Genomic DNA, 72,089 nt, shown 5'->3' with positions numbered 1-72,089 from the left:
AGGGATGGGTTCCATAGGGCTAATTGAGATGATGCATATAAACGGATTTTGTTTAGTGCTTAACATGTAGTAAACATTTACAAATACTGGTGGTTGCTGTAACGGTAGTTGTTGCCGTCTCTTAGGCCCTTTTTAATAGTAACATTCCATTTTTTTTCCATTTCCATTTTTGGCTAGGGGTAAGATTTTATAGAAAATAAGACTTTCAGCAATAACAAAATAATAATAATAATAATAACTGAAAATGAGTAAAAGATGATAGACATATGTTTGCATCATGAAAAAACATAGACTTGCATTGGATATTTTATGGAAAATGGAGCCAAATTTTCTATTGCTGATGAGGGAAGCCCTCAATCAACAAACCAACCAAATAAACAAAAATGCTGTTTAAAATGATGCTGTTGATACTTTGGGAGGCTGAGGTGGGTGGGTCACATGAGGCCAGAAGTTTGAGACCAGTCTGGGCAACAAAGTGAGATCCTGTCTGCATGAAAAATAAAAAAATTATCTGGGCGTGATGGCGTGCACTTGTAATCTCAGGTACTCAGGAGGGTGAGGAAGGAGGATCACCTGAGCCCAAGAGTTTGAGGCTGGAGTGAGCTCTGATTACACCACTGCACCCCAGTCTGGGTGGCAGAGCAAAAGACTGTCTCGAAAAAAGAAAAATGATGCTATTGAATAAAAACTTTAAACTTTTAGAAAAAAGGAATAAATAGTCATGCCTCTCTAATAATAATATTTACATATGATTTCCCATTAAATGGGGGCAGGTAATAGAATCATGAAGACTCCATTTCAGTCTTAAACATATGCATTTTATTTTAATTTTCATATATGCATTCATATTCATATATATTTCTAGTATTAAAAAATCATCTGAGAACTGAACCAGTTATTGCATGTATTATTTATCATTTTGTCTTTAAGAAGAAATTTTAAAAATTATAGTCTATTGTTATGTCAAGAAAAGCATTGAAAGGCTTAAATGTTTCACCTTCAATTTTTCTATTTCTACCAAGTGACTCCACTTGATTCCAATTATTTTGCATCCTTTTCTCTCCCTTTAATTATCTTTTACAAGGTGTTCAGTCAGTATCTTAATGATGAATAATCTTAGAATAACTGTAGTTTATCTTCTCATGCCTTGTGGACTTTTATCCATTAGATCAAAAGCTTCATGGACTTCCCAAGCAATAAAGAATTAGCCTTAGAAACTTTACATAAACCATATACGTTAGGCAGCATTTCCATTTTTCCACCTTATTTTTTAATAACTTTTCTCACTGTGGAAAAGACTCTTGATCAGACAGATGTCTTTTCTTTTTCCCTTGGGCTCTTCCAATTTGTGTTATACATTTTTAAAAAATCCTTAAAAGGCAACATGAATATAATATGCTTGGTAAGACGTGTTCTTCTTTTTTTTTTTTTTTTACAAAAATTAAACATTGACATATAAAAACAACTCACGTTTAAGGGGCTTCCATCTTTCATACTGAAAGTGTTACTGACACATACCATGTGAAACAAGTTAAAGAGTAATTTTATCTCAAAGCATCTGCAGCTATTTTTTTGTCCTTCACCTATACAAAATGACATATAGGAATAAAACATTCTTTATCACATCCTAGAGTACTCATGAATTTTTATATCAAGTGACTGATATCTATTTTTCAAAAAATATTGTTTTTGTGACATGAAAGAAAAATGTAGTATACTCTAGGCTGATGGTTATTTGTAAGATGGCAGCATACTTTATCATCCCACAAATATTTCAACAGGGAGAATGTTGAGAGGGATGATGTCTTTTTTGACTGCTTGTTTCTGAAATGTTAAATAAACTACATTAACATGCTTCACTTACATTGTTTCTAAATATGCAAAACCATCAGAGGAATTTTCATCATTAGGATAATCCATGCCCATTTTTTTCTTCAAAAATATAAAGATAACAAAGTGGAATTTTGGGAAAGAGCTTAAATTATGTAAATAATTGCCTTCCTTCCTCTGCTTCACAATAATTGTAAGTTCTTAAATATTCTAAAATATTTTAGTTTTCTTTTCTCATATTTTAATTTTTGGTCTGGGCCGGATTGAGGTAAACATGCTCTGTTTCATTTACAATTACATCCAAAAGAGTGGGATCACTTTGTCCAAATTATCTTTTTATTTCTAGTTTCTATAGTTGATTTCCTTTGATGACATGCACAATGTTAACTTCAGTTAACAGCTACCACTCCACAACCAAACTCAACTGAGAACGTAAACTTGTGGAAACAAAAAACTTAAATGCCTCTGACAAAAGGGAAAAGGATTTTTAAAAAGGTAGGCAAGGCATAAGTTATCATGAGCGCTGTGGGTAACTCTATAGTGTAAGTAGCTATTGACCTGTCTACCAAGTTACTGAAACCTCTCTGTAAGCTCCAGGAAGGAAAATAAAGTGTTAGTAGAAGTTTCCTGTAATCCTTCCTCATCGTGACATAAGATCCCTTGGGAAATCTGCTGCCGTTGTAGGATTTCTCCGCTTCTATGTGGAATAGTGGTTATCTTTCCAATGCCATATTCTAGGCCCCTTAGCAAGTGGTTCAATTCATTCTTACTCAGATACCATCTTCATCAGCAGGTCTTCTCAAATTGCTGTGTTTTTTAAATTCTAGTTTCACTTCAATATGGCACATAAACAGAGTATGTAAATATTAAAATTTAGCACACTGGAGCTCTTTCTTCAAAATGGCAAACAACGTATAGATAGCATTAATTGACTGAAAAGATAAAATAAAGTATTTTAGAGATATTATGACAGAATTTCACTTTTTAGCAGCTTTATGGAAGTATAACTTACATACCATAAAATTACCTCTTACAATTCAATGATCTTCGTAAGTTTACAGAGTTGTGAAACCATCACTACAATCCAATTTTAGACCATTTCCATTAATCCAAAAGTTCTCTCCTGCCCATTTGCAGTTAATCCTCACTTACCTAGCCCTAGGCAATCATTGATCTGTTTTCTGTGTCTAAACATTTGCCTTTTCTAGACATACTATAGAAATTATAAAATACATGAATCAGAATATGTAATCCTTGGTATCTTCCTTCTTTCACTTAACATGTTTTTGGGGTTCATCTATACGATGGCATATATTTGTATTTTGTTCCTTTTGATTGTTGCTTGGTATTCTTGCATTTCCATTTTTAACCAGATATTTGGCATATTATGGAAACACAGACCCACCTAAAGGACAGCGTTTTTGACTTTAGTATTAAGAACTATATATTAAGTGTTTTAAAGAGAAACAAAATAAGTACTGTCCTTTCACTTCTGAAAACCATAGTGGAGTGTGATGACTAGTTCTTCCAGTTTCTACAACACTGTAATTTGTTGTGGGAAGGTTGTAATAGATAGACCAAATTTTTCTTTCTATCAGTAATTCCTCAGACAGAAACTAAGTTACTACCATGATCTTTTCATGCAGACACTGGCTTGGATATATTATTTCTGCTTCTATTCTCGGATTACATTAGGTATGAAGAAGGAGGGAAAAAATTGAACAACAATACAAGATAGAAAGCAAAAGCTTAATATTATGCACCAGCGATATTGAGACAAACTACAGCTATATGCAACATCATGGATGAATCATAGAAACGTGCTTAATCATAGGAATATTGAATGAAAAATCAAGCCACAGACTACACACAATATGATTGTATATTATATATTGTATGTGATAAAACTATCTAGAAACATAAGGGATTGTTGAAAACAAAATTCAGAATGTGATTTTATCTAGGGATTTTAGGGGTATGTGATTGGAGGAGCACAACAATAGATTCATAGGTGTTGGCAATGTAGTTTTTGTGTTGAATGGTGGTTCTGGGTGTTTTAAATGAATGGTGGCTAAGATGTTTGTGTGGATCAAATATTATGTAATTACGTACTTGTATGATATAAAACCATGAAACTCAATATAACCTCATAAGTTTTATAAAGTCATTAATTTATACCTTCTGGAATAATGTAGAAAACCGATTTATATTTATGGTGATGATAGTCATTCTTTCATAGTGCTGAATATTTCCATTGTTAATATTCAAAAGAAAATCTACAATCCACTCTCCAGGCATATGCCAGAAATAGTAACCTGTTGAAAGTGATAACTTCAGTGAGACCAAACAATTTTTTTTACCAACTTGACTGAATATATTTGGGGTTTACCACTTTAGCCTTTGGGACTGATGTTAAGTTATTTTTCCCATTCACCTTCTGGGATTTTTCACTACTCGTAAAGCACCTCCATTAGAGAGGAGGGAAAGGGAAGGAGAGGAGGTGAAATTCAAAACGCTCAATGTTATTTCAGTGTTGGTTAGCAAGCTGTACTGGTGAGAGTTATGGGACAGACACTGAAATTAATAGCCATACCAAATATTTTGGATTATCTGTGAAACTCACTATCTATTGAAAGGTGTTCTTAGAGTTACAAATAAAAATAGGCCTTTTGGATGGGTTCTGCATCAAGTGACAGAAAACCCATTTTGATTTAAGAAAGAAGTGGGGAATTTATTGGCCCGTATATGTCAAAGGTCCGAGGATATAGTTGCCAACTATAGAGCTTAAATTATTAGAAATCAGTCCACATTTAGCCGGGCGTGGTGGCAGGCGCCTGTAGTCCCAGCTGCTAGGGAGGCTGAGGCAGGAGAATGGCGTGAACCCGGTAGGCGGAGCTTGCAGTGAGCCGAGATTGCGCCACTGCCCTCCAGCCTGGGAGACAGAGCAAGACTCCGTCTCAAAAAAAAAAAAAAGAAATCAGTCCACATTTCTCTCTGCCTTCTTTTTTATTTTTATTTTATTTTTATTTTTTGAGAGAGACTCTCACTGGTTGCCCAGGCTGGAGTGCAGTGGCACCATCACAGCTCACTGCAGTTGCACAGGCTGAAGAGCAGTGGTGCAATATCGGCTCACTGTAGCCTCAACCTCCTGCACTTAAGCGATCCTCCCACCTCAGCCTCCCAAGTAGAGGGGACTACAGGTGCATGCCACTATGCCTGGCTAATTTTTATATTTTTTGTAGAGATGGGGTTTCGCCATATCAGCCAGACTGGTCTCAAACTCCTGGGTTCAAGCGATCTGCCAGCCTTGGCCTCCCAAAGTGCTGGAATTACAGGCGTGACCCACTGTGCCTGGCCTTCTCTGCCTTCTGCTGGTTGACTTCTGTGTCAGGCTCCAAATGGCATTAGAGTCATTGCCTGATGGTCCGGACCTCTTCCCAGGCATAGCCTTGGTGGGAAGAAGAGGGAATGCTCTTCTCTTGCAGCTCCAGCAAAAGGTTTGCAGGTGTGAAAGGCCCACTGGACAGCACAGACTTAAACCTGAACAAATCTGTGGGTTACTTGTTCTCTATAGTCTTTCCCCCAGGCACAGATGAATATTTTGAGTATGTCATATCTTTGACCCCCACTTTCACCTATACTCACTCTTGTGATCAGAACTCTTTCCTTTCCAGTATTCTGAACTTGCTCTTGTAAGGCCACTGTCACATTTCTAATGAAAAATACCAATGGCCTTTTTCTTGGTTTTCATCCTCTTTGGTTTTTTCGTACAGCATTGGTAGCTGACTTATTATTGATTTATTATAAACATTTTATAGTGTTTACCACCAGTTTACACAAAGAGTGCGTAAGTATATTTTTTATGGTAAAGCTTCAAATAAAGCAGAATCAAAATGAGAAAGTTCCACTTCACACTGCTGTTCTACGCCTCCTCTTTTCTCCATGTGGTGGTCAACCTTAAAGTCCACCAAATACTTTTGGTCTGTGAATATCTATCATCTATCAATATAGAGATATAGACATGTGTGTGAGTATATATTTTACATATATTTTATAATGTTTTAAATTTTCTTCTTACATATTTGGAAACTTAACCACGTATATATTATTCTGTGATTTAATAATAGGGCTTGGGAATCTTTCCATCGTAGCAAGCATAGATCTACCTTTCCCAATGGTTGTGTAATACACTGTGGTATTACATCATAATTTAATCATTTCCTGATTGATAGGCATTTAGGTTAACTTTTAAAACGTTATTTCAAATAATGCTATATCACTTTCTCTATTTTTTTAAAAATACTCCTTTTGCTTGGATCCTGTGACGCTACACACCTTATATTGTTTTCACATTATCTTTGATCACTTGTTTTATTTTCACTGGGTCCTCTTACACAAACTACCTAAATGTGTTCTCAGTTTCTCTTGCTGTTTTTTTTTCTTCATTTTCTTTCTTTACATTAAATGGTCATGGTCATTTCCAAGTCTTTAATTAGTAGTTGTACATGTATGGTTGTCCGATTAGGTTTTTCCTCTGGATTTAAATCCTGCAGTTCAGAAATGAATCTTCAAATGCCTTCTGGTCATTTCCTTATGCATTTGTCTCACAGGCAGCATGCCCCAAGCTAAGCTCTTTACTTCCTCTTTCAAACTAACTCCTCCATGTCAACATTGATCATTGATGAGAAGGAAGACTTGGCTATTTGATAAGAAGAAATAATTGGGATTTCAATGAAATATTTGAGAGAATTTTGATTGAATTAATTTGAAATTATTACTGAATGTTAGGGAATTTTTTGTTAAATTATATGTTTTGATTTATTAGTTGTATAAGTAGGGTTTGCGTTAATAAAACCATAATATCAATAAGTTGATCAATATAAAAAGTACAAACAATAGGAGTTATTCCTGTCCAAGCAGAACTCTCCTTAAATATATAAAATAATGCTATCAATACCTATAACAACTCATGCCTCTTGCCTGCCCCTCAAGCTCCTTTTTCATTTAGCAAATATTTATTAGTACATTCCATGTATCAAGTAATGTACAAGATTCTGTGGACTTTTATGATTTGCATGCCTCTCGTTCATCTCCATCTCCATCTTATTCTTTGGGTTGAAATACAAGGCACAGCATCTTGTTTAGGCCAGCAGGTTGTACTTTCAAGCTGCAAATCAACAGATGAAATGTTGAATGGGCATTTATTTTCTCCTTTCATTTAACACATGCTTTGAACTGTCACATTTTCCTGTCTTAGTCTGTTTTATCAATTTAGATTTGTGCCTTAAATAAAACAATTGAGTTTTTTTGGCTGCAAAATAGCCAGGTCTGAAGCGAAAAGGGATCCCTAGTTTATAGTGACTTTCCTCTTCTTTCAGTAAACTAGCTGCTGGAGAGAAATGAGTATCTATGAGAGGCAGAATAGTACAGCTAGGTTTGGTGCCAGATGAACGGATCATTCTGCTCCTTTCTGGCTGCATGAGCTTGGGCATAATTAACCTATGTAGCTTCATACGCTTGTTTTGAGGATGATGTGAGATTGTACAAATACACACACACACACACACAAATTAGCACATCTTAAGTACTCGATAAGTGTTAACTCATTATTACATGCTCTATTTTGTGTTTCCTGTATGTTCCAGGTTAGAGGTCTTTTTCTGCCATTTTTAAAGTAAAATATATTATTTCACGTATTTAGATGTATACCTTAATCTAAACTTTCTAGAAAAATCATCATTCGCTGTGTAATGTGAACTTTTAATGAATTGTCAGCTATCAATCCCAATTCTATGTGCTTGAGCAAACAAAGTTACCATGGAAATCTCTGTATAACAAAATGATTATAAAACCCATAGAATTGATGTATTTTAATAAACAATGTCTACACTGTGAATTTCAAGGCAATCAAAATATTTGAGATTTTAAAATACTTGAATTTTTGCTATAAAAGAATTAGATCTATATTGTTGTCATAATTTTGATAAAACTACTGAGCTGTGTTATACATGTGGACAGATATAAAAACACCATTCTACCATATGACATTTAAAGAAGTTCAAAGCAAAGAAATATATTTGAAAAATCTGGATCCCATGCCTCTTTAATGGCCATATTTCACTGCAATAAGATTATATTTTACATTTCTTCAACACATTTGGTAATTTCATACAAATATAAATTTTATATGATCCTTTGTAACAATTCTTTCTGCATCGAGTGTTAAGTATTTACAAGAGTACAAGCTCATTTCATCAATATTAGACTCCAAAAGTACTATTTTCATTTAAAAGACGGTAAAATAATTTGTGCCAAGGTGCGCAGGACTAGCTGTTTTACATTCACTAATTACTTGCTTATTAAAAGCAAATTTAGCAATTCAAAAAACCCTCTAATTTGAAGGAAAAGATCTACTGTGTGCCAGATGGGTTGAGGGCTTTACATGCATCATCATATTCAATCTCATAATAATGTTTCTAGGTAGATAATATCTCCCTTTACACACATAAAACCAGAACTTAGAATTATTGTTTACTCAAGTTCAGTCTTTCAAAGCAGGGAGAAGCTGATGAAATCCAAGTCTTTCTGAGTGATATTTCTCCATTGCCTCACACCACTTCCTAATTATCTGCTTGTGGTAGAAATATTTCTTAGTAGAGAAACTTCCAAATGCCTTTATTTGTTAGATGGACTGGTGTTCGCTCAGAGATGGATTCTTGGATCTTTTTAGAATTGTTCAAACTAATTCATTTTTATTTTATTTTACTTATTTATCAACAAAAATTTAAATATTTATTTATGTTTTAGAGGCAGGGTTTCACTCTGTCACCTAGGCTGGAGTGCATACCGCAGCCTTAAACTCCTGGGCTAAAGTGGTCCTCTAGCTTCAGCCTCGTGAGTAGCTAGGACTATAGGCACATGCTACCACATCTAGCTAATTTTTATTTTTATTTTTTATTATTATACTTTAAGTTTTAGGGTACATGTGCACAATGTGCAGGTTAGTTACATATGTATACATGTGCCATGCTGGGGCACTGCACCCACTAACTCGTCATCTAGCATTAGGTATATCTCCCAATGCTATCCCTCCCCCCTCCCCTGACCCCACAACAGTCCCCAGAGTGTGATGTTCCCCTTCCTGTGTCCATGTGTTCTCATTGTTCAATTCCCACCTATGAGTGAGAATATGAAGTGTTTGGTTCTTTGTTCTTGCAATAGTTTACTGAGAATGATGATTTCCAATTTCATCCATGTCCCTACAAAGGACATGAACTCATCATTTTTTATGGTTGCATAGTATTCCATGGTATATATGTGCCACATTTTCTTAATCCAGTCTATCATTGTTGGACATTTGGGCTGGTTCCAAGTCTTTCCTATTGTGAGTAGTGCCACAATAAAAATACGTGTGCATGTGTCTTTATAGCAGCATGATTTATAGTCCTTTGGGTATATACCCAGTAATGGGATGGCTGGGTCAAATGGTATTTCTAGTTCTAGATCCCTGAGGAATCGCCACACTGACTTCCACAAGGGTTGAACTAGTTTACAGTCCCACCAACAGTGTAAAAGTGTTCCTATTTCTCTACATCCTCTTCAGCAACTGTTGTTTCCTGACTTTTTAATGATTGCCATTCTAACTGGTGTGAGATGATATATCATTGTGGTTTTGATTTGCATTTCTTTGATGGCCAGTGATAATGAGCATTTTTTCATGTGTTTTTTGGCTGCATAAATGTCTTCTTTTGAGAAGTGTCTGTTCATGTCCTTCGCCCACTTTTTGATGGGGTTGTTTGTTTTTTTCTTGTAAATTTGTTGGAGTTCATTGTAGATTCTGGATATTAGCCCTTTGTCAGATGTTTTTAAATTTTTTGTAGAGACGGTGTCTTGCTGTGCTGTGCAGGTTGGTCTTGAATTTCAGTCCTCAAGTGACCCTCCTGCCTCAGCATCCCAAAGTGCTGGGATGCTCAAACTATTTTAGGGACTTGGTTTAGTATCTTTGTAATATGTGTAGATATCTAGTAATTGCATAAATATGTATATTAACTTATTAATTATGTCTCTATTTTCTTGAATTTAAAAATTGAGATACTCCTGTTCCCAGGGGTACAGGCCATGGACATAGAGCAAGCAAGCTTCATTCTTCTCAAGCAACACAGACTATAGGAGACAGAAACCCAGGATGGATTCTTGTTACTTCTTCCTGTCTCATTTTCCATATTAGATAATCCATCACCAATTTCTCTTAACTCTACCTTTGAAAAATCATTGGAATACATCCATTTCTTTCATCTTTCTAGCTAGCACTAATGTTGAAGCTACCATTATCCTTCACCCTGATAACTGCAACTGAATTAGTACAAAGAAGTCTCTCCATATCCTTTCTTGCTCACCTCTATTTATTCTCTGTGATGCAGCCAAAATAATCTTTGGAAACACAATTCTAATTAGGCCAGTCTTCTGTTTTAAACTCTTTCCTTTCCATTGCATTTAAGTTGAAAACTGTCTTAGTCCATCCAGGCTACTATAACAAAATGCCCTAGCCTGAGTAATTTAGAACCAATAGAAATTTATTGCTGACAGTTCTGGAGGTTGGAAAGTCCCAGATCAAAGCATCAGCAGATTTGGTGTCTTTTCCTCATAGATGGCACCTTCTGTGTCCTCATGAGGCAGAAGGGGCAAGGAGCCTCCCTCAGGCTACTTTTATTAAGGCACAAATCCCATCCATTAAGGCAGAGCCCTCATAACCTAACCACCTCCTAAAAGCCCCCTCTTAATACTACTGCATTGGAGATTAGGTTTCAACTAAGAATTTTGGGGAGACACAAACGTTAAAACTATAGCAAAAACTATAGCAATGGTTTTTGGTGGGAGATAGACTGAGTGTGGCACATATACTTATTTATTTAGTGTTTTAAATATGTAGAAATGAGTAGTGACTTCAATGCATCTTCTCATGGTTTAATATTATGAAAAGTTACTATTACCTGCTATGAAGATGAAACTTGTTTTTGTAGATAATTTTCTGAGCGATCATATTAGTACTAAAATTCACTTATAAGACCAACATGATAGATAGGAAGTACAGTATAAAGAGTATAGACTTTCCTGGAGTCAGACTGCCAATGTTTGAAACCTGTTCGTTTTGCTACTTCCTCACTGGAAAACTTACTTGAGTTTTCCGGGCTTCAACTTCTCCATCTGGAAAGTAGGGACACCAACAGTTCCTATTGTGAGGATTAAAAGGGAAAATACATATAAAATCTGCTTTGGAGAGCTTGGCACACAAAAGGTATTCAGTAACTTAGAGCTGTTTTCATTAGGTTCTTTAGTAGTTAGGCAAAATCTCGTAAAGAAGACCTACATGAAATATTTTACCAAACTGCTATTATTTAGATCAATAAATGAAAACTGAGCACGATTACTGTTCTTAAATGTTAAAATACGATACAAGTTAGAAAGTAGAAAGGGAAAATTATCACAGGTAATTAGGGAATCAGAAAAATTTAAAGAGATTACTTTAATTACTAAATTACTGTGAAGAAATTTCTCCTTAAAGAGTAAACACAGATCATTTTGGAGAAAAATATGATATAGCAAAACTTAAACTAGAAGAGACAAAAAAAATCCCCTAACAGTCCTTAGAAAAATTGAAAAGCTGTCAAGACTTTCTACTGTCCCCTCATCAAAAAAGCAACAAGCCTAGATGTTTTTTTCATGGGATTCTATTTCTAAGGGGCTGATAACTCCATTATTACTTATACAGTTATAGAGGATAGAGGGAAAAGAAAGTTTCCAAATTATTTTCATGAAGTGAGTATAACATCGATAACAAATATTTTTTTTTTATAAGTAGATGGTTTATTTGGGTCAAGTTTAAGGATTATAACCTGGGAGCAAAGACTCAAGTTGCCTGGAATCTACACTTTGATTAGCAGCAGTTGCAAGAGGAGTTGTAAAGACAAAAACAAAGAGACAGAGAGTGGGCTGATACAGAGTTGTTTGCCAGAAATTTTTATTTATTTAAAGAAATAACATGGGTTATTGATTAGATATATATCATTATGGTTTAGGGTATGAGATATAGTGTCCAGTGTGGTATTATTAGTTCAATATATATCCACTTGTGGCAATAGTGAACAATTTCAAGAGTTGGATACATAATTTTGAAATATAAATTGTTTTAACTGAAGTATAGTTAAAATTTTTAAAAATGGTACATACATTACTACTAGTTTATTAAAATTATTCATACTTAGATATTTATATCTAATACCCCAAAAATTTACTACCAAATTGTTACAGTGGTTATTAGTCTGACATGCTTTTGATACCAAATGTTAAGAATGCTAGCACACTTGAACCTATGCATACGTATACCCAACCATCCACCATATCCAAGAACTGTGGTCCATTTTCATCTAAATCTTTGCAAAAATCCTAACCAAAATATTTATAAAAAGAATGAAGCAGCATATGAACAGACTAATATGATATATATAAGTACATTTATACATTTTTATATGTATGAAAACAATGATGTTTTAGTATCAGGGACTCTATTATCTATTAACATATTCATTATATTCATATGTCAGGAAAATCACATAGTCATTGCTATGGTCTGTGTATTAGTCAGGGTTCTCTAGAGGGACAGAACTGATGGAATATAAATATATGTATATATGTATATATGTATATATATGTGTGTGTGTGTGTGTGTGTATATATATATATATATATATATATATATATGAGTTTATGAAGTATTAACTCACAGGATCACAAGGTCCCGCAATAGGTTGTCTGCAGGCTGAGGAGCAAGGAGAGACAGTCTGGGTTCCAAAACTGAAGAACTTGGAGTCCGATGTTCAAGGGCAAGAAGCATCCAGCATGGGAGAAAGATGTAGGCTGGGAGGCTAGGCCAGTCTCTCTTTTCACATTTTTCTACCTGTTTATATTCTAGCCATGCTGGCATCTGATTAGATTGGGCCCACCCTGATTAACAGTGGGTCTGCCTTTCCCAGCCCACTGATTCAAATGTTAATCTCCTTTGGCAATACCCTCACAGACACACCCAGGATCAATAATTTGTATCCTTCAATCCAATCAAGTTGACACTCAGTATTAACCATCACAGTCTGGCTCCGTGTCCCCACCCAAATCTCATCTTGAATTGTAATCCAAATTGTAATCCCCATGTGTGGGGAGAGGGACCTCAAGGGAGGTGACTGAATCATGGGAGCAGTTCCCTCATGCTGTTGTCATGATAGTGAGTGAGTTCTCACAAGATCTGATGGTTTTGTGAGGGCTCTCCCCCTTTGCTGTGCACTTCTTTCATTCTTCTCCTTCCAGACACCATGTAAAGAAGGATGTATTTGCTTTCTCTTCTGCCATGATTATAAGTTTTCTGAGGCCTCCTCAGCCCTACGGAACTGTGAGTCAATTAAACCTCTTTCCTTTATAAATTACCCAGTCTCAGGTATTTCTTCATAGCAGCGTGAGAATGGACTAATATAGAAAACTGGTTGTGGTAGAGTGGAGTGCTGCTATAAGGATACCTGGAAATGTAGAAGTGACTTTGGAACTGGGTAACAGGCAGAGGTTGGAACAGTGTAGAGAACCCAGAAGTAGACAGGAATATGTGGGAAAATTTGGAACTTCCTAGAGACTTGTTGAATGGCTTTGACCAAAATGCTGAAAGTGATCTGGACAATGAAGTCTAGGCTGTGTTGGCCTCAGACGGAGATGAGGAACTTGTTGGGAATGGGAGCAAAGCTGACTCTTATTATACTTTAGCCAAGAGACTGGCAACATTTTACCCCTGCCCTAGACATCTGTGGAACTTTGAACTTCAGAGAGATGGTTTAGGGTATCTGGCCCTGATGCCTTCGCTCTTCCAGCCTTCAGGCTTTGGAGAGTCTGAGCCAACTCTGGGCAGAAGGGATCCCCCCAGCACAGCACAGCTGCTCTACCAAAACATGCCCAGACTGCTGCTTTAAGTGGGTGCCCAATCCCATTCCTCCTCACTGGACTGGTCCTCCCAACCAGGACCTCCAGCCGCCCCTGCCCAGGCTCTCCAGCCAACACAGACCTGAATTGCCCTGGGGCAGTGCATCCAGAGGGAGGGGTAGGCCACCATCTTTGCTGTTTAGGCAGAGTGTCTGAGGTGACCAGGAGCTGAAGTGGACCCCCAGCATAGCACAGATGCTCTAGCAAAACATGGCCAGACTACTTTTTAAAGTAGGTCCTGATCCCATTCCCCCTCATTGGGTGGGACCTCCCGTCCAGGGTCTCCAGCCACTTCCTACAGGTGTCTTTGGACCAGCAATAGGTCTATACCTCCCTGGGACAAAGCTTCCAGAGGGAGGGGCAGGCTGCCATCTTTACATTTTTGCAGGCTTCACTGGTGACACCTCTAGGTTCTGGAAAATCCAAGGTGGCTAGAGACTGGAGGGAGCCCCAAGCATACCACAGCAGCCCTACAGAAAAGTGGCCAGACTGTTACATGAGTGGCTATTCCCATAACTCTTTACCAGACAGGGCCTTTAGTCCTGGGCCTCCAGCCACCTCCTGCCAGAGCTATTGAGCCAACACCAACTCAGCAACTATCTGGACAGAGCCTCCAGGGGAAATTGAAAGCCTCTTGGCCACTCCCCCTGCAGTGGAACTTCCCTTGCCACCTCAGACTAATGAAGTAGCAAAGACCCTAAGTGCCTTATCCATACCTCCAACAAGCTGTAGTCAACCCAAGGAGAGGAGGCCAGTCCATTTCCCATAAGTCCCACACATTCGCCATAGCTCATCACTAGACAAGGAACCCCTGGCTTGGGCTCACAGCACAAACCCTCCATCTTGCTGACTACACTGAGTGATTGCTGACCTGCATCTCTCTGGGGTGGAGCCCCCAGGAGACAACCAAATGGCCCATGGCCACAGCCACTACTAAGATCTCTTCCTCTGCTGCCTCTAAGCTGGGGAAGGAACATAAACACTGAGATTGTCCCAGAGCTACAGTGGGCAGCCCAGGAGTGCCAAGTTGTGAGCTACAGGCAGCACTCAAGGGGGAGAGGAGTCCACACTTTCAGAGAACTGAGAGGGAGCATGGCTGCAGCTGTGAGGAAACATAGGGGAGCCACATAACTGAGCAAGAGTCTACTAACTGAACAATATGCCTCAGTGTCACCCACTGGATCACACCCCAAGGCTTCAACACCAAAAATATCTCACTAACATACCTCTGAAGCCACAGGCAAGAAGTCAGCTTCAAATAGAGACCCTACACAAAGCCTTGGCCCAGTGAAAACGTCCAAAAAAGAAGTCTATTGACCATACTTAATCTACACTGGAGTTAAAGGAACACCCACACACAGAGATGACAAAGAACCAATGCAAGAACTCCAGTAACTCAAATGGTCAGAGTGTCATATGTCCTCCAAACAACTACACCAGTTCTCCAAAAAGAGTTATTAACCAGGCTGAACTGGCTGGAATGACAGAAATAGAATTTAGAATATGGATAGGAACAAAGATCATCAAGATTCAGGAGGATAGCAAAACCCAATCCGAGGAAAACAAGAATCATGATAAAGTAATATAGGAGCTGAAGGACAATATAGCCAGTATAAAAAAGAAACTAATGGTTCTGACAGAGCTGAATAACACAATATAAGAATTTCACAATGTAATTACAAGTATTAACAGCAGAATAAACCAATTTGAGGAAAGAATCTCAGAACTTGAAAACTGGTTCTCTGAAATAAGACAGACAAAAATAAAGAAAAAAGAATAAAAAAGAATGAACAAAACTTCTGAGAAGTATGGGATTAGGTAAAGAGGGCAAATCTATGAATCACTGGCATTCCTGAAAGGGAGAGGGAGAAAGCAAACAACTTGGAAAATACATTTCAGGATATAATCCATGAAAACTTCCCCAACCTTTCTAGAGAGGCCAACAGTCAAATTCAGGAAATACAGAGAACTCCTTCAATATCCTACACAAGAAGATCATCCCCAAGACACATAATCATTAGATTTTCTGAGGTTGAAATGAAAGAAAGAATGTTAAATGCAGCTAGAGAGACAGGGCATGTCACCTACAAACGGATCCCCATAAGGCTAATAGTAGACCTCTCAGCTGAAACCCTACAAGCCAGAAGAAATTAGGAGCCTATATTCAACATTCTTAAAGAAAAAAATCTTCAACCAAGAATTTAATATCCAGCCAAACTAAGCTGCCTAAGTGAAGGAGAAATAAGATCCTTTTGAGATAAGCAAATGTTGAAGGACTTCATTACTACCAGACCTTCCTTAGAAGAGAGCCTGAAAGAGGCACTAAATATAAAAAGGAAAGACTGCTACCAGCTAATACAAAAACACGCTTAGACACACAGACCAGTGTCACTGTAAAGCAACCATACAAACAAGCCAACGTAATAGCCAGCTAACAGCACAATGACAGGATCAAATCCACACATATCAATACTAACCTTGAATGTAAACAGGCATAATGAGCCACTTAAAAGGCACAGAATGGCAAACTGGATAAAAAAGCAAGACCCAATGGTATGCTGTCTTCAAGAGACACATCTCACACATAATGACACTCAATGAAGGGATAGTAACCCTATTGAGGGAATGACATTCTATGAAGGGGTAGAGAAAAATCTACTAAGCAAATGGAAAATGCAGGGGCTTCAATTCTAATTTCAGAGAAAACAGATTTCAAATCAACAAGATAAAAAAGGACAAGGAAGGGTATTACATATGGCAAAGGGTTCAATTTATCAAGAAGACCTAACTATCCTAAATATATATGCACCCAACACAGGATAATGACTTCTTCTTGATGAATTGAGTACGCAGACTTATAAAGCAAGTTCTAAGCAACATAGACTACCACACAGTAATAGTGGGAGACTTCCACACTCCACTGACAGTATTAGACAGATAAGGCAGAAAATTAACAAAGATGTTCAGGACCTAACATTAGGGTTGAACCAAATGGATGTGATAGATGTTTACAGAAGTCTCCACCCCATAACAACAGAATATATATTTTTTTCATCACCATATGGCACATACTCTAAAATCGACCACATAATTGGACATTAAAAAGTCTTCAACAAATGTAAAAGAGGTGAAATTATACCAGACACACTCTTGTACCACAGTGTAATGAAAATAGAAGTCAACACAATGAATATTGCTCAATACCATAACATTACATGAAAATTAAACAACATGCTCCTGAATGACTTTTGGGTAAATAATAAAATAAAGGCAGAAATCAAGAAGTTCTTTGAAGATAATGAGAACAAAGATACAAAATACCAGGATCTCTGGGACACAGTTAAGGCAGTGTTAAGAGGCAAATTCATAGCACTAAATGCCCACATGAAAAAGTTAGAAAGATCTCAAATTAATAACCTAACTTCACAACTGAAAGAATTAGAGAAGCAAGAAAAAATCAACCCCAAAGCTAGCAGAGGATGAGAAACAACAAAAATTAGAGCTGAACTGAAGGAAATTGAGACAGGAAAAACCATTCAAAAGATAAATGAATACAGGAGTTGGGTTTTTGAAAAAAATAATAAAATAAGTAGGCCACTAGTTAGGCTAAAAAAGGAGAACAGAGAGAAGATCTAAATAAATACAATTAGAAATGATGAAGGGAATGTTACTACTGACCCCACAGAAATAAAAACAACCATCAGAAACTACTAAGAACACCTCTAACCACACCAGCAAGAAAACCTAGAAGAGATGGATAACTTCCTGGACACATACACCCTCCTAAGACTGAGCCAGGAAGAAATTGATTCCCTGAACAGATCAATAATGAGCTCCGAAATTGAATGAGTAATAAATAGCCTACCAACTGAAAAAAGCTCAGGATCTAATGGATTCACAGCTGAATTCTACCAGATGTAAAATGAAGCACTGGTACCATTCCTATAGAAACTATTCCAAAAAACTGAGGAGAAGGGACTTCTCCCCAACTCATTCTATGAGGCCAGCATCATCTTGATACCAAAACCGACTAGAGACATGACAAAAAAAGAAAACTTTGGGCAAATATCCTTGATGAACATTGATGCAAAAATCCTCAACAAAATACTTGCAAACCAAATCCAGCTACACATCAAGAAGCTAATCCACCGTGATCAAGTAGGCTTCATCTCATGATGCAAGGTTGGCTCAACATATAAAAATCAATAAATCTAATTCATCACATAAGCAGAACTAAAGGCAAAAACCACATGATTATCTCAATAGATGCAGAAAAGGCTTTTGATAAAATTGAACATCTCTTCATGTTAAAAACTCTCAACAAACTAGATATTGAAGGAACATATCTCGAAATAATAAGAGCCATCTATGACAAACTCACAGCCAACATTATGCTGAATGGGCAAAAGCTGGAAGCATTCCCATTAAAAACGAGCACAAGACAAAGATCCCTTCTCTCATCACTTCTATTCAAGATAGTATTGGAAGTCCTAGCCAGAGCAATCAGGCAAGAGAAGGAAAGAAAGGGCATCCAAATAGGAAGAGAGGAAGTCAAACTCTGTCTGTTTACAGACGACATGATTCTGAATCTAGAAAACCCCATAGTCTCGATCCAAAAGCTCCTTCAGCTAATAAACAACTTCAGTAAAGTTTCAGGATACAAAGTCAATGTACAAAAATCACTAGCATTCCTATACACCAACCACAACCAAACTGAGAGCCAAATCAGAAAGGCATTCCCATTCGTAATTGCCACACACACACACAAATAGCTAGGAATACAACTCTCTGGGGAGGTGAAAGATCTCTACAATGAGAATTACAAAACACTGCTCAAAGTAATCAGAGAAGATACAAACAAATGGAAAAATATCTCATGCTCATGGATAGAATAATCAATATCATTAAAATGGCTGTACTGCCTAAAGCAAATTACAGATTTAATGCTATTCCTATTAAACTACCAATGACAATCTTCACAGAACCAGAAACAATTATTTTAAAATTTATATGAAACCAAAAAGAGCCCAAATAGCCAAGGCAATTCTAAGCAAAAAGAACAGAGCTGGAGGAATCGCGTTATCCAACTTTAAACTATACTACAAGGCTACAGTGACCAAAACATCACAGTACTGGCACAAAACAGGCACATAGACCAATGGAATAGAATATAGAGCCAGAAATAAAGCCACACATCTATAACCATCTGATCTTTGAGAAAGCTCACAAAAACAAGCAATGAGGAAAAGAGTTCCTATTCAATAAATGGTGCTGGGATAACTGGCTATCCATATGCAGAAGATTGAAGCTGGACCCCATCCTTATACCATATACAAAAATTAACTCCAAATGGATTAAAGACTTAAATGTAAAACCCAAAACTATAACAACCCTGAAAGACAAACTAGGCAATATCATTCTGGACATAGGAATGGGCAAGGATTTTATGACAAAGACACCAGAAGCAACTGCAACAAAAGCAAAAATTGACAAATGGGATCTAATTAAACTTAAAAGCTTCTGCACAGCAAAAGAAACTATCAACAGAATAAACAGGTAGCCTAAAGAATGGGAGAAAATATTTGCAAACTATGCATCTGACAAAGATCTAATATCTAGCATCTATAAGGAACTTAAACAAATTTGCAAGAGAAAAACAAACAGCCCCATTAAAAAGTGGGCAAAAGACATGAACAGACACTTCTCAAAAGATGACATATGGGCCGGGCACGGTGGCTCGTGACTGTAATCCCAGCACTTTGGGAGGCCGAGGCGGGCAGATCACAAGGTTAGGAGATCCAGACCATCCTGGTCAACATAGTTAAACCCTATCTGTACTAAAAATAAAAATATTAGCCAGGTGTAGTGGCGTGTGCCTGTAGTCCCAACTACTTGGGAGGCTTAGGCAGGAGAATCACTTGAACCCAGGAGGCGGAGGTTGCAGTGAGCCGAGATCGTGCCACTGCACTCCAGCCTGGTAACAGAGCGAGACTCTGTCTCAAAAAAAAAAAAAAAAAAGAAAGAAAGAAAGAAAAGAAAAGAAAGAAGACATACATCTGACCAACAAGCATATTTAAAAAAGCTCAATATCATTGATCATTGAAGTAATGCAAATCAAAACCACAATGAGATAACATCTCACAACAGTCAGAATGGCTATTATTAAAAAGTTAAAAAAAAAAAAGAAACAGATACTGGCAAGGTTGCAAAAAAAAGGGAACCCTTACACACTGTTGGTGGGAGTGTAAATTAGTTCAACCATTGTGGAAAGCAGTATGGAGATTCTTCAAAGAGCTAAAAGCAGAACTACCATTTAACCCAGCAATCCCATTACTGGGTACATACCCAGAGGAATATAGAGCATTCTACCATAAAGACACATGCACGTGAATGTTCACTGCAGCACTGTTCACAGTAGCAAAGACATGGACTTAATCTAAATGCCCATCAATGACAGACTGAATAAAGAAAATGTGGTACATATGCATCATGGAATATTATACAGGCATAAAAAATAACAAGATCATGTCTTTTGCAGGAACATGGATGGAGCTGGAGGTTATCATTCTTAGAAAACTAACACAGGAACAGAAAACCAAATACCACATATTCTCACTTATAGGTGTGAGCTAAATGATAAGAAATTATGAACGCAAAGAGGGAAACAACAGACATGGGGGTCTACTTGGGGGTAGAGGGTAGGAGGAGGGAGAGGAACAGAAAAGATAACTACTGGGTACTGAGCTTAATACCTGGGTAATGTAATAATATGTACAAGAAACCCATGTGACACGTGTTTATCTATGTAACAAACCTTTACATGTACCCCAAAACCTAAAATAAAAATTAAAAAAGTAAATAAAAATGAAATAAAATCTTATAACTAAATAGAAATGTTAATAATATCACAAAAACATATGATGAAGCACTAGACACAGTCTCACTGAAGTCAAAGACAAAAGATATATTATCTCTACTATTATTTATTATGGTTCTGGAAGTCTTAGCCAAGGCAAGTAAACAAGAGGAAGAAATTGAATTAGTAAACTGCGTAGGACAATTTATTATTGTTTTCAGATCATAAACCTGTATACCTGGATAACTGAAGAGAATCAATTAAAAGCTATGGAAAGGATAAGAATAATAAAACAATAAAACAAAGGAAACAATATTTAGAAAAAAACTCAAAAAGCAATGCTCAGGACCTAATAAAAAGAAGAATTTTTTTTGGAGCATTTGCTAGTGCCAAACATTGTTTAAGTGCTTTGAATGGAACTTTACATTATTTTAATTCATTTAATTCTTATTACCACTCCCTGAGGCAGGTGCTATCGTTATTTCTATTTTGTCTGTGAGAAAATGGAGGTACAAAGTGTTTATGCAGCTTACTCAAGGTCTCATAAACATGAGTCTATGCTCTTAATCAGTATAATATACTTCTTCCTGGACAATCTAAATCTCACTGAGGAACATTTTTATAACTTGGGGAAAAAAACGTCTGCCATAAAACCATAGTTGCTCTTGGGTCAGAAGATTCAATATTTTGAAGACACTAATTCTCCCTAATTAATAAATCCAATGCAATCCCAAACATAATATATGTACATTTTTTAAAGCTAGGTACACTTGTTCTTATATTGCCAGAAACATGAAAGAAAAGAATAAGTAATAAAGTAATGAGAGAGGAATGATGTCATAAATTAACATATATATACTAATTTAAATAATTATGTGTTGACACCTGAGTAAACAGACACATTATTCAACCAATGTGAAGAGCCTAGAAACTCAAATATAAATAAAAATTTAATTTATGGGATAGCTGATATTTTAGATCAATGGAAAAATATATTCCATAAATTGTGTTAGGACAAATAAACTGTATCCTTACTTCACTGCTTGAACCCAAATAATTTCTAAATGGACTGAAGATTTAAAAGTAAAAAAATTAAGACTATAAAAGTACTAGAAGAGAAGTGAGAAAAGTTTTATCAAGTGTAATTTTATCGTGTGTGTGTATGCAGAGGAGGGAGCTTTCTTAGCAAATGTAAAACCTAAAAACCATGAAAGAATAGATTGATAAATGTGTTTACATATACATGTAAAAATAAACAAAATAGAAAGACACATTTCAAGTAGAAAAACATTTGGAAATATATGATAGAAAGACAGCTCATTTCCTTAATCTATCAAGAAATTTTCAAACCAATAAGAAAAAAGCCAACAACTTAAATTGCAACATGGATAAAGGAAAAATACTTCTATCGTATAATCATTTTGTATTTTAAAATTATATACATGTAAAACTTTTGAACAAAAAAGTAGAACATCATTATCCTGTGATAAACCACCTCTCTATATATCTTCTCAGATCTTTTTTATGACTTTATTTTTCACAAAAGATGAATTATATTTTATGATAATCCATTTTGTCATCTAACGTCATAAATATCTTTGGATGTCATAAAATTTTCTTCTATGACATAATTGATGACAAAACAATTTTTTATGTTGTATATATTTATTCCTAGTTTTTTATTACTGTGAATATTCTGTAAGTAAAATCTTTGTGTATATCCTTATTTTTTATCAAATAAATTCCCTGAAATAGAATTGCTAAAGTTAAAGGGTATATGCATTTTAAACTCTTTTACTAATACCTTTGGACATTCCTAGGTTGTTCTAATTTACATATTCTCAAACAGTATCTGGGAGTGGCTGTTTCGTTGAATTCTTGTCCATATTGGGTGTTATATATTAGGAAATTTTGACCAATTAGACCACTTGAAAGACAATCCTATTATTATTATAATATTACATAAATGATTACAATGGAGATTGAATTTTAATATATATGCATATTGGTTATTTTTTCTTTTGAGAATTTAGACATCTATTTAGAAGAAATTAATACTGTGCCTACTTGGCTAAAATAACTATCTGGCCTGATCATTTTGCTTTCCATAATCATTAAGTAGGTAGTCTTGCAATCAGTTTAACAACAGAGCCACAAATAGTATCTTGACTAAACTCTTAAATAGCTGCTTTTGTCAGGGAACCTATATATGCAGATTCACCAAGCAGCCATACAAGAAGGAAAGCCTGATGAATTATCACAAAATTTAGATGGTTCTCCAGTGTTCATGCAGACAGTAGAGTTTTTACAATTACTTCCTCTACTTTTTTTCTTATAATTTCTTTACATAATAAACCCGATAATTTAGAACTCTCCTTTCAACCGGATTGGTTTCATTTCCAACAGTCAAGGGAAGACACAAACAGCTCGGTGTTACATTGTCAATTAAACCAAGGTGGAGGAGGGGGAGGGTGGGCACAGTGATAAATGAGCAGTCATTTCAATGTTTTCTTTCCAGCAGAAATCAGAGCCAGATTACACTTTATCTCACCCTGACTTTTAGCAAGATAGATAGCCACGCAAAATTTTCAGGTTCAAATAGTCTCCATCAAAAGGGCTAAAACCCTCATCTTCTGGCCACATTGAACTTTCATCTTTTTAACTCAAGGGATCTGATTCCTTTTACTGAATAAGAAAGAATTTTATTCAATTTATTCTCCCAGTCTTAGGTCTTTAACCAAAATAAAAGCAAACAATTAAACAAATTAACCTCACTGCTTCATGCACGGCTTTTTAGATATTGTCCAAAAAGTGCTGTTTCAGATCCTGAAAGCAAAGTGATTAGGTTTACTTGTTATCAACGGGGAGTTCTTGTTCAGAACTACGTATTTTAGGTATCTAAGCCTGCATATTCTGATAAGACAGCATTGGCCTTAAAGCTGAGGCAGCAATAAATTACATTAAAAGTAATAGACTTCTGGAAAAATAATTCCTTTTGATTGCATAGCAGTTAGAAATTTACCTATTTACGTTGATGCGTAGATATTTAATACAAATGTCTTTGTTTTTAAAGGATTTTAATGTAGCACCTAATACACTAACAACAGAAATAAATAAAGTTCGGAAATACAGAACGAATGAATGGGCAGTGGTTTGTTCTTTTCACGTTAGAGCTGTAGGAGCAAGGCTTGCAGGGTTTTGGAGCGGATCTACTGCAGAGTGGCTGAGACACCAAGGGTTATCTGCTGTTAAGAACCAGTATATTTTAGTTACATTTCATATTAAGTGGAATTAAATTTCACGTTCAAATCACTTGTCAGCGCTTAAAAAAAAGACTTCTAAACGACCTCTCAGATATATGACCCGGATGCTGCCAGACCAAACGACTTTTATCCAGGTGGACCCTTCGGGGGTACTGGGTCACCTGCAGGGTAACCGGGCAGGATCTCAGATTTGGTGACCGTCCCAGAAGCTGGGGAGAAGGTGCCGCCAGAGAGTGAGCGGAAATCTCCCTTGGAGGCCTGGAGGCAGCAATACGAACCCCTCAAGCCGGGAGAGGGCACCCTGGCTGGCTGGGGCCGGCAGCGCTGCAGCCTCGCGGCCGCAGGTGAAGATGCGCTCCCGCTGGGCATGCGCGCCCCCTGGGGCCAGGAGCAGGTGGGAGGTTCCTACCTTCCGCCCCAGCACCGCCTGAGGTCAGAGGGACTGTCCTTTCTTGCACTGCCCAATTTGTCAAGGTCCCGTATCGAATAAATAGCTGTCTCCCCAGACCTTTATACTGACTAATCCAAATAAATCGCAGTCACTTTTACTGTGCGTTTCAGCGGGCAGCCTGGCTTTAATGGCTCTGCCTCCTAGACCTCCCGGGGAGACTCGCCGCGGCCTCTGCGAGATCGTCAGCTCCCCTGGCTGGCCTCAGAGCCTCAGCCTCCCCTCTGGGTTTCGTGGGGTCACTGGGAGCGGTCGCAGCCCATCCCCTGCACGCTGGCACTATCTGCTGACTGGAGTTTCCCTCTGGGGTTCCCAGGGTTAAAAGCGAGGGTAAAGCCTCCCATCTTCAATGTGCGCCTGTCTAATGTGGGCTCTCCTCTGAGATCTTGTTTACTCCCTACCTTTCCACCCTCTTCCCCTGCTCCTCTAAACCTCAGAAATTCGAATTATCTTCCCCATTCCACTTAAACCCCTTCGGCCAATCAATCCGGATGTTACCGATTTCCTCTGGGATATTTAAAGCTTTGATCCGCAGGCTTACAGCTCCATCTTACGCACTCCCATCTTTCCCCTCTGGGATCCCTCTAGATGCCTGCTCAAAATACCTGCTGGCGCCAGAGGAAATTCACATGTAACAGATACCCAGCGGGTGTGAAACCAGCACTCTGCTTCCAGGGTCGTTTTCCTCCTCACCTTCCCCATCAAATTGTCGATTAGTGAGTGCTAACACTAGGCATTACTGTGAATCATGAGTGCGGGGCTGGAAGATATGGAACCGCTTTAATAGAGCCGATGATTGCTAACTTACACGTGGCATCGCGCACTCCACCCTCCCCTACTCGGGGCAACCCTGGGTGCCCGACGTCTGTAAAATTAATATGAGCCCCAGGATTGGTCCGCAGGTAGCTTTTGTAAAGGGGTCCAGAATGACTTCAAGCAAATTTCAAGATATCTAAAGTAAAAGATAATTATTCACTTGCTTCTAAAACTGTTACTGAAGTAGAAAAAAAATCAGAGGAAAGCAGTAAATCTCACTCATTTTATTTTGGTGAAAACAAACTACTAGGAAGATTTAACAGGTAACATCAATTTTGCAATGAATTTATTCCAGATATGTTTTATATTTCATATATAAGGTGAATTATCCATGAAAACAACCACTTTATATGAATGCAGATGTCCAGGATGTTGAAAAAAATGAAATTGGCTTCAGAGAGAAACAGTAAATATAAAGGGAGACACACTTTCCATCCCTAAACATTTGCAAGAGTGTCAGGTAGGTTTTATTTGAGCAAATAACCTTATTGTAATATTTCTTTTCAAAAAAGCAAAAACTGGTAGTCCATTCATAAAACTTTTTTTTATTGTTGTTGTATTTTCTCATTCAATTTGTTGTTTAATATCTGATCTTTTTCAAATTTTACAATTTACAAATCATTTGCCATACATGTGATTGTCATCAAAACTGTTGAACTTTATAAAATACTGAAAAAAAGTATGTGTTGTGTTTATATTTCTAAACATTTGAATTTCTTGGGGAGATAGTGGATAATCCCCAGTGGTTTTATTTGAAAATCTCACCTGACAATTTTCTTTCAGAGGAGGTGTGGCTCTGGAGTTGTTTCTGCCTGGCTCTGTCTTTGTGCTGCTGACCAGAGCTCTAGGCTCTCAGTAGAAGCTCACAGAATTCCTTTTGATTGATGGCGAGGGGTGATGGCCTACGCAAAGGTCTCTACTTCCAACTTCCCTGTCTTCTATGGCAGCTCCAGATTAGCTCAGTGGGTGTGGGGTGGAATTTTCAGTCAAGATGCATGATGCCTCATGGTTTGCTTTCTACTATAGCATCACTCTTATGGTTAAGAACTTCTGGAATGCTGTTGAGCAGTTTCCCCATTATCGATTTTGGAGATCTTGGCCTATGTTATTTAGAGATGGATTTTAAACAGTGATAAAGATAAGGTACAGATTTACACTGAGAGTTAGTAAGATCTTCCTTTGGAAAAAGATCTACCACATTTCAGAGGTTTGGAGCTGTTAGTTGAGACAAGAATAACATATAATTTTTGTTACTTGAGGTCTTTCTTGTTTATCAAGTTTTCCAGTTTGCTTTTCTGCCAAACAGAAATGGCAGAAAACATCAGCATATGAAAATTTTAACTAGAAGACAATATCGTCTAGGTTCTGGGAAAGCTAGGATGATTTTAAGGAGAATACCAGGGAGAACATAAGAAATACTTTACAAATTACATTTAGATGTCAGTGTTATAATTGTTGTTTCCTGAACCTTTTAGAGAACTTGAGGGAGGAACTAGGAGCAGGAGGGAGTTTCTTAGGATTATCCAATTAGATTTCTAAGTTGTCCATTATAGATTTTTTGTTTGTTTGAGACAGGGTCTTGCTCTGTCACCCAGACTAAAGTGCAGTGGTGCAATCACAGCTCACTGCAGCCTCAACCTCCTGGCCTCAAGGATTCTCCCACCTTAGCCTTCCCAGGAGCACACTATCATGGTTGGCTAATTTTTGTATTTTTAGAAAAGATAGGGTTTCACCATGTTGCCTAGGCTGGTCTTGAAGTCCTGGGCTCAAGCGATCCACCTGCCTCGACCTCCCAAAGTGCTGGGATTACAGGCACGAGCCAACAAGCCCGCATATGGAATGTATTTGATGGTTTAATTGTGCAAGGTCGGTTAAACTGATTGGATTTTCTCACTCCAGAGTTTGGTAGGTGGCAGAGCATAACACTGTTGTTTGAGATATTAACATCCTAAAAATAAGTCACTTTTTGATAACACCTAAGGTAAAATTATTAGCTTCAGGTTAATAAAGCATGAAAACAAAGTTTCATTTTGTTAAAGCTGAGGTAAGTTATTATAGCATTAGAACAGACAAAAAGCAACAACAAATGAATGGGGAATAAAATATTAAGATCAAAACAATAATTTAATGCCAATTGTGATGATTGTATCACTTTTGATTATCTTCTTTTGAAAGTAAAATTTTAAAAAGTGTATTTTACTTTGTAACTCTCAGTATTTGTTTTTTAAGGGAGAGATTAAGAAAACCCTTAAAAACAGTTTTGAAATACAGGAATTACATTATCAAAAAAGTACAGCCAACAGTAGTTTTCTAGTGAATTTGAGTTGTGTAGGAAATTAAGTAGGTAATGGTGCCTCCAAATAACAAATCTAACCTCAGATAATTATTCAAGCCTCCTCTCCATGTTTTCACCAGAAACCTCTTGCTCACTGGCAGTCACTCCTATTCTCCTCTCCTGACCCCAGCCCTATACAATCACTAAACTATTTTGTCTTTACAGATTTGCCTACTTTAGAATTTCATATAAATTGAATAATACAATTTGTGGTCCTTGATGGCTGGCTTCTTTCACTTAGCATATGTTTTTGAAGTTCATACATGTTGTAGCATGTATCAGTAATTTATCCTTTTTAATGGCTGAATAATATTCCATTGAATGGATGCACTGCATTTTGTTTATTCATGCATCAGTTGGTGGGCATTTTGGTTGTTTCCATTTTTTGACTATTATGAATAATGCTGCTGTGAACATTCATATCCAAGTTTTTGTGTTCTCCGCCTTGATTGTGTAGATAGTGCCATGCATGGCTTGGTCTGTATGTCCATGTGAGATTATGAAAATTTGCTCTCTACCTTGAAAGAAATAGAATTCTAACCCAAGTTTTTCCTGTTCATTTACCAGGCTGAGAGTTGTTTTCTCTGATACGTGCATGTGGTTTATCTCTAAGAAGTACCATCGGAATGAAGAGTTGTCTATTTATTTGAACCAGTTGGAAACAAGGGATCTAGGAAACAGAAAAATATTTGTTTTGTTTGAAGATAGGCAAATTAATATAACTAACCAAATTAAGTTACTTTCAAGTGTTAGGAACTAACTATGTTTGCTTATGGACTTTCCATCTGGTACAATTTGGATGATTATTTTTTGATTCTGCTAATCCCTAACTCTTGGATGCTTGCTATTGTAATTCCTATGCAGAAGGCTCCCAATTTACAATGGTTTAACTGAACAATTTTTCAATTTTACAATGGTGTGAAAGCAATATACATTCAGTAGAAACCACACTTTGAATTTCGAGTTTTGATCTTTTCCTGGCCTAGCAATGCACAGTAGGATACCCTCTTCTGACACTGGGCGGTGGCAGCAAACTGCAGCTCCCAGGCAGCCACGATCACAACAGTAAACAACAGATACTACACAGTGCACTGTAGTCAATAAATTACATGAGATATTTAACACTCTATTATAAAATCGGCTTTGCATTAGATAATTTTGCCCAACTGTAGGCTAATGTCAGGGTTCTGAGCACACTTAAGGTAGACTAGGCTAAACTATGCTATTTGGCATATTAGGTGTATTAAGTGCATTTTCAACTTATGATAGTTTCAGCTTACAATGGGTTCATCGGAAGGTAACTCCCATCTTAAGTCAAGGAGCATCTGTATTCCCATAGAATATGCATCTTACACTTTAGGTAGTGTTCTATTCCATTTGGTAAGCATAGTTTCTTTAACCTTTTTTTGGTTTGATCCTATCAAGGAATATCTAATTTCTATGGCAGCAGGCTTATTTGTTTTTGTTTGTGTGTGTGTGTTTTTAGGAGGTTTAGCAGAATACTTCTGGTATTCTGTCTTGCAATGGTGACGAATCTGGCTCACCATGTATTTTAAAACAATTAATGTTTCCAAAGTAGAACTCCAGGGACATAACATGGTATGATGTTGGATTGTATGAATGGCTGTTAGCACTTATACATGTTCTCTGTAAAAAGGGGTTATACATTCATCCAACAGATATTTATTGATTTCCAACTATAGCTATTAAAATCTCTGCTTTAGGATATTATAAAAGTGTTATTTATTACACAGATTCACCTAGCATCTCTTAGACTATCTGAGACCTTTTGGAACTCAAAAATTACATGGAACATGATCTGTAGCACACAGCAGTTCACTATCTTTGAAATAACAAATGTAATTCCAACTGAATTAAGGTTTACATTGCGCAGAGTTAATTATAGAGCTAGTGGTTATTACTACATAGTTAATACACATTAATAATTGCAGATAATTCAGAAAACTTACTTTGGTAGGATCAGCAACACTTTTGCAAAAATCTCAACATATATCATTTGTTTTGTTTGTTTGTTTTTTGTATTTTTTTTGAGATGAGTCTCACTCTGTCGCCCAGGCTGGAGTGCAGTGGCGTAATCTCAGCTCACTGCAACCTCTGCCTCCCTGGTTCAAGCGATTCTCCTGCCTCAGCTTTCAGGGAGCTGGGACTACAGGCACATGCCACCACACCCAACTAATTTTTGTATTTTTTGTAGAGATGGGGTTTCGCCATGTTGGCCAGGCTGGTCTTGAACTCCTGACCTCAGGTGATCCGCCTGCCTCGGCCTCCCAAAGTGCTGGGATTACAGACGTGAGCCACTGCGCTTGGCCAAAAATCTCAACATATATAATGTTTCAAATAAAATAAAGTAGATCTCTTTCAATTAGCAAGAAAGAATCTTAGACAGATTCTAGTTATTCAGGCAGCTATGGCGTCAGGGTTAAAATAATAACCCCTGAAAAAGATGTCATTGACTGTTTTATAATCTCAGCAATCCAGATCCAGTATTTATATTTTGTTTGAAAGAGAACATGGGCTTTCCTGAACTGTGTAAGCTGTACAGTTAATGCAATAAGATTCAACAGGATTTTAGAGCTTTCCAATTCCCTTTCTCTCATGTGTGATCTTGATTAAATGCATCTATGTTCTAAACCTTGATGCAAGCTTTATCCCTTACCTTGAAGTCTCTTTTTAAAAACTTGTATAGGCAAGAAGTGTGTTTTGGAATTGGGTACAGTTAGTTGTCTGAGTCAGAATTTTAAACATGGCAGCATGGTTCTTGCAGTATGGAGTTCAGGTGAGGATACTTCACTCAGTTGACATCTTAATGGCTAAAGCTTTTTACTGTTTTGTCCTGACTAGCACTTCAAAAGATACTCTACACAGCAAACATTCCCTTAAGTGTTGGAAAGCTTGGTTCCAAGTGTGCTTCTACATGGAACCAAGGATATTTGGGTGTTGAATACTGTAGGAAGGTTCTTTGGTGCAATGAAGAATGTCGGAACTATTTGACAATGTACTTGGGCACACCAGACATAGGATTCTTCATTGCACAATTATTCTCTAGCAATTTTCTTTGCAAGAAAAGAGACCTGACTTTCTTTCATGGATATAAATAAACTTAATATTTCTTATAGCTGTGCATATTTATCTTCTTAATGACACAAATTTATAACATAAATATGTTATTTACATATCCCAGGACAAGTAGCAATTTATAACATAAATATGTTATTTACACATCACAGGACAAGTAGCATCTTGACAAACTGTCCTCAGAATAGAATACAGTAACTAATAGAATACAGTAATTAATCTTTGTGTGTGTGTGTGTGAAAACAAACACTTCTTTAATAATGACTTTTGAAAAAAATGATGAAAAGTTATAAATGAACAATCAGTGTTCAAATGAGGTTTCTGTGATTTTTATAAATGCATAGCATCTTACAAACACTATAAATTAGTTGGTGGATATTTAATATGATAGAAACTATTCCATCTGAATTTTCTAGGGAGGTCAAAGTTACTTTGGTATTGTAACTCTTTTAAGCCAAATTAATTGGGTTATGTTTTCTTTTTTTTCTTTTTCAACTTTTATTTTAGGTTCAGGGGATACATGTGCAGATTTATTACATGGGCAAATTTCATGTTGCTAGGATTTGTTGCATAAATGATTTTGTCACCGAGATAGTGAGTACAGTACCAAAAGGTAGTTTTTTTAACTTCTCCCTCCTCCCCCACTCCACCTTCAAGTAGGCCCCAATGTTTGTTGTTTCCCTCTTTGCACTCAATGTTTACCCCCCATTTACAAGTGAGAACATGTGGTATTTGGTTATTTGTTCCTGCATCATTAATTCACTTAGGATAATGGCCTCCAGCTGTGTCTATGTTGCTGCAAAGGTCATTTAATTCTTTGTTATGGCTGCGTAGTATTCCATGGTATATATGTGCCACTTTTTCTTTAGCTAGTCCACCATTGATGGGCATCTAGATTGATTCCATGTCTTTGCTATTATGAATAATGCTGTGATGAACATACATGTGCATGTGTCTTTTTAAACTATAGGTATTTTGACATTAGTAGTATGCAAATCACTTTCTAAAACCATTGTATAGACTGTCTAATGGTTTCCAGTTAAACTTAAAAGACACAAAGATAAGTGAATAAATAAGAGAATGAATGATGGAATAAATATACTATAAAATCCAGATGTCTGTTGTCTTTGCAGGAGGGAAGAAAAAATTTACCATGGACTTTTGAATCTAATTAGGAAATTTGCATTTTATCATCTTCTCTCTTGTTTCCTTGCACTATAAGAATACAAGTTACTATTATTACTACCTGGACACTTAAACAGTTTGGGCTCTTTTACTATACAGGCTTTCAAGGCTCATGTTCTAGGGAAGAGGGAATGAATACTTGGAAGATGAGCACGTATCTCATTGGGAATTTAAAATGTTTTAGTTTAATTCTTTTGTAGATTCTGTGATAATGGGTGGGGGCTGGATCTTGATGAAAATACAGAGGACAAAGCAACTGTCATAAACACTGATCTTCTCACTTTAGGAACCTGAGCTCTATTATTGTCTAAAAGCATGAGTGCCCAGTAAATGTCCAATGATTGCTTGAATAATTACTATGCGTTCAGATATACAACTCTGTGCTTTTGTGTGTGCACATGTGTGTGAAAAAAGGAGATATAAAAGAACTTGAACTTGCCACTCTGTAGTAACTAACAAAATTAGGTACATAGTGCTCAATATAAAATTTCATATTTAGGATTGTTAGAAGAATAAACAGAAAGAGAATTATTAAATTGTTAATTTTGTAATAGGAGACAGAATAAACTCAGTTTTCACTATAGTACAGTATTCTTTTAGCAGCAATCCTTACAAAATATCAACTGAAAATCAATTACATAATTTATCCTTCAAGGAAAGAGCTCATATCTTTGGTTTCTATTACTCCTGAGTTTTTATTGTCTTTGTATATTTAAAAGATGGGCTAGGACATCAATAGACAAGTCCTTGGAACATTAAAAACTATTATTCTAATTTCCTTCTTTTAAAAATATGCATATTTAATCTATTTTGGAACAATTTGGAAATTCAGGAAGCATAAAGTAACAGATAATTATAACCATGACTCAATTCTGATTAAATGTCATAATATGACTATCTTTCTTTTTTTAATGGTTGCCTCTTCAATGTGCTAAGTAATGAACACCTTCTATACATTACACATACAACAGAAAGATTACAGGATCTCATTGTGCAAAATTGGTATAAATGAATGCCTCTTAAACTTCTGCTACTTTGCATGGATAAACAGAAATAATAACAAGTATAACAAATAGACCAACATTTCTTCTTTTATTTTGAAATTGAGGGAAATATGTCCAGCTGGTGGTAAGAGCTACACATTGTTTTATTTCAGAGGAAATGGAACTTTAAAGAGTTATCTGTGTTCCTTTGGGTTGTAAAACTTTCAAAATATGTACTAAAACAAGAAATAATAAATTATTGTTGTATACAGTTCTTTTTTCCTAGGAAAGAACAGTGGAAAGCTGAGAAATTATTCAGTTCAATTGAATCACTCTTATGAAATAAAAAATGCCACCCTAAGAAACTGTGACTTTTATTTCAGATAACCCAAACCTGTCAGGGTGAACCCAATCTACACCATCACTTAAAGCTGACAGGAAAAAAATGTATACCATAACTTTTAGTTTAAAAAAATACCACTATGTATGTTTTTATAAATTATTCGAGTCAGAATTAAAAAATTATGTATCATTCAATATTAACTGAACAATTCAGAATAGCAGGTTTTTGTAGTTAATATTTGTACAAGCTTCTAATAATTATTAAAATGGCCTTTATTTGTTTTTTCTTGCCACTGACCTATAGGATATACTAAAAGAAGACAGATCAGTCTCTCTCCTGATAAGAAGAGTCACCAAGAGAAACATCTGCAACAACTAGGTTGTGAGGAATTTCTTTTTTAAATGTACATAAAAATATGTTAATGTACACTGCCTTGGGTAGATGAGATGTGTTATTTCTTTAATAAGTTTGCAAACATTTACAGAAAAACAGTTAACATAGGTACTTGCTTCTTTATTTTTTGTAAAGAAAGGAATTAGTAAAAATAGAAGTTCCAGAAAATGCTAATTTCTTAGAATAAGATCTGTTTAATTTTTTCCAGTGCATAACAAAACACTTAAAACATTTTTTCAAACATTAAATTTAACATACTATGTTTTAGAAAATATGTGAAAGCAACCTGGATTTAGAGGGTTTAGATCAAGCCTTTGAAGTATCTTAAATCTCCTTGAGACCTAAAAGACTTGTTTATAACTAACAGTTGCTTTGTAAAAACAACATTATGAGATGTTTGAAAATTTTCTTGTTAAATTTTTATAAGAATATTTCGGTTGGGGAAGGAAGCATCTGTATTGCAAGATGATTTCTATTATTGATTTATTTAATCTCAGGAATGGAGAACAGGATGCCTTGCAGGGAAGTTTATCTGTGACTTGTAAACATGAAGCGACTAAAAATATGGAAAGTTCTATCATCTTTGGATGGGCCTAATAATTTCTCATTATGAGTATAAGACTAGTGATATGGCATCTTTAGCAGATTTTTGTGTGTCTTTTTTTTTGTAAGACTACTGGAACTTAATCTTGGTTCACCCAAGTTTGAGAGTACACTGTGAGACTATTGAACAGATCAAACCCACTAACATGTAATTTTCTCCCAAGTTTTGCTTTTAAAGTGATCAGAATTTATTTAAAACAGATTGACATAAGAAACTTATTTGGAAATAAAGTCTGCATTAGTATTTGGGACTATTGATAGGGAGAGAATTTTTTTCTAAGAAAAACATTTCACTGTCTTGTTGTATAATAGAAGAGAGTTTTTCACATTTGCTCTGTGCCTCACTCACTCTTGGCTATGTACTTTTGTAACATTGTCAGACTTTGCAAGAGAAGGCCAAGGAACAGAGGGAGATTCAACAAAGATACCACATTCCAAAATGCCGAGTTCTTATTTCTCTACTATGAATTAGTCTGCTAGTCATTTATTTCACTAATTAAGTCCTCCAGGAAAATGTGAACTTAAATTTGTACAGCTGTTGAATCCTAAAGTGATAAAACAGTTAGGTTTTAATTAAGAGATTTAGTAGATGGTTCAATATACTTTGCATGTTACTTATATTATTAATATATACTTTAGTATATATTAATACTAATATAAATATATTTAATAAACATATAAATATATTTAATATTAATACATTATCTAAATCTAATGTATATTAATATATTATCTAAATATATAAATATAGATGAATTGCACTTATTTTTTCTCTGTTCGATCACATACACATTCTAGAATTTTCACAATTGGTTGCAGTGACCCCCATCGTTTTCCTCCTATTTTCTCTAGATTCATTATTCAGACTATTAACTTATAGTCTCCAATACTTTGTCCTTACATCTCAATAATAAATGTATTTTGATCTATTTCTTTCTTTAGATTTTGAGGGCTTTATTATTACAGGGTAATAGTCCTAGATTTCTTAATATTTTGGGAATTCTATCATGAAATTACTGAGTGATTTGGGGAAAGCTATTTTTTTGGGAAGAATTGCTTTGCATTTGGTGTTTAGTTCTGTGTTTTTAGTCCTAAACCCTATACTCATGACAAATTGGACATATTTGTGCTTATGTTGAAAAAACTGAATTGAGATTAATCTTTTTCTTTTTTTTTTTTTTTTCTTTTTTAGACAATCTTGCTCTGTCACCCAGGCTGGAATGCAGTGGCACGATCTTGGCCCACTGCAACCTTTGCCTCCCTGGTTCAAGTGATTCTTCTGCCTCAGTCTGCTGAGGCAGAAGTAACTGGGATTATAGGTGTGCACCACCATGCCCGGCTAATTTTTTGTGTTTTTAGTAGAGACAGGGTTTCACCATGTTGGCCAGGCTGGTCTTGAACTCCTGACCTCAAGGTGATCCATCTGCCTCAGCCTCCCAAAGTGTTGAGATTATAGGCGTAAGCCACTGTGCCCAGCCCGAATTGAAATTAATCTTATAAGAATTATATTTCTACTTCTCTAAAGAATCAGTGTTTATTGAGTAAATACATTCAGTAAAAAAGGCAGGCTACAAAAAATGCATTAGATATGATGTCATTTTTCTAAAAACAATATACATGTAGGAAAAGATTTAAAAGGATCTACATCAAGGTACTTGGTGGTTTTTAAGGAGATTTCCCTTTGTATATCTGTATTCAGTAATTTTTCTACAGTGAATCTTAATTGATTTTATAAGTACAATAAATTTTAAAAATAATTCATGTTGTGGAATTGAGTATAGAAAGCTAGCCACACTGGATCTTGATAGATTGAGGTACACTTTATACTTTGTCAGCAGTTAAGTCAGAAGCCACATCCTCATCTGAGAGCTGAAATTGGGTGTGGGGAGGATGATCATAACTCAAGAATTGTTGAGTGCTCATCTTATAAAGAACTCTGGAGCTGCTGCTAGGGAAGTCTTCTCCTCCATCCTATGGATGAGGTCACTGAAGCCCTAGCTATGAGGTCATGAGTCCAAGTTCACATGGCTACATGGCTAAACCTGGTTTTAATAAGTTCTTTTCTTAGAGGTCACAGATTTGTGAAACATTTGCTGCTACGTCAGGTCTGCAGGCCTATGAATATTTAAGAATTTGGGATTCGTGTCTGCATTTAACAATCAGGAGTATTCACATAAAAATCCAGATGTCTAAGTTATCTTGAGAAAAATCTTGAAAAGCCATACTTCATGTTCTTTTCCTAAGGTAACAGGTGGAATGGGACACAGATTGCCCATTTTATGAGGGGCACAAACTTTTGTTCTCCATTGACCTCACAAGAACCACCTGGCCCCGTAGGCCTTGGAATTAGCAACTTATGTATACTGGCCCCAAACAATGAAACAGTGGGAGCGTGATTCTTCATTGATAGTAATTAGGATCACCATTTCTCAGAATGTCTTATTCTCAGAATGCTTCTTTTCTTCCTATACTTCTATGTCATTTGGGAATCATTACTGAAGAATAAAAAAACTCATTACTGAGTTATTATTCAGTAATAATGAAGTTATTATTATAGTGAGAGGGTAATTCCTAAACAATAGCTTGGAGCACTTAGTGTCAGACTAAGTTAGGAAACACAGCTTAAGAATGTGGATTTGTCAATCCTATGATACATGGATAGTCAGAAAAGAGAAAGCAGCAGAGGAGATGGCTCTGGTCCATTGGGCTTTCCTGAGACCAATTTGAGACAGCAGGAGGTAACACTGCCTTTTAAGTGTCTTTTTCCCTTGACTCATAAACCTTCCACTTATATTCATTTATATAGTTATTGATACTTGATTTTTAACTCTCACAGCACCCTGAAGGAAAGCACATGTTTAATCTATAATGTGAAAAATGCATTGCTAAGTCTTGACTTGAGTTCGAAGTCAAGAGGATGTCTTAGCTGTGATGTTATTTCTAGACTATCCCCTCTGAAAGCAAATTATCAAGATTTGTTAGAAATACCTATTCATCTTACTAACCCCTTTCCAAGATGGAAGCGGATTCTGAGATGGATGTTAGCATGACAATTAAGGGTAAATGGCAGGACATTTTACTCAAGAGGCAAAGAAAAGCCATATATGGTTTAAATGGGATGCCAAATAAAGTACTTACTTTTCCCATGCTTTATAATGCTGACACTTACATCTTGAAGACATCGTAAGTTTGGATTTGTTTGGAGGTTCCATTATACATTGTCATACATGCAAAAAATTTTATCCATGCTATAGTTAGAGATTCCAAAGTACTTTTGGTTATTTGATACTTTTCTAGAATAACTCTCATATCTTGGCTCTGAATGACCAAATGCCTTGATTACTGTACATTCATCTTTATAGCTGCATTATTGAGCTTGACCAGTTTTATTTGAAGGAAAATATTAATCTAAGCAGAAGCATTCAGAACATGTGTGTAAATCATTTCTCCCAGTACACATTTGTTTTGTTAACTTTAGTTCTCAGTGTCTCACCAAGCTGCCTCTAGCATCATTTTCTTGTTAATCTAAATAGAGAAGTCTTCTTCAGTCCTGCATGACTGTTTACATAGGCTGTTGATCAATTTTGTTTGATTTTTAAAAGTTGTTATTAAACCTAAAGAGAATACTTAATACTTAAAGCATACCACTTTTAACATCTTTTTCCTGTTTTTATTCCTAATTTAATAATTAGGACATGAGAAACAGACTCCTAAATAGTTTTTGGCTTAAAATCACACACGGTTTTTTTTTTTTTTTTTTTTTAACACAATGCTTAGCTATGGCTTTTGGCCAGCGTTTATTCCTTGCATGTCATTTGTGAATGCCTTCAAATAAAAAATGTGCAGAGTTGAATTTATATTTTTGGCCTCAGAGCCAGCATAAAAGCTGTTTCCATTTTAATTTTAAGCTAGTTCTGTAAAGAGATATAATGCTACTTAAATTTTAAACACATCAAGGATCTCATACAGTTAGTATGTGTTATGTTATCACATCTGGTCATTCTTGGCATTAGGATTATTCCTAATGTTTTGCAATGTTCACTACTTGGGCATCCAAAATCTCAATAACAAACCAAGACCCTAAAGGGTCCCTATTAGAGAGCTATTATCAAGAGTAAAGAATAGTATTGAAATACACTTTCGTCTTTAAGACCAGTTTTTAAAGTTTTGGGTTCATGGGTTTCTCTGAGAATCTAATGAAAGCTGTATAGCCTTCTCCAGAAAAATGCACACACAATGGAAAAATCTGAATATTCAGTAAAGCTCTCATCATGTCTCTAAGTTTATAGGTCACAGGTTAGAAAGCCTTGTGACAAACTAATATAGATATATGTTCATAGATTTGTATGTATGCACTGTATATGCTATAGGATATACATATATTTAATTTTTTAAAAACTTCCTTTAAAATCTCCTCAAGTAGTTGAAAGCTCGAAAATCTTGGTTACTTCTATCTAAGGATTCTTTACTTCTGTAGAAGGCAGGTAGAGGTACTGAGTTTTAGGAATCAATATATTAATAAAATAAGAGCATGTCTAAAACAAGCAACTGACCTAAAGGTAGGTTATCTAACTGCAGCTGTATGACACCATCATACCCTCATCCCTTCAACAGTTTTTGACTTCTAATGTTCATGACATGCCAGTTTTCCAGGTATGCTTATAAAAACAGATATTACATTCATTGTCTTTAGTCACATTCAGATCAACATGTTTCTAATTTTATTTTTGATGTCTTCTTTGGACACAGGAGAAATTGAGAAGTTTGTTGCAGAATTCCAAAGTTCCCAGAAATGTCTTATTAGATTTTTTAATAATTTTCAAGTATTTTGGGTTTTTATATATTTCTTTTTGTTTGTGTTTTCTGTTTTCTTTCTGCTATTGTCAGAAAACATACTGTGCATGATTTCAATCCTGTGGAACTGATTGTAATTTGGTTTTTATATAGCCCATTTAGTTGAATGTTTTAGATGCACTTAGAAAGACTATTCTGCCACTGTTGGTTATAGTGTTCTGCATACGTCAATTAGATCAAGTTGGTTGATATATCTTTACTGACTTTTGTCTCTTTTGTCAATTACTGAAACTGGAGTGTTAAAATCTCCAAATTTAATTGTTGTACTCGGTTGAGTGGTGTTCCTCCAAAATCTATGTCTACCCAGACTTGTGCATGTAACCTTATTTAAAAATAAAATCTTTGCAGGTATAATCAGGTTAAGGTGAAGTGGAGCTGGATTAGGGTGGGCCATAATTCAATGGTTGGTGTCCTTACACACCTAGAGATCTGGACACAGAAGTAAAGGGAAGAAGGCTATGTAAAGAAGGAGGCGTAGATTGAAGTTATGGTCAAGGAATGGCAAGGACTGACAGCAAACACCAGTAGCTTGAAGAAGGAAGGAAGGATCCTTCCCTAGGGCCTTTAAGAGAGCATTTCCCTCTGATACCTTGATTTCAGACTTCTGGTCTCCGTAACGGTAAGACAATAAATTTCTGATGTTTTAGGCACCACCCCCGCCCCCCCAAAAATAAAAGGTGTTAGGATGCAATGATAATTATTTTGACAGATTTCTCTGGAAAGCTTTAAATTTTTTAAAAAGCAAAAATACTCCATCACTATCCTGATAACAATCAACATGTAGTCAGATGCTTTAGCTAGCATAGTCTTACTAATATTTGTATCAATGAGCAGGGTTATAGTATTAACATTTTCAACATGGTAGCAAATATTTGTCCCCTGCACTTCTAATTATAAGGTCAAATTCAAATAAAAGTAAGAACACAAAAATGAGAACCCTCATCCAAATTTCGACGTACATTATTATTTATCAATCATCAATAGACTCTGTGCCAAGCACTGGGCTGGGTGCTGTACCTTTTGAGGATGCAAACGTAGAGTAAAAGCAGCCCTGTCCTCACGGTGCTCTGGACACTGTGCGGGGGAAGACATACAACCAGCGACATCGTAATATGGGCCATCAGTATTCTAATAACGCTGACAGGAGTGATGCTTCGGAAATACTTTTCAGTTCGTGTTTCCTTATTGGCTAGCTACGCTTTCTCTCCCCGCTCCTTGCCTATCTTAAAGAATCCAAGAAAGGGGCAGACCAAAGCTACTTAGGAGACAAGAGCGGTCTTGGTGAGATTGCAGCAAGAAGGGGAAGGTTGGTGGGCGTGGTGGTGGGTGCCTGTAATCCCAGCTACTCTGGAGGCTGATGCAGGAGAATCGCTTGAACCCGGGAATCGGAGGTTGCAGTGAGCCAAGATGGCGCCACTGCACTCCAGCCTGGGCGACAGAGCGAGACTCCGTCTCAAAAACAAAAACAAAAACAAAACAAACAAAAAGGTCGGACGCGGTGGCTTACGCCTGTAATCCCAGCACTTTGGGAGGTTGAGGCAGGTGGATCACCTGAGGTCAGGAGTTCGAGACCAGCCTGACCAACCTGGTGAAACCCCGTCCATACTAAAAATACAAAAATTAGGCGGGCATGGTGGCGCATGCCTGTAATTCAAGCTACTAGGGAGGCTGAGGCAGGAGAATAGCTTGAACCCAGAAGGCGGAGGATGCAGTGAGCCGATATCGCGCCACTGCACTTCAGCCTGGGCAACAAGAGCGAAATCCTGTTTCAAAACAAAACAAAACAAAACAAAACCTGCACTAGAATAAGTGCTAGTTCTTTTTTTCTTTAAAGACGGACAAGATGAAATGTTTTAATTCTCATTTTACCTAATAATAAAGGATGTACCTACCGTTAAAATCAAGTAGGAATTTATCCTTGTCTTATTGTCATTTTTTAAAAATTTTGCTATTCTGCACAGGACCAGTTTCTCTAGAATGTTCCCTTGCTGACTTTTCCTCTGGTAGTATCAGTTATACTGAAAATCAGTTGTATTCTTTTGCTTTATTTCACTGGGCACCATCAAACTAACAAAAGAGGAGAGTAATAGAGTAGGAGAAGATGGAGGATGCAAGGGAATAGGACACCTGTGTCCTAACCTCCTCTTGGGTATATATCCCAGGTTGGGGAACTCTTTCCACAAGCCCGGAGAGAACTGGTAACAAGAGGGCGGGGCGAGTGCGAATTTCGATCCAGATAGGGCCTCCAGGTGGAGCGCCTGGGATCAAACCGGCACCTGGCCCTCGGGCGGGCGGATTCAGCCCCCGGGGAGCAGGCGCGGGAGTGAGGAGCCCCGATTGATTCTGCATGGGATGGGCCACGGCTCAGGGGCCAGAGGCGGCGCCAAGGCAGGGGGCGCGGATCCAACACAGCTCCTTCCCGGCCCAAACCGAATAAAACTCCCAGCAGCCCACAGTGAGACCCAGTGGAAAAGGCGCCCTCTGCTGGAGAGGCGCAGACGGGCGGAGCTGGAAGAGACAAAACCCAAAACACCTGAACATTTATTTCAGCAGCTAGAATACTTCAAGTAGGAGGCGGGGGAAGCCGTGCCTTGTCAAGTTAAAGCGGACAACTTGTTCCTTCTCAGCACACCTCACTCCCAACTACCCTGCAGGATGGAGGTGTATCAGGAAAAACAGTGCTCCGGATCCCTTACCTGAGATCTAAAGACGCCACATTTTCTTCACAAGTGTTCTTAAGTCAACTGGGAGGACAAAGATTGCGTGAGTGCTTGGCTTATATGGTTTCATTTCTGTTTTCCAGTTGTCATTGTAGGCATGGTCAATCTCTGCAAAAACAAAAAGAATAGGTTTAGGAGTAAAATATCCCTGAAATTAAGATTTCTAACCGTTCCCTTTCTAAGTGTATTTTAAAAGGGCACACCCAATTTCTTGATGTTTTGGATGTATTATTATTATTATTATTAAAGACAGGATCTCATTCTGTCGTCCATGCTGAAGTACAATGGTCCGATCATAGCTCACTGCAGGCTTGAACTCCTGGACTCAAGCGATCCTTCAGCCTCAGCCTCTCAAAATGCTGGGATTACAAGCGTCAACAATTTCTCCCGGCTGCATTTTATTATTCTAATTGCGCAGCTTTGTCTAGTAAAGGATGGAGGACTAAAGGGAATAGGACACCTGTGTTCTAACCGCCTCCTTTTGGGTAGAGACCCCAGGTCGGGGGCCTATTCCACCTGACGGAACAGAGAGGTGCGGCTGCGCGTTTCGGTCCGGAAGAGGCCTTATATCAATGGTAGTTCTCCCTGCCTTTATATACCTCTTCTGTTAGTTTGATAGTGCCCAGTAAAATAAAGTAAGAGTACGACTGATTTTCAGTATAACTGATACTACTAGAGGAAAAGTCAGCGAGGGAACATTCTAGAGAAACTGGTCTGTGCAGAATAGCACAATTTTTAAAAAAGTGACAATAAGACAAGGATAATTTCCTACTTGATTTTAATGGTACATCCTTTCTTTATTATTAGGTAAAATGAGAATTAAAACATTGCATTTTGTCTGTCTTTAAAGAAAAGAAAGAACTAGGACTTATTCTAGTGCAGGTTTTTTTTGTTTTTTTTTTGTTTTTTTTTGTTTTTTTTTGACGGAGTCTTGCTCTGTCGCCCAGGCTGGAGTACAGTGGTGCAATCTCATCCCACTGCAACCTCCACCTCCTGGGTTCAAGCGATTCTCCTGTCTCAGCCTCCCGAGTGGCTGGGATTACAGGCATCTGCCACCACACCCACCTAACTTTTGTATTTTTAGTAGTGATGGGTTTCGCCATGTTAGCCAGGCTGGTCTAGAACTCCTGACCTCAGGTGACCCACCTGCCTTGGCCTCCTAAAGTGTTGGGATTACAGGCCTGAGCCACTGTACTCAGCCTTTAGTGCAGGTTTCTACATTAATCTTCCTCTCCTTTGTTCTCGTGAGCTGATTATCAAGACCAGATTAGGATATGTGGTTGTTTCCTAAGAGACTTAAGCTTGGGGGACATGTGTTTGTTTTGGGAGTATGTCAGTATGTCTGTGTGTGTGAGTATGGTGGGCAAGGGAAAGAAAGATGAGATCCTCCCTCTCAGTTTAAGGTAGCCTAGGTCTCAGGAAAGAAATGAGGTATGAGCTGCATAACATTTGGGTAATGAAGCAGGTCTTCGAAGAACCAGTAGGCCTCCAATGTCCCCATCCATGGCCATACACGTGGAATCAGTGAAATGGATGAGAGTAGGTTCCCAGTCAGGATCATGTACAGGGAGTTGAGAATTCACTTTTCTTTCTTTCAGAAGACCAATTTTAATTTTTCCACCCAACAGGGGTCAGCAACACACAGAAACTTGTCTTAACTAACTCTTTCCCCTTCTTTAAAATATTATCTATATATAGATAATTTCCCCTTCTTTAAAAATTATCTATAAAATTCTCTCTCTACATATATCAATAATTTTTAAAGGGGAAGATATATACATAAAGATATATATGTTTAATATATAGATAATTATGTATATCTCTGTTTTATTTTATATATATGATAAAACAGAAAGAGAGAGACAGTGTGTGTGTTTACTCTCTTTTTTACCCAAGTACATATGCCTTTCTAGTGCTTTGCAGAGTACTTTGAATAAGAAGGTTCAGAGACATCTGAAAATTATCTGTGAACTTTTGCTATTCTGATTCTTTTAAGGTGGTATATTATAAAAATTTTAAATGTACAAAATTACTTTAAAACAGCCAGTGGGTTAGCAGTTGGTAATGCTAGTAACTGATAGTAGATGACATGTAAGTGCTCACTATGCCACTATGCTGGACAACACAAGCAAATACCGCACATACATTATAGAACTTGATTCTCACCAGCCTGATAATATCAGCGTGTGCCAGGCTTTCTAGGTGGTATCCACTGCGCTAAACACCTCAGTATGCACTATTTGATTTATTTTTTCTTAACCTTACAAAAGAGGAACTACTATCAATTCCACCTTAAACATGAGAACACTTTTGATTACCTCTGTAAAAAAGAAAAAAAAAAGGAAAAAATGAGAAAATCAAAGCTTAGGAAGGTTAAACAATTAGCTTAAAGTCACACTGGTAGTAAGTGGTGGCACTGGGATTTGAGCAGGCAGGCTAGTCTTCGCCACTCTTGTTATTATACATTCTACACTCTTACAGAGGAGTTAGTTCAGATTCTTTAGCGGTAAATCAAATCATGTTACTCTTATTCAGTATCCTTTAGTGAGTTCCCATTTCTATCAAAGTAAAATCCACATTCTTTATTATCATGTACAAGGCCCTCTGAGTTCTAGCTCCCTGTTACTCTGACATCACCTACTGCTGCTTTCTTGTTCTCTGCCAGCCATAGCTGTCTCTTTGCCCAACATGCCAGGCAACACTCTTCTGTCTCGGGGCTTTTGCACTTGCTGTTTCCTCTTTTGGGAATGCTTTTTTTTCTCAGCTATCCGCATGACCTCAGGCCTGGTGAAACATCACATCAGGAAGTTAGGGACTGTTCTATTCCAAGTTGCTACCTTCCTTTCTACTCCTAATCTTGACACTCCCTATTCTTCTTCTCTCATTCCTTATATTTTTTCTTAAATGTCTATATTTTTAAATCCACCTATTTATTAACAGTTATTTTTCCTCTTTAAGATATAAACATCACAGAGGGCAGGTATTTTTGCTTCCCTGTTTAAATTGCAGCATCAGCATTTACAATAGAACGTGGCATAGTAACAGGCACTCAATAAGTATTTGAATGAATGACAAGAGCTTAGGAAACTCACCCAAGTTCACACAGTTAGCAATAGGTGAAGTGAACTTTGTTACAAATCCAGTATTGGATTTATCCACATATCAAATGCATAAACCATCTTCCTGGGCTCTTCTTAGAATTCCCTTGGTCTTTAATTATAATAGACTGAGTGAACATGAATAAACAAACCAAACAGGAAAAAGGCAGCATTTGTTACTGTCTCTTAAAGTGGGATACTTTAAAGTGAGATCAAATCAGAGGCCAGGTCAGTGAAAGGGGACACTGGTCTTTAACAGAAAGGGAGTTGACAAGTGATGAAGTCAGGAATGTGCTGATGTTTCTGGGCTGCGTGAAGGGGCAAAGTGTGGGAAGGTCCTGGATGAAGCTGGTGTTGGGTTAATTAATTAGGGTGGGATGCCTGTGCATTAAGGGGAGGAAGGAACCAAGGGGATTGATTTGGAGTAGACTGGAGTCTCAAGTAGCATTTACAAAGGATCCTGGAGGCACAGGAAGGATGGGAGAAGTGTTGGGTACAGCTCAATTTGGCAAGTGGCCAAAGAAACATGTCAGATATTAGTGAAAACAGGCCACAGCTGCTGCACTTTACAAGCTAAATGGCAGGCCTTTCCTTAGCCCTCCCCCACCCCAGCCCATCTTATGTCATGTAATAGTTATTTTCTTCCTGAGACAGCCAGCCATAACTCAGTTCTCACTTGAGGGCACAGGAGAAGCAAAGGGATGCTGAGGCTTCATTGCTAAGGGAAGAGGGTTCAGAGCATGAATGAAAACTCAATTTCTCCTGAAGCTGAGAATTTAAATGTTAGTGTACTGAAGACCCACCTCTTTCATTCCCAGGATAATTTTTAAAAAATCACGGTTATTTCTCTTTAATTTCGTGATATCTAAACTTGTCATTTCTAAGATTTCCAGAATACTTAAAAGTCTTTTAAAACTGTTTTCCTCTTCAAAATGTATTTGTACATTTTGTATATTTGTATATTTCTCCTTTCTAGAAAAAAAAATCCTAGATAGTTCAGAGTAAAATAAATGTGTGCATATATATATATATCTATATATATCTCTCTGTATGTATATCTATATATATATCTCTCTCTATATATGAATATATACATACCCATATACGTATACTACACTGGAGTGTTTAAATATAGAAAGAACAAAAACACTGAAAGAGAACACATGTTGTTACTAAATAATACAATTTGGTTAAGCTGCTTGGTAGCATCTCTTCCCTCCTCTTTCTTACCCTTTTCCCACACTTACCTTACAAAACTTTGCAATTAGGTGCATGGACTCTGGAATTCATAGCTGCATTTCAATCCAGGCTCTGCCACCTTCTAGTTGTGTAACAGTGCCCACATTATTTAGCTTTTATTTTCCTTATTTTTCCTCATTTGTAAAATGAGACCAAAAATAATTAACTAAAGGACATTCATAATAAAATAGTATTAAATGTTGAATATTACTATTATTTACAGACATTTTAATTTTTTTTTAAGTTCAGGGGTACATGTGCAGGTTGGTTACATAGGTAAACATGTGTCATGGGGGTTTGTTGTACAGGTTATTTCATCACCCGTGTATTAAGCCTCGTACCCATTAGTTATTTTTCCTGATCCTCTCCCTCCTCCCACCCTCCACCATCAATAGGCTCCAGTGTGTGTTGTTCCCCTCTACGTGTCCATGTGTTCTCATCATTTAGCTTCCACTTAAAAGTGAGAACATACAGCATTTGGTTTTCTGTTCCTGTGATAGTTTGTTAAGGATAGTGGCCTCCAGCTCCATCCATGTTCCTTCAAGGACGCTGCATAGTATTCCATGGTGTATAAGTACCACATTTTCTTTATCCAGTCTATCACTGATGGGCATTTAGGTTGATTCCATGTCTCTGCTACTGTGACTAGTGCTGCAATGAACATAGGCATGCACGTGTCTTTATAATAGAATGATTTATATTCCTTTGTGTATATATCCAGTAAGGGGATTGCTGGGTTGGATGATCTTTCTGTCTTTTAGGTCTTTGAGAAATCACCACGCCGTCTTCCACAATGATTGAACTAATTTACACTCCCACTAAAAGTGTATAAGCATTCCTTTTTCTCTACAACCTTGTCAGCATCTGTTATTTTTTGACATTTTGATAATAGCCATTTTGACTGGTGTTAGATGGTATCTCATTGTGGTTTTGATTTGCATTTCTCTAATAATCAGTGATGCTGAGCTTTTTTTTCATATGATTGTTGGCCACATGTGTCTTTTTTTGAGAAGCATCTGTTCATGTCCTTTGCCTACTTTTTAATGAGGTTGTTTGTTTATTACCTCTTGTAAATTTGTTTAAGTTCCTTATAGATGCTGGATAGTAGAACTTTAAATTCCTTATAGATGCTGGATATCAGATGCATAGTTTGCAAAAATTTTCTCCCATTCTGTAGGTTGTCTGTTTACTCTGTAAATTCTTAAATAATTTTTGTATATATTTGGAACTTCATATTGGCTGCTCATCGTTTAAAGTCTAAAGCGGGTGGGAAACTGGTTTCTTAACTGGTTTTATACAGCACTTAGGAAAACTACTTCAACACTTTTATCATGTTGAGGAAAAGAAAATGTAATTACAGTTCTAGCCAAATGATGCTTCTTATTCTTGATGAAAATATAAATGTATATGGCATATGAAAAACTCTTCTATTTGGTGAAATAAAAGTTAATATAAAATTAAGAGCAGGTTCAACATTTAGGAAGTGAATTTACTGTTTTCTTAGTATCAATTTTTCTTTCTGACATTGTCCAAATGTTGTGTGAAGTTGTGTTTTTTTTTTTTTTGAATAACACTCATTTGAATGCTGAGATGGTGTAAGGTCCATGACCCCAGGAACTACCTGCTGTTTAAGATGAGGAACATGGTGGTTTATCAAGCACACATGATAAGAATGAAGATTTTACTGTAATTTCTTCCTTGATTTCTTCTAACATGAATTGATACCTATGAGGGCATCATAAAGCATGGATAAAGATTGTGAAAAACGTTGAAACCAAACTAAATCTTATGTAAGTTATCAATGAATAGATTTACCTCAAATTGCTAATTTTAAGTGCTTTATTGGTTAATCAGTTGTTCTGTGGTCAGTTGATTATTTAAACTAAACAAATTATTGATTTTTTAAAATCAGGTGCTGAGCTTTGTTAAAGGGGCTAAATATAGAAAGTTGCATAAGACAAGTCCTGCCCTCAATAGAAGTCATTTTGTATTAGGAGAGATACAAATTATCGTCTTTTAATTGTAATGCACGTGGTAATGCTATGACAATATAGGACTAGGAGGATGCTAAAAAGACACGGGCTAATTCTTCTAGAATTAAGGGGTGTGGGTGATCTTGAAGGATGAATAGAGGTAACACAGCGTCAACTCAAAGAGCAGCCAGAGAATACTTGGTGTTTCTGGTACATGCAAATAGTCTATTGAAGCAGGAGTATAGGTTGCGTGGTGGAGACTGTCGTGATATGTGACTGGAAAAAGGATAAAGCTGAAAACAAGGCAGTGACAATGAAAATGGCGAGGAAAGTATTTACTTGATAAACATTTTGAGGTATGATAGACAACACATGCTGACTAATGGCCGTGAAGGTCTAGGGAGCTAGAAATTGGAGATAAAGTGGCTTGAGTTTGTAATATTATCTGAGATAGGAAACACAGCACAAGTTTATTTTTGTTTTATGCTTTGCTTTTGCTTGGCAAGGATGTGCATATTGCTAATTCAGATTAAAGTGTTTTGAGTTTAAATATGTTGTCACCATGCAACCAAACTACCTTTGCCTTACTGGTTCTGGTATTCAGCTAGTCACAGCATCCTCTTAACTTGTATTTGCACTGTGCCACGCATCTCATGGCTGGTCTGGTTCATTCTTCCTCTCTTACGGAATGTTGTGTACCTTTTTCAGGGCTCTTAGTTTTTAATGCTAGCGACAAGCAATAGAACTGGCTAGTATCAACTAAAATAAAACAAAGAAAGCCCTTTCTATGATTCAAATACGACACATACCCAAACAACGTAACCCATTCCCCTGGGCACAGTATTCCAGGTGACTCTTTTGGTCCTTAGAAACTTCTAGATCCCTAACCAGATGTGAGAGTTAGCAAAAGAAGTAAACAGTTCATTTGAGTGCACCAGGAAACTTCTCTCCATTCCCAGATACATTCCTATTCCTGAGAGTTATGCACAAGTCAATAAAGATTAACTAAACAGTTGGAAATACAACCAAATAAAAGCTGAGACTTTAAAAATCACTCAAGAATATGCACATTGTAAGCCATTTGGTAGGAAACTGCTGCATGTTTGTTTTTGCTCTGTTTCTTAACACAGTTTCTAGAAAAATCAGCTTTGAGACCGGGCGCAGTGGCTCACGCCTGTAATCCCAGCACTTTGGGAGGCCGAGGCAGGCAGATCATTAGGTCAGGAGTTCGAGACCATCCTGGCTAACACAGTGAAACCCCAACTCTACTAAAAATATAAAAAGTTAGCCGGGCGTGGTGGCGGGTGCCTGTAGTCCCAGCTACTCGGGAGGCTGAGGCAGGAGAATGGCGTGAACCCAGGAAGCAGAGCTTGTAGTGAGCCGAGATGGCTCCACTGCACTCCAGCCTGGGTGACAGGGCAAGATTCCATCTCAAAAAAAAAAAAAAAAAAAAAAAAAAAATCAGCTTTGGCAGAAAAATGGAAGATCCTCTGTAAATGGATACTTGAGAGCTTGGGCTGTGTTCATAGTTTTCTTCTTAAACTGAAAGCCTTAATTCACACTACTGATGGTTGAGCAATATTTTTTCTCCCTTTAAAACTAATTTCTAACTATAGTATAAAATGTAAACATAGGCTGGGGTGCGGTGGCTCACGCCTGTAATCCCAGCACTTTGGGAGGCGAAGGTTGGCAGATCGCTTGAGGCCAGGAGTTTAAGACCAACCTGGCCAACATGTGAAGCCCCATCTCTACCAAAAATACAAAAAAATTAGCTGGGCATTGTGGCATGCACCTGTAAACCCAGCTACTTGGGAGGCTGAGGCGCTTGAATTGCTTGAACCTGGGAGGTGGAGGTTGCAGTGAGGTGAGATTGCACCACTGCACTCCAGCCTGGGTAACAAAGCGAGACTCCATTTCAAAGAAAAAAAAAAGTAAACATATCAAAGTGGCATATATTAAACAAAAGCATATTTTAAGAGTTTTTAAAACAGATGAAGGCAAATATTCTTTTGGCTTATACATTTCTATTTAGATGTTAGTCTAAGAGTACTTTAAGGTACATATAATTGTGACTAGTATTTAATTTTAGAGAACAGTTATCCAATTTGTGGAGTCAAGAGATAACATGAAGTTTTAAAAAATGTCATTAACTTTTTACTTTTGGTCTTGTAATTAATTTGTGTATTTTTTCAGTATGAGGATAGAAAAATGAAACAAATCAATTCTACTCCCTGAATATAGCTCTAGTACAAAGTCAGGTGGAGTTGAGAAGATTTAAATTACTCTGGAAACTGGAATAAAGTTTCTAATGATGTGTGCGTTTAGATTTATTTACACCAGTTCTTCCAGTTACAACGTAGAATTGAAAAATGGATTTAAATTATAGGAACCATACATATTTCAATGCTAGAATGTCTTCATTGGAGAGAAAGAAATACAGAATCAATAATTTAATAATATATCTTTTTCTTGTAATTTGTACAAGTGTATGGGCTACACATGCAATTTTGTTACATGCGTAGATTGTGTAGCCGTCAAGTCAGGGCTTTTCGGGTATTCATCACCCAAATAACGTACATTGTGCCTATTAACTAATTCCAAATCATCCTCCCTCATACCCCTTCACCCTTCCAAGGGTCTATTATCTATCATTCTACTCTCTATGTCCATGTTAACACATTTTTTTCTGTTTTTAGCACACACTTATGAGTGAGAACATGAGATATTTGTGTTTCTGCTCCTGGAGTGTTTAGCTTAAGGTAATGACCTCCAGTTCTATCCACGTTGCTGCAGAGGACAGGATTTCATTCTTTTTTAAAATGGCTGAATAGTATTCCATTGTGTATATATTCCACATTTCCTTTATCCGTTCATCCATTGATGGACACTTAGATTGATTCTCTATCTTTGTTATTGTGAATGGTGCTGCAATAGACATATGAGTGCAGGTGTCTTTTTGATATATTGATTTATTTCCCTTTGGATAGATACCCAGTAGTGGGATTGCTGGATTGAATCATAGTTCTATTTGAGTTCTTTGAGAAACCTCCATACTGTTTTCCATAGAGGTTGTATTAATTTACATTCCCACCAACAGTGTATGAGAGTTCCTTTTTCTCTGCATCCTCACCAACATCTGTTATTTTTTGTCTTCTTAATAATCGTCATTCTTGCTGGTGTGAGATGGTATCTCATTGTGGTTTTAATTTGCATTTCTCTGATGTTGATAATATACTTTCTTTATAAAGAGCTAAAAGTTGATTTATTTAAAATCTTCAAATGCTTTAAATATCTGTCTAATAACTCTTATTTGTGGTTTCCAGAAGAAGAATTGAGCCAGCATTGCTGGTTGTTCTGCTCAGAGGAAGGGCTCCTCTCTGGCATAATCAGTTATTTTACTCATTTCTTTTTTTAACAATAAGTTTGAGAATTTACCAGTTGCCAGAAAAGGGAAACAAAAGTTTTTTTTTAGATATAAAAGGCTTAAGAAGATATTTTTAAAAAGTTTTGATACTTGATGAGTTCATTTAAAAGTTTTCAAAAGTATTTCAGATTTGACTAATGTACTTATGTCAGAGTTCCTATTAGTTTTGAATAATTTCATTTTCAATTCGTTTAAACTTGAATGTTAGTACAGACTATAAAAATAATAAAATTAGTTATTTATATTGATTAAAAACTATCATATTAGTTTTAATTGATCACTTCAGTTTTATTTTTTCCTCAGTTGAGGTTACTAGCAGAGCCATTTCTAAATACATTGTTGACATGCAGAATTTTCCCTCAGAGAGTAATCTTCTCCTTCTTACCATGAGGCCAGAAACCTCATGTATTTCGTGAAATAAGATTACCCACTGTAGAGCCTCCATCTCATGTTCTAGAATTTTCTTTCATTCTCTCCGTTAAAACTTCTTTTGTCTTTCCTCTTGGTTTTGAGCTCTGTTCCTAGGCCATCATTAAAGCATTAATGGCCAATATGCCTTAATAATAAGTTACGCCTTCCAGGCAACATCTTTCCACACTTCCAAGAGAAAGTAATTTTAAGGAAAAAAAAATCAGGAGTGCTTTATTTCAAGGGGAACCTTTTCATTATTTCCCCAAATCATACTTTTAGAATCTGCTTGCCTACTTTGGTGCAATAATTCCTAATAATCCCACAGAGCATTTTATGGGTCACAACCTGAAACCATACAGGAATGCTGCCTTGATGGGCATTGTAATACTCTAGGGCAGTGGTTCTGAAAAGATGATTATGTCCCTTTCCCTCCTCCACCCCGAAGATATTTGGTAATGTCTGTAAACATTTTTTGTTGTCACAACTGGGGAAGTGCTACTGGCATCTAGTGGGTAGAGGCCAGGTATGCTGTTCAACATTCTATAATGCAAAGAGTATCCTCCTACAAGGATTACTTAGCCCACAAATGTGAATAGTGCTGAGGTTGAGAAACCCTGCTCTCAGACAATACCAGCCTAGGATGCAGATAATTAATCTAGCCAAAAGGCTTTCTTTTTAGTCTGGAATCAGAAGTGAAGTAAATTTTGATTGACCACTTAGAGTGGTGCAGCTATTTATGAGATAGTCTACTACATTTTTGCTTTGGCAGAGATAAATAGTTAAAATATATATACTTTCAAATTGGAATTTAAGCATTTTGTAATAAATGAAACAGAGAACTTTAGAGTTTTGCCTTGGTCATTAATATTATAGTTTTAGAAGTAACACTTTTAGTGCTTTTCCTTAGTGTTATTTCCCCACTCGGATTCTTTCCATTTTCTCTAGTTTGGGACAGATAACCCAGCAAGCTTCTTGGGTTTGTGTGAATGCACAATATTTATTAATATTTACTATATTTTCTTCTGTTTCTTTAAGTTACATCTTTCTATGTTTGAGTTTTTCAAAGCTTTCTATAGTTTGAATCATTCACTAATTTATTCATTAAATAAATGTTTATTGTCAATTGATCCAGATAAAGTATGTTAGGGCTACAATAATGAATAAAATGGACAAAAGTCCATACAGTCAAGGAGTTTATATTCTAGTGGAATAGAGAGACAAAAAAAAAAATACACCAGAAAATTGCACAGGGATGAGTGCTATGGAAACAATTAACACAGAAAGAGAAGGGGGAGTTTCAGGGTGAGGGATGGGGGTAAAATCTTAAATTGATTGACAAATACAGACAAACTGAAAAAGTGGCATCTGAGCAAATACCTGAAGAGGATTGGAGATGTGCCATATGGAAATCTGGGAGAAGTACGTTCCAGGAAGGGGAAATTACAAGTGCAAATGTCCTGAGGCTGGAATGTACTTGGTCTGTTTGAGGACAGCAGAGCAGTCCGCATAGCTGGAAGAGAGTGAACTGGAGATGAAGAAGAAGCAATGGAGTCAGGGAGGTGATGGATGAAAGGATCATGTCAGAATTTACAAGGTTGTTGGAGAGATGTTGGCTTTTACCCTGAGTGAGAGGGGGAGCCATTTGACACTTTTGAGAAGAAGCACAACAGAATCTGACTTGTGTTTTAAAATGATCACTTTGACACTTACTTATACACTGTGGTGGGAATGTAAATTAGTTGAGACACTGTGGAGAGAAGTTTGGAGATTTCTCAAAGAACTAAGAGTTGAACTACCATTGGGCCCAGCAATTTGATTACTGTACATATATACCCACAGGTTCTACCGAAATGTGCACCCATATGTTCATTGCAGCAGTATTCACAATAGAAAAGACATGGAATCAACCCAGGTGGCCATCAATGGCGGACTGAATAAAGAAAATGTGGTACATATACAACATGGAATACTATGCAGCCATAAAGAATTAAATCATATCCTTTGTGGCAACACAGATGCAGCTGGAAACCATTATCCTAAGCAAACTAACACAGAAACAGAAAACCAAATACTGCATGTTCTCACTTATAAGTAGGAACTAAATATTGGGTACTCATGGACTTAAAGATGGGAACAATAGATACTGGGGAATACAAGTGGGAGGAGGGAAGAAGAGGGGCAAGAACTGAAAAACCACTTATTGTCTACTATGCTCAGTACATGGATGACGGATTCATTTGTACTCCAAACCTCAGATCATACCTTTGTTACAAAGGTATGATTAGACCTGCACATATATCCCTGATTCTAAAATAAAAGTTGAAAAAAATTATCAAATAATGTTGTAGAATTCCAAAAGAAGATAATTTATTAAACTCACATTTTAATAACTAAAATAAATAAATATATAAAATGTTCACTTTTGCCCACTATCTGGAGAATAGGCTAGTGGGGAAAGGGTAGAAACAGGAAGACCAGATAGAAACCTGTACATGGCATATGGACCAGGGTGCTCAAACCTAGAGGTGGTAGATCTATTGATGGATTTGATTTGAAAACAGGAGAGGAGCCAAGAGTTTTAGCCAGAGCAACTGGGGGACCAGTGTGGTAGACTGTTTTACTGTTTACCAAATATTTTAGTTTCACTCCATGTAGGCTCCTTTCCCGTGAGGGGACAATACACCTCTGCCCTGTGGAAAATGGGAAGCCATGTGACTTGCTTGACCAATAGAAGTGGTCAGAAGCTTTAAGAGCCAGCACTTGGTTCGTGTGTCATTTTTCCTTTTGCCACAAATCCAGTAATTTTCCAGATAAAGGTTATTCTGTCATTCTGGCTCCTGGAGTAAAGCTGATGTGGATGGCAACTATAGGAGACAGGCAGAAGATAGGCAGCAAGAAATAAAGCTTTGCTTTTGGAAGCTGGTACAGTGTTAAGTTCGTTTATTGCTTCAGCAGAACCCAGCCGAGCCTGACCAATACAGATAGGGTTGGCATTAACTGAGATGGAGATGTCTGCTAGAAGAGCAGGTGTTGGATGTGTATGGAGAGACCAGGAGTTTCAGTTTAGGTAAGTGAGATTTGAGATGCCTTATTAGACATCCAAGTGGAGCTGTCAAGTAGCTGGTTGTCTATAAAGAGCTGGAGTTCAAGGGAGAGGTCGTGGATAAGGATCTACATTTGAGAGTCTTCAGCCTGAGATTGAACAAAATTACCAAGGGAGTGTATAGATGTATAAGAAGCCCAGGAACTGAGGTTGGGAGTATTCCAACAATGAACAAATGAGACTGAGAAGGAGCAGCAGTAAAAGAGGAGGAAGACTAGGAGAGCATATTATCCTGGAAGCTAAGTGAACAAAGTATCTCAAGAATGATAAGCTTGTCATATGGTACTGATACATCAAGTGAGGTCAAGACTGAGAATTGACTTTGTGATGCAGCAATGTGGAGGTCACCAATGACCTTGACAGGAGCAGCTTAGACAAAGTGGTCTGTAGGAAAGCCTGAATGAAATGGGTTCAGGACGGAATGGCAGGAGAAGAGTGAGACAGCAAATATAGATAACACTTTCAAGGAGTTTTCCTGTAATATGGAGCAGAGAGTGATAGCTGGGTGATATAGTTTGGCTCTGTGTCCCCACCCAAATCTCATCTTGTAGCTCCCATAATTCCCATGTGTTGTGGGAGGCAGCCAGTGGGAGAGATCTGGTGGAAGATGATTGACTCATGGGGACAGGTCTTTCCCGTGCTGTTCTTGTGATAGTGAATGGGTCTCATGAGATCTGATGGTTTTAAAAATGGGAGTTTCTTTGCACAAGCTCTCTCTTTGCCTGCCGCCATCCATGTAAGACGTGACTTGTGCCTCTTTGCCTTCTGACACGATTGTGAGGCCTCCCTAGCCATGTGGAAATATATATATAAGTCCCTTAAAATCTCTTTTTCTTCCTAGTCTCTGGTAAGTCTTTATCAACAGCATGAAAATGGACTAATATACTGAGGAAGGAAATGGGGCAAGAAGGTGTTTGTGTTTTGCTTTTTTTTTGGTAAGATGGGTAAAGTGAAAACCTACTGATTTGCTAATGAAGTGATCCAAGAGAGGAAAAACAGTTGATGAGGCAGAAGAGGGAGGGAGAATTGCTGGAGACATGTCATTTAATAGGCCAGAAGAGATGGGATATGGTACACAAATGGAGATGAAGGACCACATACAGTCCGTTTACAGGAAGAGGATGGGAAGGAAAGTATGAGGATATAGATGGGTGTGGGGTGAGAGCTTGTAGAACTTCTGATTGCTTCTGTTATTTTCATTAAAAATGGAAGCCAGGTCATCCACTGAGAGTGAGGATGGGGAAAGAGCTGCTAGAGATTTGGCATAGTTGTGTGTTTTTCTCTATGTTCAGTTGGATGTAATGTAAGTGTGGAGTGATGGAAAGATGCATATAACCATGGTTGGAGGTTTTCCTAGCAAATTCAACAAGGCAAAGGAGGATGAAGTGTTTGGGGGTGTATTCAGGGGAGAAATTACAGTGAACAACCATGGAATTTTAGGTGGGTAAGGAGAGATGTGAGGAACTGGGGGCACTGAGAGACAGTGAGAAGGCAGTACTGTGAATGGATTGGTGAAGTTGGAGAAGTAGAAGGAATACATTGCAAAAACAGAAGCTGTTGGTCAGAGAATGGGCTGCTTAAAATTGAGATTCTAGAAAGGCTGCAATTGGTAATGGCAAAGGCTAGGGTATGTCAATGGAAGTGAGTAGGGTGTAGGACAAGATCCTGGAAGTTTTTTACACTGAAGTTGCTCTATTTAATTCATTTCTTTTTTCTTAAGCATTTTCTTTCACTGAAACTCCTCAATTAAACTCATATTTCTTGCGAGTTCCATCCATATGGATTTCAAATCTAATGAAAATTTACAAAGCCAAATTGAGTAAGGAAGGAGTTTGTTGAGTATTATTTCAATAATTAAGATGTGTTCATATCAAAGATGACCTAATCACTCATTAAAGTCCCTAAATATATTAGACAGTTAAAAATTTGTTATTTATTTGTTTAATATTTGGCTTCATGCTACCTTTATAAATTATTATCTTTAATATCACTCTTCTCACCATCATCTATTGAACTATTTATATTCTTAAGATATTGTTTAGTGTTGGGCAGCCACTAATTATTAGGTTGTGAAAATCAGATAGGAGATACCTAATTATCAAAAAACGTGAATGTATTGTTTATCTGAAACAATGGAGAAAGTCCTGTTTTATACTTGACAAATCACAGAACTATAAGTTAACTTTGAAGCATCAGGGCTTCAGGTCAGTTTTGGATGCTTAGAAAAAGTTGAAGGTAAATCATTGAATTTATGTGAAAAAATAATTACAAATAATTTAAAGTCTGAGACTAAGAATGAGACTTACTGCTAAGGAGAAAATACGGTTATTGATCCTAACCTGACCGACTTTATGTCAGTCTTTTACATTGACATTTGATTGATATAAATCTCATACAACCCCAAATTTTGGATTAGCTTTTTTCCAAATGATTTCCAATGAATGCGAATTCATATGTATTTCTAATTTACATGTATGTCATATAAATTTAATTTTATGACTGATTCTGAGGTTGTTAAAGGTCTCTAAGGCAGAAACTGTTATCTCCCAATTATCCTTCTCCTTTCTTTAATATAAATACCTGATTTTGTCATAGCATTTTTCAGCTTAAAGACTACATTTTCCAGGCTTGAAAGCAGCCAAGTGAGCTTTGGGACTAGGTTGGGGAATCTTAGGTGGTTCTTCTTAGAAGTCTTCTTTAAAGTGAGCGTGCATGCCCTTCTTTTCTCCCTCTGTCTGGTTTCCTGGAACTCAGATGTACACGTGATGTCTGGAGCTCTGGTCGCCATGTTGGATGATGAGATGAAGGAGTTACTAGCACTAGAATTGGCAAAGAAGACCTGGAAGGTGCCTGGGTTTCTGAAGAGCTCATGAAGCCACTGCATCAGCCTGGACTGCTGAATATCAGTTTTCTTGACAGAACAAAATTTTATTTGTGTAAATCACTATTTTCCAGGTCTCTCTTAGTTGCAGCAAAATTCAATTTCTACAGATAAAGTAAGAATCATTCGTTCTCATCCCACCCATATGTCTTTTAAAGAAATTTTTCTTTTATTGACTGCTCTTCTGATACCTCCTCATTTTTCTATAACTTCCTAGGAAAAGACAAACTTTGGGTGGGCCGCTGTTTTCATGTACAAGGTTTCTAGCCACTTGTCTTGGTGTTCCACATCTATGACAGCAGTTTGATCTCATTATGAAGTAACAGCTCAAACAGTAATTCTAAATGAGGATGAGGGTGGGGGAGTTGTAGAATCATTTTGGGGAGTTTTTCCAAACTACACATTCCTAGCTCCATTATCTCTGCAGAGATTCTGATATTCTTCTATCAGCTCCCATTCGAGACTCACTTATCTGTAGCACATCCGCAAGTGTTTACTTGCTTCCAATTGGCAAAATTTAACATTAAAAACAAACCAGGAATTCTGTGAAGTGAAAAACTGCCTAGAGCATTACAAGGTAGTAGAAAAAAGGTATACATTTTTTAATATTTTGAAATCCACTTAGAGGCTCACAACCTTTTAATTTAAATGTGTCTTGAATCTTAGTTTGAAAAGCCCCAGTCAAATATAAGTGGCCTAATGTAAGTGACTATATATTTTTTCTCCACTAGTTTCTTCCTAGAATTCCTCCTTTAGAAATATGGGGAGAAAGTATGGAGGAAGACACTGGGCTGTATGTCTGTCAAACAACTATTTTTCTTTTCGTTATCACACTTTCAGTAATATATATTAAACACTAAAGCATATGTATTGCTGTGCTAGGTGCTATATGCATTTGCCAATGGCAAAACACAATTATCTCCTGTTTCCATCAGAAGCTCTTCCAGGTCTCTGTGGGAGGACTCAGGGTCTTCTTTTTACTCTCTTGGTGGGTGGCCTGTTGATTTGGGCTTACACCGCTCAGCGTGTACTCATTAGGCTAAGCTGTAATTAGATCAAGACTGTGGCATTCCTTGCTTTGTCTACAAGACATGGTGATAGAAGAGATAAAGACTGGATTATATATACCTGATATATTTGATGAAGAAGTAGTGTGTTCAGGACAGGTGAACTCTATAAATAAAAATAATCGAAATAGAATTAAAAACTGAAAAGAGAGCAAGGTTACATATAACAAGGAAATGACCTTACCTCAGAGGTGTGGCAGCAGCATTGCTGATTTTAAAATTGAAAAAGAAATCGTAGACTGCCTTCAATGATTAGTTCCACAATTAGAGAGGAACTAATAGGATGCAAATATTATACTTGTGTGTACTCAGAGCATTGCAGAACAGTGTCTTGTGCAAACCATATGTTCAGGGAATGTGTATTATTGACTGATTACTTTCTTTTAAGTAGTAATTTTGTGCTTTGGGTGATACTGAAAGTTCATTTCAATCTGAGTATGCTTTTGATTTAAAAAAATCTTATTTGTGTAACTTTAATTGCACAGTCTTATATTCTTTGCTAATTTATATAAGTTGTGTGAAGTCCAGGATTTATTATTATGGCATTCAGCACAGGCCTTTAATAAATAATGGGTGGATTAAGTAAGTACAAGGAAAAAAACCTCAGCATTTTTCTGAGATTTGACTTTTTACCTTATTGATTTTCTTTTTACCTTATTGACTAAGACATAAGCCTTAAGTACTGGATTTGAGAGAATGGTTGTGGTTGTTAGCTATCTACCTGAGTCCAGTCTCTCCTCTGCTTTAGTGAAGGGAATACTGCCAGGCAAATGCTAAGACTTCACTTCCCATTCTTCCTTGGCTTTTGAGTGAAAGTGACTTGTGTCACATCTGGGCTGGCTGAGGCTTTTTATAAGTGCACCTGTGGGGTTTTCCATGCTCTTCTCCAGTTTCTGCCCACTGGATACAGGTGATAATGCATCACTAGAAGATAGGAGAGCCACACAGCAGGTTGAGGAGAGAGGCCCATTAGTGTGAATACCAGCCCTCTGCTGCTACATATGTGAGAAATAAATTGCTATTGCTTTTAACTGACTAAAATGTCCAGGTCTATTGATTACATAAGTTTATTTTAACCAGTACAGATTTTAACTTATTTATTTCATATGAAAATTAATTATTCAATCATTAAAATACTAATACATAATTAAAGTAGAAACAGATATATACTATGTACTACAAAAGTCTGAAAAAGTAGCTGATTTAATGACCACTTTCAAAGATGGGAAAGATTTTGGAAAAATGAGATTTCTGGGAGCAAACTCATAGGATGGAGACTGTATCTTGAGTAAAGATCTTGATTTTTGGTGCCTTAAAATGACGGGAGTTCTATTCCTTGTTTTGCTGCTCAAGTAGCTGTGATCCCAGGAGGCTGGGCTATGGTTTTCTCATCAGTTGAAGGAGGTTAGCCTACTGCTACTTCCAAAAAGGCTAAAATTAGGGAAGATACTCTATTTTTGATGAGTTGCTATAGTTTCTTGGGCAATTTGAGATTATCATTGGTTTTTCATTAGCTCTGTCCTATCACAGCTTGCTTCTGTTGCTATACACAATGTTTGTGCTTTGTGAATTATAAGTAAAATGTCATCAGATTTTCTAAAAAAATTACTTGGCTTTCAGCCTCTTGCTGTAGTATATTTTTTAATTTATAAAATTAATAGTGCATGGAATAAGTGTATTGACTTACACATTTAATAGTATACTAAATAAGTCTATTTATTTCTATTCAGTAGCATATTTAATACTGATGTGTTTAGGCCGTGCCCCCACCCAAATCTCATCTCGAATTGTAATCCTCATAATCCCCACGTGGTAGGAGGTGATTAGATCATGGGAGCGGTTTCCCACATGCTGTCCTCATGACAGTGAGTGAGTTCTCACTAGATCTGGTGGTTTTATAAACAGCACTTTCCCCTGGGCTTTTCTCTCTCTCTCCTGCCACCTTGCGAAGAAGGTGCTGGCTGCCCCTTCTGCCATGATTGTAAGTTTCCTGAGGTCTCCCTAGCCATGTAGAACTGTGAGTCAATGAAACCTCTTTCCTTTAAAAATTACTCAGCGTCAGGGAAGTTCTTTATAGCAGTGTGAAAATGGACTAATACAAATACATTTAATAATATTTGGTACCATATTGAATAAATGTATTTTCCTCATGTCTGGGTTTAGGTCATAATGAATGAGCTGGATTATTTGCTGTAAAGTTCTTTTCTAAAAACTGAGATGTATTTTTACAGGAGAAAGTTTGCCCAAATGCTATAAAGGGGAAGCATTAGGCAAAGAAGAGGCAGACTGTCCAGTCGGCTCCAAGACAGACACAAGCTGGGAGTCTTTGCTTTCACAGGATAATTCCTTTTAATCCAGTACATAGTAACAATTCTTGGATTTCTTCTTCACTCTCAGTTCTCCCCTCTGCAACTGTTCTGTTCTACTGCTCCATGCTGGCACTGTGGTTCTAGGAAATACTCTGACTCTAGGGCCCAAGTCCTGGCTTTTTTTTTTTTTTTTTTTTTTTTTTTGAGACAGTGCCTCACTCTGTCGCCCAGGCTGGAGCACAGTGGGGGACTCTCGGCTCACTTCAGCCTCCATCTCCCAGGCTCAAGCTATCCTTCCGTCTCAGCCTCCGGAGTAGCTGGGACTTCAGACGCACGCCACTGGCATGTGAGAATTTTTACTTCTCCAGGTAGGTAGGTATTACCCAGGCCCAACCCGCTGCATGTGCAGTGCCTCACTTGTCCAGTAGGGGCGCCAGCCACACTATGTTTGGTTTAAACTCTAAATTCCCTTTGGGTCTGGGGTCCAGACTGTGTAACGTTCTTTCTCTCTGCAATCACTCCTGAAACACATTTTTATTTTATTTTAAATCCTTAATTTATTTTATCTACTTATTTAAAATTCTTATAACACTATTACATTAGTTGGCAGATTGCATAGGAACAAAATAGTACCTGAGGCTCTGAGTTTTTAATTATGGAGCAAAACATTTGATTAAGATACAGATGTTCAGAATAAGGTTCCTAATTCTTTTTCTTTTTCTTTTTTTGAGACGGAGTCTTGCACTGTTGCCCATGCTGGAGTGCAGTGGCGCGATCTTGGCTCACGGCAAGCTCCGCTTCCCGGGTTCACGCCATTCTCCTGCCTCAGCCTCCCCCGAGTAGCCGGGACTGTAGGCATCCGCCACCACGCCGGGCTAATTTTTTGTACTTTTTTAGTAGAGACGGGGTTTCACCGTGTTAGCCAGGATGGTCTCAATCTCCTGACCTCATGATCCGCCAGCCTCGGCATCCCAAAGTGCTGGGATTACAGGCGTGAGCCACCGCGCCTGGCCAGGTTCCTAATTCTTAAGAGCTGGAGTCATCTTTGCCTAAAAATTTGCTGTTGCCCTGACAAATTGTTTGGTCTGACTCTGCCAGCACCCTTCTATTTTCAAAAAGGGTATTTTGGCCGGGCATGGCGGCTTACAGTTGTGATCCCAGCACTTTAGGAAACTGAGGCTGGAAGATCGCTTTAGAACAGAAGTTCAAGATTAGCTTGGGCAACATAGTGAAACCCTGTCTCTACAAAAATAAAAACAATCAAACAAACAAATAAAAATGGTATTTGTGTTTAATGTGTCATGAATGAAACATTTTCCTTCTCCTTCAGTTTGCAGCTGAGAGGGAAGTCCTGACATTACAACAGCATTGTCCATTATACAAGTAGCATCTGCAGGCCTGTTCTTCCTCTCCCACTGCCAACTCATTATGGATATATTGGGATGCATAGGTATCCAAAGCTCATTAAATACACAGTAAAAAGTTGGACAGGAGAAAAAGGGGTTAAAATCTATGCAGAACTCTCTCAGAGAAGCTAAAAGGCAAGAAGGTCAAAGTTTCCCTGTGTGTGTTTCAAATTTTTTTAAATGAAAGAAGACACTGTTTTTATGTTCTGTGTGTCCAAGTGTTAACAGAATGAGAAACACTTTTTGTTCACATTCCCTTGTAACCTTGAACTGAGAATGTTGAAGTTTTCGTCTTTCTTTTTTATTGCATCCCACAAAAAGGTTATTCCAAATGCACTTGGCAATATTCAGACAAGCTATTTCCTAATTCTCAAAATAGCTTTTGTTTTGAGTGTTTCCCAAAAGTCTTAAAATATGTTCATGTTCATGAACTGTATATATGCTTCATTACTAAACTTTTGGATTGAAAATCCTTAAAGGAAAAAATGAAACTTGAAGAGCAAAGATTTTTAAATATTGTAAATCTAGATAAGCAGAAAAGCACTTTAAAATATCATCTTTTTACTAATAAATAGAAATCAGCTTAAAGTTATATACTCAGAAAAGAACCTCATCAATACTAGAAAGTTAAATTTTTGTTGTTCTTATTGTAAATCATACTAATTTATTGAGTTTTCAACCACAGAATATTTTTACTTAACATGAAATTACTCATGGAGTAGAAAACAAAGTAATATTATGAAATCATTCAAAACTGCATGTCCTTTTCGAAGCATTCCACATAGTGTGGATTTTCTTCTAAGGTAACAGATTCTATTTTCTGAAATTGTAAAGTCATTCATTTACTCATTCAACAAATACTCATTGAGTGCCAGCTGGCACTGTACTGGTACTGATAATATAATAGTGGAGGAATTAGACATTAATTAGAAATAATCACACAAAACTATGTAATCACAGATTGGGATCTGTATGATGAGGGAAATAAGTTGGGAGTCTTGAGAGACCTGACTGAGGCTGAAGAATTGGGAAGAACCTTGTGAAGAAGTAACCCTTGAGCTGTGATGCAAAGGATGAGTAGGAGTCAACCAGGCACACATTGAGCCAGGACAACGTGTACCATGGTCCTGGCATGAGGAGCACAGCATCTGTGAGGACCTGAAGGAAGACTAATGTGCCCAGGGAACAGAAGGTGAGGGAGGCTGTGTCCCCTGAGTTCAGCCAGGTCTGGATCTTGTTGGATCTGAAACCGTGCTGAACATTTTGATTTTATGTTAAGCCCAAAGTAAGTTTTTAAGGTATTTTAAGAAAAAAGGGAGAAAGACCATATGAGCATTTACAAAGAATTGCTCTGGCTATATTGTGGAGGATAAATTAGAGAGGGAGATAGGTGTGGATGAGAGAAAGCCAGATGAGGAGTTGTATTAGTCCATTCTCATGCTGTTATGAAGAAATACTTGAGACTGGGTAATTTATAAAGAAAAGAGGTTTTTCTTTATAACTCACAGTATAAAGACTCACAATTCCACATGGCTGGGGAGAGCTCAGGAAACTTACAATCATGGTGGAAGGCACCTCTTCAGAGGATGGCAGGAGAGAGAATGAATGCCAGCAAGCAGAGGAAATGCCAGATGCTTATGAAACCATCAGATCTTGTAATGACTCACTCACTATCACAATTACACGATGGGGGAGGCCGCCCCCATGATTCAATTACCTCCCACTGGGTCCCTCCTATGACACCTAGGGATTATGGGGATTATAATTCAAGATGAGATTTGGGTGGGGCATAGCCAAACCATATCAGGGGCTATTAAAATGGTGCAGGGGAGAGTTGTCAATAGTAGCGGTGGAGAGTAAGTGATAAGTACAGAGGTTCAAGAGATTTTTAGAAGCTAAAATCAATAGGAAACTTTCTAGAGGTCTCACATAGTGAACCTTAGAAGTATGGGCAAAAGCCTAAGTTGATGAGGCACCCAATCTTCTTCTTTGTTGAAAGGTACATGGCATTTATGTGACATCAGCAGAGGTGGCTGCTGAAGAAGGTAGACAGGTAATAGGCCATTGTATGCCAGAAGTTTCAATCAGAAACAGAACAGCCAAAGTTAAGGCAAGATAGTGGCCAAGCTAAGGCGAGCAGCAACAGCTGGGATCTCTCTTGGGAAGGCTCCTTGAATGAAGCAACTAAGTTGACATTCAATGTAGGCTGTATATGGGGTGGTTTAGATTCTCAGGCAGATCTGCTCATTTGCCAAAGTAACCCTAGAAAGCTAAACCTGCCAAGCCACCTGACTTATCTCTGTAACTGTTTGATGTGTTCTCTCTCTTTCTAGGTTGCAACACAATAGTCAGGGTTCCTCATCCCTCCCTCACTGAAGAGAATTTAATGTTCTAGAAAGATTTTGGAATAGGGAGTCAAAAGGTTGGGGGCTAAATGCTAGCCCTGAATTTTTTTAGTAGTGTAAATTTTAGAGGTACAATTTCCCTCCTATTTAAACTATGGTTAATAAGATCTACAACCTTGCAGTGTGGTTGTGAAGATTAGGTAACAGGTACTCTGCAAATGGTAGCAACAGCAATAATAATAATAAGTAATAATTTTTTATTGTTGAAATATACTTTTCTTTCACATCTTTTTTTAAATAGTTATTTTCGAGATAACTTTTTTCACAATTATAGCTTCAGCTATATCTTTATTTGGCAAATGTTGCATACTAGTTAGGTGCCAGATACCATAGAAGGTGATGAAGATAAAGTGCAGGAGATGAATATATTCTCTGTCCTCACAGACTTTTTACTTTATTTTAAATTTTCATTTTATACGTATATTTTTTGAGACAGAGTCTTGCTCTGTTTCCCAAACTGGTGTGCAGTGGCATGATCTCGGTTCACTGCAATCCTCTAGTGCTTCATGCAGGGGCAATGGTGAGCACCTGCTAACTTATAACATTCCCACCAGCCTCCCTCACTTTCAGTCTATGCTGCCAGCCCCTGTTATATTAGCCTTCTGAAAGCATTGGTGTTATTACTTCCTGCTTAAGTTCAGTGGCTTCTCCTTATCTATCAAAGTGAACTCTGTAGCCTTGTATTCAAAGTTTACTGTAACCTAGTCTCATTTTATGTCTCCAGCTTTTTCTTCTATTATTCTTACCCATGTTTCTTAATGCAAACAATATTGGCCTTTGGGAGGGAATATTATTGGTTGAACCATAATGTCCCAGGAATTATAGAGCATTTAGCCACGCTGAGCCCATCCACTAAGTGCCAGGAGAACTCTCTGGGCATTATAAAATAATAAACATGTCCACAAATTTTGGAGAAGGGAGAAGAAGACTGTCCCTGGTTGAGAACTCCTATGACTACACCATTAACAAAAGACAACATGTATTTATTGAGTCTGCACCACTCTGTTATTTCCTTATTTAATCCACATAACAACTGCCTGAGCTAGGTGTTATTTTTATAAATGTAGATATTTGGAGAAAAGTTTGGCTCAGGAAAGCGAGAGTTACATAGCTACTGAGAGAAAGAGCTGGCTCAAAATGTTCACTTGTATACTTCATCCAAACTGGGCTAATATGCTCTGTTTTATATTGATTCTCTTCATTCTGCTTATTCTGCCTGATATGGTTTGGATATTTGTCCCCTCCAAATCTCATGTTAAAATGTGATCTTCAATGTTGGAGGTGGCCTAGTGGGAGGTGTTTGGGTGGTGGGGACAGATCCCTGCCACCCTTTTGGTAATGAGTGAGTTCTTGCTTTATTAGTTCACATGAGATCTGGTTGTTAAAGGAGCCTGGCACCTCCTCCTCTCTCTCTCTTGCTCCCTAATTTGCCATGTGACACGCCTGCTCCTTCTTCATTTTCTGCCATGAGTAAAAGCTTCCTGAGGTCTCACTAGAAGCTGAGTAGTTGTGGGTGCCATGCTTGTACAGCCTTCAGAACCGTGAGCCAAAGAAACCTCTTTTCCCTAGAAATTACTCAGTCTTAGGCATTCCTTTATAAGAAAAAAGGAGTACATTGCCCAAATACCCCTAATTTCTTTCTTTTCTTTTCTTTTTTCCTCCCTCCCTCCCTCCCCTCCACTCCCCTTCCCTCCCCTTCCCTCCCCTTCCCTCCCCTTCCCTCCCCTTCCCTCCCCTTCCCTCCCCTTCCCTCCCCTTCCCTCCCCTTCACTCTTCTTCCCTCCCCTTCCCTCCCCTTTCCTCCCCTTCCCTCCTTCCTTCCTTCCTTCCTTTCTGTTTTGCTCTTGTCGCCCAGGCTGGAGTGCAATGGCGCAATCTCAGCTCACTGCAACCTCTGTCTCCTGGGTGCAAGTGATTCTCCTGCTTCAGCCTCCTGAGTAGCTGGGATTACAGGCATACACCACCACACCCAGCTAATTTTTGTACTTTTTAGTAGAGATGGGTTTTCGCCATCATGGCCAAGCTGGTCTCAAACTCTTGACCTTGGGTGATCCGCCCACTTCAGCCTCCTAAAGTGCTGGGATTACAGCATGAGCCACTGCACCTGGCCACCCCTTGCCCTGTCTTCAAGCATGAGTTTCTATACCATTCCCTTTAGGAACTCTTCCCTGACCACATTAACCAGGGACCTTTAAGGAGCCCTGTGATGCTTTCTCCTGCTGCTCAGCCTTTTCCACAGCTTGCATTGGACCATCCTCTGTGCACCCTCTTCTCCTCCCATGTTGGGGTATACGCTCCTTAAGGGCAGCACTAATAATATTGAAGCCATTGGGTTGTCATGAGAAGTAAATAAGAATGTATGACATATTCAGCAAATTAATGGGAGCTAGTGGAAGTAATAATGAAAATAGTTACATATCAGCGCTTTAAAAAAATCAACGCAAATGTTTTTCAATGCTGACTTAGGCATTTTCCTGAAAGTCCAGGACTGAATTATCTCTTTACGGGTATGCCTGGGGATGGTGTCCATGAAGTGATTTTGGTTTCAATTCTCACTTTTCTCACACTATTCAGGTTGGTTCTGAACCTGGGAAAACACAGAACTATAGGGCAGGCTTTCCCTAATACTCCCTGGTAAGCTCCTCTATAAACCTGGCTATCAAAGTAAAAGAGGAGAGCTCTTATTCTGATCCTCACAGGAATTTCACTGGGTCATTGTACATCTAACTGTAACTCTAGAAGATTGTGATATGAAACCAACCACTCATCTATATATCCACTTATCCATTCTTTCTTCCTTCTAGTCATCCATCCACAGGCCACTTGGCATTTTTAAATGCCACCTATGTATCTGTATTATGCTAGGAACTAGAGCTGAAATGAGTAAGAAGACATAGTTTCTGTCTTCAAGAACATTATATTCAAGAAGGTCAGAGAGAAATGTAACACATTCAGTGAACACAGTTATCAAGTCAATTGTAGAAGCATGCATAAAATGCAGTCTTCTGGATCTCTAGACTGCCAATAGACTTGAGGACTATTCTTAGTCTTTAAAAGAAGTGATAGAAAACAGCTTGCTTTGTCTAGTAAAGTAGGGTCATCCGTTGTATAAGTTAACTGTGAAGTTAGAGGGATCAGTGCACACGAGGCCAGCCTTATTTCTGATACCAGTTGCAAATTCAGGGGATTCCCAAAACCACTTCAGGTTTGATAACTTGTGAAAAGGGCTCACAGAACTCACTAAAAGCTGTTATGCTCACAGTTATAGTTTTTGGAAGGGAAAAGAAACAGATTAAAATCAGCCAAAGGAAGAGACACATAGGGAATGTATAGGAGTACATCAAAGAGGGAGCTTCCAGTTGTCCCCTGTGGTTGACTCAGGACAGCATTATTTCACTAGTGTCAGTGAGTGACTATGCATGGAATACTGCCAGTCAGGGAGGTTTACCTAATGTCCAGAGTTTTTATTGGGGCTTCATCCTATAGGCATGACTGATTGCTCGTATAGCCGATCTCAGTCTCCTGTCTCTCCAGAGGTCAATCGATACCATATGACCCAAAGTCCCCACCCTAATGACATTGTTATTATTAACTCAATCAGTAGCCTAATAAGGCTACCTGGTGTTTCCAGCCCCCACTCTAACTCAAATTGTCAGGCTATCCATTGTGATTCAAGTCTGCCAGGCAAACAAAGACACTCCTATTGAGCATGACATTCCAGGAGCTCAGAGATTCCTTCCAAGTAGCCATGGACAAGGCCAGACCTCTCTTTGGGCAAGGCTAAATTCTTTACCACAAATTCATCTGTAGTATTTTCAATTTAAAAATTCTCACAGTTTATAGTAAGTGAATTTTTATTGTCTGCTCATAGTCATCTACCTAAATGAATTTTGGAAGTTCTGCTCAAGGGTTGAGGATGAAGTGATGAAGATGAGTAGATGAGTTTAGTGGATTATCAGATACATTATTTGGGATTTTAGTTACAAATAATAAAATCTCGGCAGCTCTGGTTTGAGAAAAAAAGTGGGATTTATTAGGAGGATAAGTTCATGGAATTCATATATGTGCTTCTTTCTTCCTGTAGTCCAGAAGGAGGAACTTGGTCACTCCATGGTTCAGGATATATATGATTTAGGTCGAGTAAAGGAGACACTGATTATTTCTTTTATGGTCCCAATTCCAAATTTCAGTTAGAAGGAATTTGATGAGCTCAACGTGAAGAAGGTATTTACCTCTGGGTCAATAAGCTAGGACCAGTGGAATAGGGCTATCAGGTGTAAACATGTGGCAGGGAGCCAGAGAAATATGACAGGGAAGCTGTCCTATTAGATGTTGACTATAGAGATCCAGACCCACTGCAAGGGTTGATCATCCATGAAATGTCATGTAGCAAAAGGACTCATGGGTAGTTTAAAAGCAAGGTAGGCTAGATGACTGGGTAAACCCTGGGATTATAAGAAGGATGCTTATGTTCTCCTTTTAATTTTGCCACACATTTATAGCATTATTTTATGTCAGACTATGCATTAACATAAGAAAGACATGGCATCTGGATACAAAGAAACCACATTTAGCCTCTTACTAATGTCTTAGTTAATTATCTTCTTGGAGCCTTTGTTAACTTATTTGTGAAATACGGAAATTCCCAACTCATGAGGTTGTCATGAACAACAAATGAGATCATGTATGTGAAAGCACTTCCTAAAATACTGAGCACACATTAACAATTTTCTTTTGGAAATAATTTATTGACTTAATCCAAAGATTTTCTAATTTGTGTACTCAAGAAAATGTATACATTTAATTAGTCTATTAAGTATTTTGAACTCAAAATTATATGCAGATCTAAGTGTAAAGATTCATTTTGATGCAAAAAAAGTTTCTCAAGGAACTATAAGACTTATTCAACAATATCCTTATTAAACTTGATGATTGATTTTTTTATAGCTGACGAGATGGTTAGGAATAATGCAACATGTTTCAACAATTCTTTAAAATCTCAGAATACTTCAGTTAAAAAATGTTGAGTGGTCATGATGTGCAAAGAATTGTTTTTCCTTAAAAGGAAAGAGGCAAATCTAATTAATACCATGATTCAGAAGGTTGGTGCTACTTCTTTAATCCTCTTTTTTGATGTATTACAAAATCTAGATAGAATCTATTTATTAGACCCTTATTGAATTACTATAATAAAGGAATTTATTTTCCCTGTGTTTCTAAGATAACAGATATAAATGATATCTCTTTTTTCACCTTGGGATATATAGCATTTAGATTAAATGACTGAGCATGTGGTCTACCAATAAGAGAATGTCTTACCTCTTTCCCAGAGATCTTCTTCCAACAATAACTTCGAGATCCTCCCTGAAATTTTTATATAGTCCAGTGAGTCTGTCCTACTTCCTGTTGTCCCAGTGAGAGAACAGGAGAGCTTAGTAGTCTCACTGTGACTGTCACTGAAACACAGATGTTCTGGTCTTTCTAGTGGTATCTTCATTTTTGTCTACTAAAATAAAAAAGTCCTTCAATGACAGGGTCTCCACTACCATGGCTAGCTGACTTACGGTTTCTCCAGTCTGGTTTCCCCGTGCTACTTTCACCTGCCTTAGTTGCATGCTCATACCATTTTCTCTCTGGCAGACCTGAGGGCCAAGAGAGTTGAGTCTGCAGGGTTTCCAGCCTAGGTGACTGTATGAGTCCATTTTCATACTGCTTTAAAGACATACTCGAGACTGGGTAATTTATAAAGAAAAGAGGTTTAATTGAGTCACAGTTCAGCAGGGCTGGGGAGGCCTCAGGCAACTTACAATGATGGCGGAAGTGGAAGAGACACTTCTCACGTGGCAGCAGGCAAGAGAGAATGAAAAGCAAGGAGGAAAGAGCCCCTCATAAAATCATCAGATCTCATGAGAACTCACTCACTATCATGAGAACAGCATCGGGGAAACTGCCCCTATGATTCAATTAACTCCACCAGGTTTCTCCCTAGACACGTGGGATTATAGGGATTACAATTCAAGATGAGATTTGGGTGGGGGCACAGCGCCTACCATATCAGTGACATACTGTGCCAGCCTTCTCCCAAACCTTCACATCCCAGCATCAGAATGTGACATTCAGTGCAGTTCAGGAAAAACTCCATCTTGTTACACAGAGGTGGAGAAAATGTACTTCCTAAAGGCAATTCAGAAGACATATTTTAAGTAATATGTAGTATGATTTAAAGCTAAAATAACTGCTTCATCTTGTTTACAATTAACAAAACCTTGTGCTATGCAAACTATTATTCCTTATTATTATGCATATGCTTAATTTCTCTTTGCAATTGTGGCCATAGAATGCTTGGGACAGCTTGGTTACATAAAGAAGATAACAAATTCAATGAAGAAACTCAGAAACGGAAAACTGACAAATAGAATAAACAAGTTTATCATATTTCCAAAGGGAAAACATAAAGGGTTTGCCAAGGGGATTGTAAGATTTGCTAACTTGAATGTGTGTGTATGTATAATGTAGTTTCTAGGAATTTTGGCCATTTCCCTCATAACACTGCTAAGTTACAGAGAAATCAGACAAGTAAACAAAATGTTTACAAACAACTCAGAGGACATTTATGGGTCTTTGGCTTTGCACACCCTCTTTGTGTTTGCTTCTTACCTCAAGTTATTCTTCATTTCCCAACAGAAAGATATCATGTCTGTTCATTATTTAAATCAGGCAGATTTCCTCTAAAAACTACATTCTCACATATTTCCATAGAAATAATGGACACTGGTTTATTTCAAATCTTCCAAATATAACCACAAGTAAAAAATGTAAAAGGCATTAATCATATTATTCCCTATCTTTTAGACTTATTTGGCTGGATGGCTCTATGTGTAAAAATTTATTTTGATTCTAACTAAATTTAATACAGTAACTGCTGCATTTCAATTATTTGGGGGCCCCCAAAAGCTGACAAAACATAGTACTGGGGTTTAATCTGCTTTTTATGGAGTTCCCTAACTTGTTTCAAATGCATTTTCATTTTAAC

At 37.4% G+C, this 72,089-nt stretch overlaps 1 long non-coding RNA gene across 1 annotated transcript; it reads right to left on the bottom strand.

Moving 5' to 3' along the window:
- Nucleotides 1–25,436: 25,436 nt before the first annotated feature.
- On the bottom strand, nucleotides 25,437–59,215 carry LOC130541617 (uncharacterized). Its single transcript, XR_008955701.2, has 3 exons — nucleotides 57,569–59,215; nucleotides 41,717–41,848; nucleotides 25,437–28,233 (listed from the first exon to the last, which is right to left on the bottom strand). It is a non-coding gene; the product is annotated as an uncharacterized LOC130541617 (long non-coding RNA).
- Nucleotides 59,216–72,089: the final 12,874 nt, after the last annotated feature.

This window comes from Pan paniscus, chromosome 5 (genome assembly GCF_029289425.2).
Source record: "Pan paniscus chromosome 5, NHGRI_mPanPan1-v2.0_pri, whole genome shotgun sequence".
Taxonomy (NCBI): Eukaryota; Metazoa; Chordata; class Mammalia; order Primates; family Hominidae; genus Pan; species Pan paniscus.
This window is presented reverse-complemented; position numbering and strand designations above follow the sequence as displayed.